This window comes from Corythoichthys intestinalis, chromosome 17 (genome assembly GCF_030265065.1).
Source record: "Corythoichthys intestinalis isolate RoL2023-P3 chromosome 17, ASM3026506v1, whole genome shotgun sequence".
Taxonomy (NCBI): Eukaryota; Metazoa; Chordata; class Actinopteri; order Syngnathiformes; family Syngnathidae; genus Corythoichthys; species Corythoichthys intestinalis.
The window spans coordinates 27,605,519-27,665,262 of NC_080411.1; the positions used below are offsets into that span (position 1 = coordinate 27,605,519).

The window sequence follows — 59,744 nt, forward strand, 5'->3', positions numbered from 1 at the left end:
TTAATATTACGGGAACTGAAACCTAGGTTACACTTAAGTCAGGCGAGTAAACCTCTACATTGTCAGTACCTTACCAAATTTCGTCAAATGTACAAAATTATGGGCTTTTTAACTACAGTATCTGTATATCTGTAGCATAGTGACATGGAAATGTCTTAAGTATAGATTATAAAACAACTCAGTCAGTGTCTACATTGGCCTGATCAGTGCTACTGATTTACTTTTTTAATTGTATATAGTATTAGTAAATACCATTCATTGTATCTAATGTTTTTCATTGCTGTTTTTTTCGCATTATCACAATTAAATCGAAACAATATTATATGATTACTTTTGTAAATGACGTACAAAGTTGTTCACAAATGATTGGAGAGTGCCCAAAAAAACTCGTCTATGGCGCCACGTTGGCTTGGTAGGGCCTGCTCTGGTTTGATGAGTGATTTGATAACTACTTAGCAACATGTTCCCGCTTCACTGAGTTTTACGTTGAATTCACCAATGCAACCAAAACAAAGATTGTTTTATCAGGTCAAATATGAGACCATATGCCTGCGATGAGGCTGCTTTTAGAGTCACGTTTGTAGACATAGATACACATACACACAGTGCACATCGCCCAACACTACAGACCACTCAGCAAGGGGTGTTTACAGAGAGGCCTCACACTGACGCCAGCCGTAGAGCTTAATGCAATGGAAATCAAATGCAGGGTTATTTGATGATGTTTTTTATTGTGCCATTACAATTTTTCTTTCCCCATTAAAATCCCTTTTACTTTGAGAAAGACTGCCTGTCTATGATTAATCAACTTTTATGTGCTTTACAGGGCCATGTTTCCAGGAACTGACACTCATGATCACGTAGCATTAGCTCATTCCATACTAGTTGCATGCGTTTCTCATGTCTTGCTAATGGGGAAAATACAAGTTTTTCTTTAGCTTGTGTTTTGCATTGTGATAAGTAAACATTTTAATTACTCATACATATAACTTGATAACATAAAGAAATTTATTTTAAAAACTGCTGCTCCTGCAAGATCCGTCGTGCATGTATGCAATAGGTCGGCCCTCTCTGGTCCAAAGAGGTCGGCCGTCACTCCATCTTTGACAGCTAATTACAACATAAACAGTGGGACAAAACCCACCAGTTTGCCCCTATGATCTGCTGTGTACATGGGGGAGAAAAATACACGTACAATAATCATTAACGTGTGTGTATGTATATATACAGGAGCAGAAGTATTTGCAACCTTTGTGATTTTGCAAGTTCGCCCACTTAGAGAATAGTAGTCTGAAATTTCAATCAGAGATGCATTTCCAGTCATAGACACATAATCTAAATTAAAAAAAAAAAAAAAAACAGAAATCACATTGTATGGTTTTTTTTAACTCATTTGCTCCCAAAAACATATAAATACGTTCTATTTTAATGGTTTCAGTGTCCCAAAGACGTACGTCTTTTACGTTTTTTTTTTTTTTTTCCATAAAAGACATCTCTGGGTCCTGATTCAACTTAGCTCCAAAGCACAAAGGTGAAAATCCATTTTAAAGCAATAAAACTGGCCAGTGGAGGGCAGTAGCGCATTTGGTAAGACCCGCAACCCGATTTAACGGCAACGAACGGCCAGGCCGCACGGTCGGAGCACCGGCAGAATGATGCCAGGCGGCGGACGACCGAGCAGAACAACCGAGAGGACGCCCGGGATGCTAGACGCTGGACAACCGAGCAGAACGACCGGGACCACCAGTGCAGCAGAGTCCGTGCTGCTCGCCAAGCATACTCCGCTGAGACTCAAAAAAATCCATCTTTATGAGACAGGCAGCGATGAGAGAAAAGTTTACCCGGCTGTCGCGGCGACAACAGCGTCATCGCGGGGACAACAGCGTCATCTCGGCGACAACGGCGTCATCTCTCAGTTAGTTTTGTGCTAAAAAATTGTTAGTTTGCAATCAAAAGCTCTATTTGTCTTGTTCTTTATGATATTTTGTAAAAGGAAAACAATATTCAGATGTTTGGGATGTAACTAAAGCAAAAAATAGCTGTGTTAGACTCAAAGTTTTGTTTGAAATGTATGCTTTCACAAAAAGCTCAATTTCTCTGTTTTTTTCATCAGAAATTGGAAAATTGCTCAAACTAAGCTATTTTCTAATGCTGATTTCTAAAGAATGGAAAAAGTTATGAATTAACTTTTTTTCCTGCTGAAAGAAGAGAGTCTAATCTTTCTTTTGGTGAGTTCCATGTTTATATAGCAATAGAACAGAATTTTCTGTGGGCGTTGCAAAATCAGTCAAAATCCAGTAAAACGGCCGGGAGCGAAGGGCCTTGCTCTGGTGAAAATGGCTCGGAGTGAATGAGTTAAGTAACTTATTTGTAATTTACTGGCGTTCATAAGTATTTGTACCCCTGAGAATCAGCAATAATTATGAAAAAGAATTGTCAGTGTACCTTAAAAAAAAGTCCAACTATACCCCATGAGTAGCCACCCACCCACCACCCATTTAAGCTTATTGTTGTTACCAATGCACTCTACAATCAGTCATAATCCAACTGCTACCATGGGCAAGACCAGAGAGCGTTCGAAAGACACCAGAGAAAAAACTGTTGAGCTCCAAAAAGCTGGAAAAGTTTATCGGACAACTGGAAAGCAGCTTGGTGAGAATAAATCAACAGTTATAGCAATTGTTAGAAAAAGGAAAAGGCTAAAAATGACTGATGACCTACCTTGGATTGGGCTCCATGTAAAATCTCTCCTCGTGGGGCATCACTCATGATGAGAAAAGTGAGGGCTCAGCCTGGAAGTACACAGCAGGAGCTGGTCAATGACCTGAAGAGAGCTGGATGCACAGTTTCAAAGTCAGTAGAACACTATGGTGCAATGGTTTAAAATCATGCATTGCCCAGAAAGTTCCTCTGTTGAAGCCCGTACAAGTGAAGGCCTGTATGAAGTTTGTCAGGGACCATCTGAATGATGCAGAGGGGTCATGGGAGAAAGTCATGTGGTCAAATGAGACCAAAGTAGAACTTTTTGGTGCAAACTTTATTTGTCGTGTGTGGAGGAAAAAGAAGGATGAGAACAATTCCAAGAACCCCATCCCCGCTGTGAAGTATGGGGGTGGAAACCTCATGCTTTGGGGCTGCTTTTCGGCAAAGGGAACAGGACAACTAGACTGTATAAAGCAGAGGACGAATGGTGAAATGTATCATCAGATTTTGAGCCACAACCTCCTTCCCTCAGTGAAAGACTTGAAGATGAGTCGTGGCTGGATCTTCCAACATGAAAATGATCCGAAGCACACAGCCAAGCTGACCATGGAGTGGCTGCGTAAAAATCATATCAAGGTTCTGGAGTGACCTAGCCAGTCTCCAGACCTCATTCCAATAGAAAATATTTGGATGGAGCTGGCACTTCGTGTTTCTCAAAGACAGCCCCAAAACCTGACAGATCTACAGAAGATTTGTGTGGAGGAATGGGTCAAAATCCCTGTTTCCATATGTGAAAACCTAGTGAGGAAAGACTACAGAAAGCGTCTGACCTCTGTAATTGCAAACAAAGGCTTCTGCACTAAATATTAGCAATGATTTTCTAAGAGGTACAAATACTGTACTTATGAACCCCAGTAAATTACAAATAAATTATTGAAAAATTATTGAAAAAAAAATTGTGCCTACCCTTTGATTCTGAAATAAACATCAACAAAAGACGCCGACATAAACACACTGTTCTTATGAACGAAAGGTCCCAAAACTGCAAAGTAGCATGGTTTATTTATTGGATCAAACGCTCTAAATTAGTAGTTTTTAATGTGATCTCATGCAATACTGCCCTCATCAGTCAAAGCTCAAAACTGTGGCTTTATAAGGAAGCCAAGTCAAATGAAGAAAAACACTTCTGCGACTTTGTTGTATCGAAATTTCAAAAAATGACAGAACAAATATCTCACGCAAAAACTACCAGTCCCACAATGCACTAGTGACTTAACCGGAAGTGTTTCTATACAATTGTGCTGCATTGTGGGTAAGCGGAAAAAAAGGCTCCAAAAGGCGTAAGAAATCGACAAACCCACGTTGTAGAGTTTTTTGTCTGACTACATTAAGCGGAAAACTCGATTTCACTCATATAATCTCAGGTAATTCCAACATAAAACCTGAAATTAGACCGGTGCTCTAATTTTATAATGTTTCAATGCGTATTGAATTGAACGTGTGGCCGTAATTCATTCTTTGGTCCAACATGGTTCCTTCATTCCATGATATTAGAGATTTGTTAATAATTACCATTCGCGTTTAATGTAACTACAGTATCGATGTTGGTATGCATTTATGAGTTAATATTTTACCGTGTATGTCTGGGACTTATTTCAAGTTGTTTACTTTTCTTGAGACTTGTTAGTGTTCGCCAGCCGATTGTAGCAATTACAGTTAGCAATAGCTTCGCGCGGCACCTTATGGGGATGCTATTAATAACAAAATAAGGCTCGAAAACAACCGCATATGCACAACATTTTCCACGGATAGTGGCATTTTGATCATCAATGTTGACCATTGTGGGTACATACACGTAATGTTAGTCGTTTGTAATAGCATAGTCTTCACTTAAGTGTAGTGCACCTACACAGGTTCATTAAAACGTGGGAAAATTACATAAATTAAGTGAAAATGATTGTGTTTGTATTCTTACTACTCTTTAAGCGTCAAAATGACCAACAACAGGACCAACACATTTTCGGGTAACAATGAATAATGTAGTACCAAGATTGACCTGTGAGAGGCAGCATGGCGCCTTAGGCTTCTGAACTAAAACTACAAGATGAACATAAAGTAAAAGTAGTGTACAGTAGTACTCGTTACACAAGCTTGTGTAAGCAAAATATTGTTTCTATTCGTTAGTTGAATTTAAGATGTATAATTTTGTTATGAATTATATTGTTGCATATTTTGTAGCGAACTAGCTCAAGATGTCAATCGGCGTGCCCATCAAAGTCCTGCATGAGGCCGAGGGCCACATTGTGACCTGTGAGACCAACACTGGAGAGGTGTATAGGGGCAAACTTATTGAGGCTGAGGACAACATGAACTGCCAGGTGAGATGTTGCTAGACGCGCTGTTTTGATTCGCAACATGTGTACTCTTTTACACTACTTTAATTCAAAAGCGCAAATTTAATGAATAAGTGTCAGATAATTCAAGGGAATCTCGTTAAAAGGTTTAGGTTTGAGTTGACACTCGGCACTATAAAATATGAATTAAAAACGTAGTTTCTCCTGTACTTTGTAATAACATGGCAAGCACTATATTGAGTTGCAAATTTGACCTTGCTGTTTATTCCCCTGCTTAACAGATGTCTAACATCACAGTGACCTATCGTGATGGGCGGGTGGCCCAGCTGGAGCAGGTGTACATCCGCGGCAGCAAGATTCGCTTCTTGATTTTACCCGACATGCTAAAGAATGCGCCAATGCTGAAGAGTATGAAGAATAAGAACCAGGGCTCTGGTGCTGGGAGAGGAAAGGCTGCCATTCTCAAAGCGCAAGGTCAGTAACACCTTTCCAAACCTTGTCTGCACTAACAGTGTTAACCGAAGACTAATGTGATTTCAATAAACAATCAGAGCAAAAGCCCTTCGTCATACTTTCCCAGTGGGATAGTTGATGCAATAATTGACTATTGCTCCCATGGGTTGATATTAGTGATGGGGCTGATACGATCCAGTATAGGTATCGGTCCCGATACAAGCTTAATTCACGCATGGGCTCATGCAGACTTGTGAAAATTTTCGATCCATGAGCTATATCTCAGGCCTTGTCATTCAAGGCACACGAATGTGGTTGTGCTCCCTGCGTTGTCAAAATGTAACTAGAGGAGCACCGATACCGTGCGCCTCAGTTTTTTTTAATGAACGGATAGCCATTGCTAGTTTGTTTGATTTAGGGTCCATATTCATGAGTGAGTGCTGTTTTGCCTGTTTCCAAGTCCATCGCAGCTTTCGGTTTAAAATGGCGGCGTTCAACGTGCATAATCAAAATAAAATTGCTGGTATGGTCAGTGTACTGTCCTCGCTAATACGTTGTGCTTAGTCAAAACAAGACAGTGAAATAAACTCTGATAGGATGATGCAATAGTCCTTTTGTGGGTCGTTGCTTTAAATGAACAATTTTGATATCAACATTGGGTAGAGTGAAATTAAAAATGAAAACAAATGAATCAGCCATATTTTTAATGACGTACAGTACATATTCACTGAAAAGGTACATCAGTTAAATACAAGTAAAACAATAAAAGTGTCAACATTAACAAACTAAATGGCAAAACGGTCCAAAAGCCTTGAGATGTGTACCTAGTTGTACCTGCGTGCATTTTTACGCCGAGAAGTTGTAATGGTCTTCAGGTTTCCCATCTTGTGCAAGTGCTGTGGAGAGTTTCCAATAGTAAACTCTTGGAACACAACAAGAGAACAACCCTACCAATGCAAACGTGTTGTCCATGGACTCCTTAGCTGTCCAACTATTTACTTGACTTGACCACTTAAACTTTGTTCGTTTTGTATTTGAATAAAAATAAATCAACCAAATTCTGTCAAATCTTTTTTAGTTTACCAGATATTCACAATAGACACATTAAATAACTTGTTTAAAAGACTTATGTTGGAGGGGCTTGCAAAATGTATACTAATATATTGTGTGCCCCCCATACTGATGTTTGTGTTGTTGTGGATTTAACATTGTTCTATTTTATGTATCTAAATTACAGATCGACCGATACGGGTTTTTGAGGACCGATACTGATTATTAGCAGTTAGTGAGGCCGTTAACTGTATATTGGAGTTGATATTTATTTGCAGTAAAAGTGGAAAAATTGTATTAATTGACATGCCAAAAGCATGTTTGTTAAATGCCCTTGCCAGTTGGGGCTTGGCGTTGTCCAGTGTAAAGCCTGAGGTATACTCCCGCGTTGCGGTGACGGCGCAGCGACTACGGCGTCATTCGACATTCGATAGATCTGCGGTGAGGGAACTCGTTGCTCTGTAATTCACCACCAAGCCACTAGAGGGATGTGGCATTATGTTTGTATGGTTTTGGGGCATGCTTGTTGGCTTCCGCTAGTCGGTGAAAAAATAAACAATGCAAGATGGAACTCTTTAAAGTAAATATTCTGCTCATCAACACTGAATAAATATTGAACATACAAATGTTGAGGGGCAGGCGACGCAGAAGACTGTTTCGAGGCGGTCTGGCCGACTTTTGATGCCGCACAGTTTTAGACTCGGGTGGAGAGAGCTAGCTGTGGCGGCTAGCTTCAAACTGGCGTCGAGCACTGCGTGCAAGGTCTGCATAGCCCTCCAGCCCGATTTGTTTGCCGTGTCCTACAACCAGCCAGTGTGAAGCCATAGCAGATTTCTGGCGTCTATGGAACTTCCCAAACTGCGTTGGGAGCCTTGATTTTAACGTTATCATAAAAAGCACCGAGGCACTCTCAATCAGTGATGATGTATCGTGTGTGAACTGTCTGTTACTGAAAATTAAAGATCAAAACAATTCTATTGACACCAAATCTGTGCTTTATTCTTCATATACTTGAAGTGTGACACGTAAATAAGTCAGACTCACAGCAAACATATGTACACAATAAATGAAGTGCACCAACCAAAAATACGACAAAGTGATAAAAAGTTGGCAGTTTTTGGCCGACTGGGTCACCGCTTCGTGTGGCCACTCGATTCCGAACACACACGTCTCGGTGGTTCTTCAATTTTTTTTTTTTTTTTCCCAATCGCCGACCTTGCCATTTGGCAATCACAATAATGTCTTGACGAGACTTGCTCTTCGATGATACTCCCGTCGGCTTGGTCAATTTTTGCGTGTAAAAAATAATGTTTGATTCTATTCCACAATGACGGTGATTTCGCGCTAAACCGGAAACAACAGTCTGAGCGGACCAATCACAGTCCGTTTTCGCCACGTCATACACGTCTACGCGACGCGAAGGTTATAAAATTCGAGAGGCGCGCGTCAGGCTACGGCGCAGGGTCGTAACTCGGGTCTTCCTTGACGGCGCAGGTCTGACGCGGAAGTATAACTCGGCCTTAAGAGTAGTTGTTCCCCAACCCAGAGGTTGTGGGTTTTATTCTCAGCCCTGATGACCTTGTATAACTATCCTTGAGCAAGATATGTTGCTCTGTCACCAGTAGGTAGATGAGGATATAGTGTGAAGCGCTTTGAAGGCCTTGGAAAGGCACAATACAAGTGTAACTCCATTTACCATTTACCATTTAACCAATCAGAGGACAGGGTAAATGCAGGTGCAGGAGAGGCGCAGTTGCATCTGAGCTGAAATAACCTAGTTTTAAATTGATTTTTTCCATATCGGTCGGTCGGATTAAAAAAAAATGCTGATACGATATATGTCAAATTTCCAAATATTGACGCCGATAATCCGTCTATCTCTTAAGTTTTTTTTTTTTTAATTACGGTAAGAGAGTAAATCGCTCAAATGGCGAGGCCAGGATAATATTAACGATTATAAATATAATAATAAAAATTTGGTATTGGAATTGTATCGATATCGGTAGATGACTCAGGTTTGGGTATTGGATCAGATGTGTAAAATGTGCGTCCTTAGTTGATGTGCACAGTTTGTCACTCACTCAAACTGTTGTCTTGTCTTTCTCTACAGTGGCTGCAAGAGGCAGAGGGCGTGGTGGAATGGGAAGAGGAAATATGTTCCAAAAGAGACGATAATTGCTGCAGCTTTTGCTTTTTGTATAGTCCTTTTTTTTTTCTTTTCCCCACGTTAATTTAGTCATTTGTTCTTGATTACTTGTTGCAGTGTATATCTCGAATTTCCTTTTTTTAAAATTCAAAAATAAACAAATTTCAATTTGATGTATCCTTTTTTTTTTTTTTTTTTTTTACTAAACTCAAAATACAATTCACTTTCATCCATCTTCAAATGTGTTCAAAATTCTTTTAGTTAACATTTTATTGAATTCATTCAAAACGTAATCTCCTTATCTGAAAACGTTCCTATAGTATGTAGTACGTACTTATAATTGTACTTTGTACATGCCTCAAATAATTTCCCACAGATTTTCTGGTTATAAGAGTTGTCATCTAATTTGCAAATGTTTAATGGTAAAGGGATCTTTGGATCAATAGCATAAGTGTCGGATTGATTTTTTCCTCAGGAAACAAAATTTACATGCTAAAAAGAAACCTCTCTATTGTGCACAGCAAAGCTGACTGTCGTGTCGAGTGTCCGGTTTTTACTTTACAGTTGTGTCTTTAGATAAACAGAATACACTGCAATGTCATAAATTGTACACTCAAATAAATGTTGATTTTCATAATTGTATGTACCAGGCTCTATCTACTGTATTTAAAAAAAAGAAATCCCTCTTCTCTCTATGCCCATCTTTAGTGGAGATGTACAGACCTTTCCCCTCAAAATTAATATATCATGTAAAGTTTTCATTTCGACAAATCAACTTTTCGATGATTTTCAAATTTTTGAAAATTTAATGTTTTTGGATAGGGTCTGTACTTAAGGCAGAGTAGCTAAATTTGGATGGAAACTCGAGAAATATAAACGTAATTGGGATGGAATTGAGAAAGTGACATGACATCACCATCCTCCGCACGTTAGCGATTGCTTTCTGTGGCGATTGCGACGCCTGTTGGTAGACATCGGAACAACGAATAGTGTCTGGATGGATTTCTATCGATTGATGAGAACTAATCACTTAAAAATATAAACTCGTTTTCCCCCTGCTCAACATGCATAACCCCAGCAGTTTTGACAACGATGCATGTCATAGTCTACGAATAAAGCCTTACGGACAGATAGCTGCAAACTGATTTGTTTCAAAGTTCAAACTTTATTTGATTTCAATTGTCAATTCATTTATTTCTTCCAATTTTAAATATTCAAACATGCCTTGATGCATACATTTTAATATATTTATACTTATTTATTATTTTTTATTTATTTATTGATATATTTTAATTTCCAGCAGTGTATGGTCAAAAATCAAAACCACACGTTTTTCTGCCATTCAAAATGAATAAATTTGGACGTGCATTGCCGTCAATGGCATAGCCTTACTTGGGGGCCAGTTGAATGTCAGTGAGCTGTAATATAAAGTGTATGGTCAACTATCACAACGACACATTTTTCTGCCATTCAAAATGAATGGAAAAATTGGACGTGCATAGCCGTCAATGGCATGGATATGCATGGCCGGCAAAAAATGCTACATAAAAAAAAAGCCATATACCAAAAGCCATTTTGCCACATTCAAAAATGCTATATATCAAAAGCCACGTTGCCACATACCCAAAAAAATAGAAAAATGCCACATACCCCCCCCAAAAATGGCACATACCAAATTCCATTTTGCCAAATACTAAAAACGGCACATACCAAAGAAAAATGCAACATACCAAAACTGATTTTGCCACGTCCAAAAAAACGCCACATCCCAAAATCCATTTTGCCACATACCAAAAAAATGGCACATACCAAAGAAAAATGCAACATACCAAAATCCATTTTGCCACATACAAAAAAAATGCCACATCCCAAAATCCATTTTGCTACATACAAAAAAATGTCACATACAAAAATCCATTTTGCCACAGACAAAAAAAAAAAAGGCACATACCAAAGAATAATGCAACATACTATTAATCCATTTTACCACGTACAAAAAAAATGCCACATACAAAAATCCATTTTGCCACAGACAAAAAAAAAAGGCACATACCAAAGAAAAATGCAACATCCCAAAATCCATTTTGCCACATACAAAAAAATGCCACATCCCAAAATCCATTTTGCCACATACAAAAAAATGCCACATCCCAAAATCCATTTTGCCACATACCCCAAAAAAATGCCACATACAAAAATCCATTTTGCCACTTACCAAAAATATGTCACATACCAAAGAAAATGCAATACCAAAATCCATTTTGACACAAAAAAAAATGCCACATACAAAAATCAATTTTGCCACATACCAAAATATGGCACATACCAAAGAAAAATGCAGCATACCAAAATCTATTTTGCCACATACAAAAAAATGCCACATCCCAAAATCCATTTTGCCACATACCAAAAAAATGCCACATACCAAATACCACTTTTCGTTCTCGCCGTCGCTCTTAATTTTGGCACTCCACCGATTCGCCACTAGGGGAGCCAATGTATCATCGAACGAAGGGGAGAATCCCTAGAGCCAAGTCACAAATTTAGGTCATAAGATAAACAAAATTTGTACTAAAGCCAATACAGTCTCTCTCAGTGAATGTCGTTTCTCATCCTCGATTTTACTGACTGTTTTCATTGTTCTCTCTCTCGCCCCTTCAGTCTGTCTCTCTCGTTTTGATTATACTATTTCGTTGTGAGGCACTTGCTCACTCCGTCACAACATTGCTCGGTTTCACTTGGACTAAGCTAGGTTTCACATCTCCACCGAGAAAGAGCACCATACACATTTGAATGTGTATGAATAAATCGTACTACAAGGTAAGCTTTCATTTTCTAAGTAAGCTTTTCAGTTAAGTCGCCACCTGGACGTCGACGCGAGCATCCTCGTCTTCTGTGTTAACAACATCTGGACCTCGACCGGGGGAGGCAGCAGCGGCTAACGTTAGCCGAGTTAGCCCGCTGGGACGTTCGGCGGCGGTTCCGGTGCATTTTACACCCCAAAATTAATTTGGATCTGTTACCAGCGAGGTGTGTTTGTTGTTAAATTCACAGTCGAGTGTCTTTTCCACTTCAGTATTGTGAACTTGTTTTTATTTCAATGCACGTAGCGGTGTGTATCAACAGGAATATGCATTATTTAGATTAAAGTGGTCGTGAGAAAGATGAGGGTATTGAACACATCAGTGCTATGCACGCTCGTGATGACATGCAATGGAAACGGTTTTACTTTTGCCCTGTGAACGCAACACTTTTTTGTCGCCTGTGTTGGTTGTTATTTAGTATGAATTCAAAAGAGAAAGGTTCATATTAATGAGGTTTTATCAAGGCATATGAATCATTTCACAATGTATTGTTGAGTTCAGTGATTGCTCAGTTCAATTCAATTTGAATAATGACACTTGAAGACTTTTTAATGACCAAGACTGGGTATAACAGTCTGATAGGATCAACCACAGTTGTGATTTCACTTGTCCAGACTGCCCTAATGGGGGCATTTATTTTTTGTTGTTGCTGACAAACTTCTGCTCCACACTTACTTCCAATTTTGGTACTTATGCACTAATTAGCTGTTGAAATATTTATCAGAAATACTATAACATACTCATTTTTGCTACAGTATATTTACAAAATACAGAATTGAGATTTTTCAGAAAAATGTTGCAGTTTGTGTTTGTACATTTGCTTCTTAAAATTAGAATCCTCAATGAAATACATTACTTTTACCGCATAGCTTTGCACAAATTGACACAGACAGGAATGGGAAATAATCTACTAGACTACGTGGCCAACACCATCTTTTGCATTGAACCTGAAAAATCTCTTCCCCTAAAAAAACAAAACTAAACAGTGGTTGAGAGCATTTCATGTTTTGTGATTAACTCATTGGCTGCCAATCACGGCAATAGAAATCGGGTGGCTGGCAGTGATCATTCAGACTGCCAGCCCTTCCCAAGTCTCTTTCAGACATGGTTTGAATTCCGGTAATGTGACGGTATTTAAACAGCTCACGCTTATGTGTGAACAGAATCTGACGGTTTACTTTAATCGGACATTACGCAGTAATTTACCACCTTCAGATTTAGTCACAATCCTAGATCAGCTGTAGTAATAAGTGTTGTCGTCTAAATAAAAGTAGTAGTGTTACGCATCAGACGAACTGTTTGATGATGTAGAGTAGGGCTGAATGATATTGGAAAATACTGACGTTCCGATTTTTGGGGGGTTTGCGATATATTGCAATACTAAAAGTAGAAGACTTCACCAGACTTGAATAGCTCTGTTTGGAAAGACTTTGGTTGACTCGCTATGACCACATTGTATTCATTAGAGATGTCCCAATCCCATCACATGATCGGAAATCAGCCAATCGCGCCATTTTTATGAAGCTCGGAATCGGGTGAAAAGGATCGGGTTTTTAATTCAAAAAAACATTTGTTTTTTTGCTTCATGCTCGTACAGCCCCTCACCCTCTCTCCTGAAAAGCAGTGTGATCAAACTTTTTTTCTTGGTCACCAGTGCAGCTGGTATTTTGTACTTAAAGTTAATGATGATTGACAGGTTTGTAGCTCTGATCTAGCCAGAGACGCCTCAGTAGATTCACGATCAAAGGCACGAATGTGTTAATCATTGTTAAGCTTGGTACGCAGTCTGAAGTGGGCTGTAGCAACTCATTCATGGTGTAAGTGAGAGGATGTTCTTGGCAGCTTGAATGTCAAAGCAGAAAAAACTTTTTTTTGTATTGGATCGGGACTCTGTATCGGCAGATTCTCAGAATCAGTTGACTTTGACTCGAGTGCAAAAATATGCAATCGGGACATTCCTATCATTCATATAATGCCGTTTAATCCAGGCTAAGGGAATGTATGGAGACTGGTGTATATAAAAGGGATCCAGGAAGCCATGTCTCTGCACAATTGCTGCCTTTCTGAAGACATTACAATTACCTTAAAAAACAAAAAACAGGGTTAGGGTTCACTGCTAGCGAGAGCGTGCTGTCTCACTGTGCATGTTTGAAAGCAGCTAACCAGGAATGATCTGGTACACTTTGTCTGAAAAAACAAATTACTTGTAAATTGAGGCCACGCCACACTTTAATTTAGGTGATTTGTGAGACAAGCCAGTTAAATGGATTTATTTGTAATTAGTCTGTTTAGAAACACAAAATAGCTACAGTAATCTGGACAGCCATGAATTGCTGCGGAGCTAGTGAAGATATGAGCCATGAACAGAACGGATGAAATGCCAACGCGTTGGAGGAAGACAACAAACGAAGGAACCAAAGTCGGGGACTAAAACTTAAATAATATTGAATTACATCTACCGCGACCCTCGTGTGGAAAAAGCGGCATGGAAAATGAATGAATGAATGAATTACATCTATTTTCCCCAGTACGTTAAATACTGTATTTTTTGATTTTCGGGGTGTATGGCTTCTCTTGACTTATATTTCGCTGTGATTATGTCAGTGTTTAAGTGAAGTCGTTCAAGGATGCTCATCCGTCCATTTACAGGAGCTTATCTCTTACAGAGATCACTCACAGGGTTGCCTTGTTGATCTCTTAATGAATCCGTGGATCCTCCTCTCATCCAGATGGCCCCATGTCATACTCGTACATGTGTGTCTTTAGGACAGCGTTTGCTTGTAATGCTGTACTCAAGTGTTTATGACTTCGGCCACCACCCTCACTCAAGCTCTGTGAACCCAGTCTTTCTTCACTGATAGAAAAAGTAAAGCCACATGGAGTAAAGCATCTGGAGCGGGCAGCTGGTGTTTGAAAAGGCTTGAATCAGACTGTTTTTCTGATTTTTTTCCATTCAGCTGCTGTGATCACAGGGGATCAGTTGAGTTAAAGGCTGCAGACAGATTTTCAGTGTCTGACTACTTGAAGACATTTTTCTCTTGAAGTTGTATTTTGTGACATTTTCAAACATTGAGTGTTTTATTGCAAACACGGTACATACTGTTAAGGGTACACTTTTCATCTTTTTGGAAAATGAAAACCAAAAAGCATCTAATGTGTATTATACTGTACATGAGTGCATACATGTGAAATTTGTAATGATGCTGTAATTGATATTCCTATAGACACGGCATCTTACGAGTGCCACAGCTATTTCTTTTGTTCTTACTACTAGTTTTTAAATTGGAATTTTTATACAATGTGCGAAATATAAACAATTACTGTATGTCACAAAATATCCCTTGTGCAAAGTCGGATAGCGTCAGTTCCAGCCATGGGTGAAAGTGGCTACAATTTTCTGTTTTCCAAGGCGCGTAGCGATTCTTTTAAAAAAAAAAAAAAGAAGAATATGATATCATGTCCTCTCTTCTAATAGCATTAGTAACTTTAGTCCTTATCATCTTTCACTTGGATGTTGTGATGAATGACAACGCTGTTCAGTTTGAGAGTCCTTTGGAAAGAGCTAGAAAATAACTCATTGACTCATTGGACTTAGAGGAGGACAGAGAAGGTGGATACATCCACTGAGATTTAAGGCCAGTCAAGATTTATATCCCTGCTTCTCATTCTGAACACCTGTGAAACCATATCACAGCATGCTCAGAGCTGCTATGATACCAGTAAAACATGTCTCAGCTGCCAAGTGCCAAGTTCGTCCAAGTTTAACAGGTCTGTGTCGTGTTTGGATTAGTAGAGGATGAAATGGATGCTGTGAATACAATGACATTGGACTGTTTTGTTCATGAATACCAGGCAGGTCTAGAAACATATTTGTGTTTCATCACTTCACTTTTTTGTGTGAAGCCATTTACATGTCGAGTTTCTCCATTAAACACACACCGACAACTCTGTTGGCTCGGTTAAACCCTTAATATGAAGAGGGAAAATATATATCTAATAGAAAATATCTCATGTACAGTATTTGTATCATCAAAATCATTTCTGCACATTTTTCATTGTTGTCATGTTTCCACCTGTCACAATTAAACAAATTGTCAATAATAATTGAAAATCCGTATGAATTCGATGCTGAATATTAGCACATCTATATATAAATACTACAATGGGTATGAAATTAGCATAAGTAAATCTTCATCTTTATACTTCAGGAGTCCAGACTACCATTTTTTTTTTACTAGGAGCACAGCGGCCCCTAACTTAAAATTTTGGGGCGCATGCTGAAGATTCAGGGGCGCACACTGTAAATCGACATGCTAAGTTTCCCTCATATTTTCACTCTTTAACCGATAAATACTTTCATAATAAGTCCATAAAACTACAAACTTATGAACCTGTATTTTATTCTCTATCAGTTTTGACATCAACATGTATACGGCTAACAAATTAGGTTAACATGGGAATTTTTTTTAGGGAGACTCAGCTGTGACATGGATGCAAAGTGTCGCATTCATGACAAAAAAAAAAAATACTGTGTATCACAAACGTGAGTAAACCCCTGGCATTTCTGCAGATATTTACAGTGCCTTGCAAAAGTATTCGCCCCCCTTGAATCTTGCAACCTTTCGCCACATTTCAGGCTTCAAACATAAAGATATGAAATTTAATTTTTTTGTCAAGAATCAACAACAAGTGGGAGACAATCGTGAAGTGGAACAACATTTATTGGATAATTTAAACTTTTTTAACAAATAAAAAACTGAAAAGTGGGGCGTGCAATATTATTCGGCCCCTTTACTTTCAGTGCAGCAAACTCACTCCAGAAGTTCAGTGAGGATCTCTGAATGATCCAATGTTGTCCTAAATGACCGATGATGATAAATAGAATCCACCTGTGTGTAATCAAGTCTCCGTATAAATGCACCTGCCCTGTGATAGTCTCACGGTTCTGTTTAAAGTGCAGAGAGCATTATGAAAACCAAGGAACACACCAGGCAGGTCCGAGATACTGTTGTAGAGAAGTTTAAAGCCGGATTTGGATACAAAAAGATTTCCCAAGCTTTAAACATCTCAAGGAGCACTGTGCAAGCCATCATATTGAAATGGAAGGAGCATCAGACCACTGCAAATCTACCAAGACCCGGCCGTCCTTCCAAACTTTCTTCTCAAACAAGGAGAAAACTGATCATAGATGCAGCCAAGAGGCCCATGATCACTCTGGATGAACTGCAGAGATCTACAGCTGAGGTGGGAGAGTCTGTCCATAGGACAACAATCCGTCGTACACTGCAGAAATCTGGCCTTTATGGAAGAGTGGCAAGAAGAAAGCCATTTCTCAAAGATATCCATAAAAAGTCTCGTTTAAAGTTTGCCACAAGCCACCTGGGAGACACACCAAACATGTGGAAGAAGGTGCTCTGGTCAGATGAAACCAAAATTGAACTTTTTGGCCACAATGCAAAACGATATGTTTGGCGTAAAAGCAACACAGCTCATCACCCTGAGCACACCATCCCCACTGTCAAACATGGTGATGGCAGCATCATGGTTTGGGCCTGCTTTTCTTCAGCAGGGACAGGGAAGATGGTTAAAATTGACGGGAAGATGGATGCAGCCAAATACAGGAACATTCTGGAAGAAAACCTGTTGGTATCTGCACAAGACCTGAGACTGGGACGGAGATTTATCTTCCAACAGGACAATGATCCAAAACATAAAGCCATATCTACAATGGAATGGTTCAAAAATAAACGTATCCAGGTGTTAGAATGGCCAAGTCAAAGTCCAGACCTGAATCCAATTGAGAATCTGTGGAAAGAGCTGAAGACTGCTGTTCACAAACACTCTCCATCCAACCTCACTGAGCTCGAGCTGTTTTGCAAGGAAGAATGGGCAAGAATGTCAGTCTCTCGATGTGCAAAACTGATTGAAACATACCCCAAGCGACTTGCAGCTGTAATTGGAGCAAAAGGTGGCGCTACAAAGTATTAACGCAAGGGGGCCGAATAATATTGCACGCCCCACTTTTCAGTTTTTTATTTGTTAAAAAAGTTTAAATTATCCAATAAATGTTGTTCCACTTCACGACTGTGTCCCACTTGTTGTTGATTCTTGACAAAAAATTTAAATTTGATATCTTTATGTTTGAAGCCTGAAATGTGGCGAAAGGTTGCAAGGTTCAAGGGGGCCAAATACTTTTGCAAGGCACTGTAAGTATATCTTTTCATGGGAAAACTGACAAAATGACACTTTGACACAACGAAACATAGTCTCTGTGAAGCTTATATAATAGAGTTAATTTATTTTTCCCCTCAAAATAACTCAAAATATAGCTATTAATATCTTAACCCCTGACAACAAAAGTGAGTACAGCCCTTTGAAAAAAACGTGCATCTGTAAATGTCCAAATTGAGTACTGCTTGTCATTTTCCCTCCAAAATTTCGTGTGACTCGTTACAGGAGTGCTGTCAGCATTGCTGCAGAGATTGAAGAGGGTAGTGCTTAGACCATACACCGCACTCTACATCAAACTGGTGTGCATGGCTGTCACCCCAGGAGGAAGCCCCTTCTGAAGACGGTACACAATAAAGCCCACAAACAGTTTGCTGAAGACATGTCAGCAAAGCACATGGATTACTGGAACCATGTCCTATGGTCTGATGAGACGGGAGGGCTTTCTTGAAAACAGAATCTTTAGTCATGGGTTAAAGTCAGGGGTCAGGAACCTTTTTGACCAAGACAGCCAAAACACCCAACACATTTTAAAATGTGATTCCACGAGAGCCATACAGTGTGTGCAAGTCTATGTGTGTGTGGCTATATATATACTGTTTTTTCTATGTTCTGTTGCCAGCTTGTCCGAGTCCATTTTGTGAGCAGTTTCTTTCATAAACGCATTTGAATGCATCACACGGGTGCGTGGTCAACCTCTGCTTTTACAAGCAGTCGCAGAGTTGTGATTGAAATAAATCTTGAGAAAACGACAAAGTCTAACATCGATACTTAGGATGTTACAGTCATTACGCAGTTGCGCACTTAACATGGTGTGGCGCCGCGGATATTTCCTGGAAGCACAAACCACAACCGGAGACGACCAGGGGGACGTGTGCATAAATGTGGCCGAGGCAGGCAGAGCCTCTCGGGGCAGCCGTTTTGTGAATCTCGTTCTCCTGGAAGTGGCCCGGAAGTCCTTTTCTTCTGTTGTATTTTCCCTTGGCAAACCAGCTCCTTTACATTACCTCGAACTAGTCGATTTAACCATGAAAGAATTTTATCACAAAAAAAAACAAACAAACAAAAAAAGCAATCTTACTGGTCGCGCAAGTGCGAGCAGATGAAAAAAATATTTGCACTGGCTCTAATTTTAGTCACAAAATGCCCCCATTTGCTGGCAGTCTGGAGCCCTGATAGTGACTTACAAATGAACTGAAATTAGGGATTATGAGCAATTCTTTTGTTCTGTTTTTTTATCTACAGTGGGGTAAATAAGTATGTAGTCAACCACTAATTGTGCAAGTTCTCCCACTTGAAAATATTAGAGAGTCCTGTAATTGTCAACATGGGTAAACCTCAACCATGAGAGACAGAATGTTGAAGAAAAAAAACAGAAAATCACATTGTTTGATTTTTAAATAATTTATTTGCAAATCATGGTAGAAAATAAGTATTTGGTCATTACCAAAAGTTCATCTCAATACTTTGTTATGTACCCTTTGTTGGTAATAACGGAGGCCAAACGTTTTCTGTAACTTCACAAGCTTTTCACACACTGTTGCTGGTATTTGGCCCATTCATCCATGCAGATCTCCTCTAGAGCAGTGATGTTTTGGGGCTGTTGTTGGGCAACACGGACTTTCAACTCCCTCCTTACCCCGTGGCGTCAAAATGATAACAGGAACGGTGAGCAAAAATCCCAGAACACACGGGGGCACCTAGTGAATGACCTACAGAGAGCTGGGACCACAGTAACAAAGGCTACTATCAGTAACACAATGCCCCGCTAGGGACTCAAATCCTGTGCTGCCAGACGTGTCCCCCTGCTGAAGAAAGTACATATCCAGGCCCGTCTGCGGTTTGCTAGAGAGCATTTGGATGATCCAGAAGAGGACTGGGAGAATGTGTTATGGTCAGATGAAACCAAAATAGAACTTTTTGGTAGAAACACAGGTTCTCGTGTTTGGCGGAGAAAGAATACTGAATTGCATCCGAAGAATACCATACCCACTGTGAAGCATGGGGGTGGAAACATCATGCTTTGGGGCTGTTTTTCTGCAAAGGGACCAGGACAACTGATCTGTGTAAAGGAAAGATTGAATAGGGCCATGCATCGAGAGATTTTGAGTGAAAATCTCCTTCCATCAGCAAGGGCATTGAAGATGAGACGTGGCTGGGTCTTTCAGCATGACAATGATCCTAAACACACAGCCAGGGCAACAAAGGAGTGGCTTCGTATGGTCAAAATACCAGCAACAGTGTGTGAAAAGCTTGTTAAGAGTTACAGAAAATGTTTGGCCTCTGTTATTGCCAAAATAGGGGACATAACAAAGTATTGAGATGAACTTTTGGTATTGACCAAATACTTATTTTCCACCATGATTTGGAAATAAATTCTTTAAAAATCAAACAATGTGATTTTCGTTTTTTTTTTCTCCACATTCTGTCTCTCAAGGTTGAGGTTTAGCCATGTTGACAATTACAGGCATCTCTAATATTTTCAAGTGGGAGAACTTGCACAATTAGTGGTTGACTAAATACTTATTTGTCCCACTGTATATACAGTGGGGAGGACAAGTATTTGATACACTGCCAATAGGTTTTCCCATTGTGAGTGTATCAAATACTTGTTCTCCCCACTGTATATAATTTCTGTCAGTAAGTACCTTTTACAAATACAATTTTTAATTAAAATTTATTTTTATTTTTATTTTATGGTCATGGAACTTTGAATTGATAAAAGAAGTGTTTATGACATGTTCAATGAGGAAATGCCAATTTTGACATTTTTCACTCAGTAAAGCATCATTGCCTTTTATCCTTTATCTCAGAATAAATTTGCGCAACCTCCAACTCAGTTTGCGATGCCAAGTCACATTGTGTTTTCAATGGTTAGAAATATATTTTCTCTTTTACTTTTAGGCATCACTCCCTTGAGGTTTCCATCTGATGGAGCAGTTGTTGTCACTGTTTGCAAAGAGGCACCATGTTCCCTTGTCACGTAACTGCCTGGCCTGCCTCTGAGCCCGTTGCTGCTTGCGGCGGTCATGCACCAGCACCGCAACCTTCACAACCGCTCCCCGATTTGCTGTGCAGCTGTTCTGCAGCACCGTTGAGCGCCCACTCTGAAACGCCGTCCCCAGATCCCATGGAGTCCCTTATTGTGGTGACAGAATGTGAACCAAGCAGACCATCTGGAGCGCCCGACGGGGAGGAGGAGGTAGGATGAAACACAACTAAAAGATGACATTGCTCAAATTCCTCTCATTTTGTTACCTGTCGACGTTCGAAGGATGGATATGAAATATTTTCACAACCCTGTTCAAATGCCAGATTTTGTGGTAGGCAGTGTTGTTTTTGGCAGGCCTTTTAATTAGGGCTGCAGCTATCGATTATTTTAGTAGTCAATTAATCGATTAACTAATTAGTTCGAATAATCGAGTAATCGGAAAAGAAACATAAAAATTAAAATACCTGAGCTGAGCCTCCAACGGTATAATAAAAAATAAACTAAATAAGGATCTAAGTACGACAAAGAACAACTTACATAGCAATAGTCCGCTTGCTTAAATGCTATAAAATGCTAACTTTTTTTTTTTTTTTTTTTAATAAAACATCCTAAAGACTTACTGACCAGAAAAGCCAAGTGGCTCTGCTAGACTGGCCAGTCTTTTCAGAGGACGCTCGCCATTCTGAAGCTTATACTAATGTTAACGCGAATGCTAGGCTAAAAGTAGGATTACATTTAGCGTTAATGATCACTTAGCACAGACCTTCAAAGGCTAAGGCAAGATTACATATTCTCTCTTGCCAAGACAAGAAAACAAATTTTACCATGTTTCCAAACAAGCACGATGGAGCGCAGCCTAGCTTAAGACTAAAGATACACGATAATATCGGTCACCGATAATTATCGGTCGATAATGGCATTTATGATGTCACACAGATAATCCAGATAATAAAAAAATTCAACCGATAATGCAATCCGATAATTATATACTTGATTTAGCGCCAAATGTGCGCAACCGAAGAATTCAGCACGCCGCCTCCTTAAGCCCCTCCCCTCTCTGAAGCCCCTGAGGGAGGAGGGGCTGAGGAGGCGGAGTTACACGACAAGAAGCAGTTGTATATTATGGCGGCTGTTACTAAAAAAAACGACGCTCTCGCCATCTGCGAAACATGCACCGCAGAATTTCCATGAGGCAGAAAGAAATCGTCCTCTTTCAAAACCGCTAACCCAGCAGCCATTTAAAACTGCATTACAAAGATTTTTGGAACAAATGCGAGGCTGCTGCTAGCGGGAATGCTAAAGCTATTGTAAACACAAACTAAGTTAAACTACGGGGCTTGTGACGATACAGAGTCGGGTTGTTTGGGAATGCAGCCCAAGGATGGTGGTAAACTCGCATCTAAGGCTAAACACAAGCACGATTGGAGACCGATAATCGGCAAGTAGCCGTCTTCCGACGGAGCCCGCCGCTCTGGCCGGTCCGGCAGGCCGCTGCTCCGTAGGCGGGGCGGGCCGAGCCCGGTTCCCCGTCTTCGGGACCTCCGGCGAACACCCTGGTTTCTCCAGCGTTCCCCACGGCGTGCGAGCAGAGCCAGGCCCCGAATACGCCGCGGCAAACCGGCAGGGGCGGGGTGGATTATCCGGTACGAACATAGCTGTCGCCGCCGAGACAGGACCCGATTTTTTTTTACCGAAATGACCCGAGAGCCAAAGCCCTGGATAAAAAAATAATGCAGTTTATACGACCACCGTTATTCATGAAAAACATGCCAATCACATAATTTTCACCACGGACATTTGGACAAGTGATATCCAGTAAGCAAGCTTATCATGACGGCACAGTGGTTAGATGATAATTTAAACATGCAGAAAACGAAGTCAGCCAGTCAATAATGCATTCAGTATGTAAAATGACGAGCGGTCAGATGACTTTGTAACGCTGCAATTATTTTCGGCTTAACAAAACTCAGGCACAAAACAACACGCACGTGGATGCGAGCTCCAACTCTGTCCAAATAGTACTACCGTGTATCAGTTTAGCTGCTGTAAAGCAAATGTCGTGAGTGCCATAAATGTAAATAAAGCGCTGCAGAATGAGTACATGACATCTTGCTCTTTTTTGAGTTAATCATTTTCACAGTGTGCAACAAAGCATATTACATTAGCAATCACTTTTCAAATTATTTAACTTATTTGTCTGCTCAATTACAGTCACAGTAGATAATCAAAACTTAATGGCACTTATTAACCCTTATCAATTTAAATATGCACATTCCTGTTGTAATGAAATAGCAATAATATTCTGTAGCCACAAATATTATTCAATATTTTTCCTTCTTCCAAGTTTTTATTTTTTATTTTTTTTAAGGATTTAGTATAGTAATGTATTGCTTAAAATAAGGCTGTTAAGATTATTTTCAGGTAGCTATTTTTCTTCCAAGAAATCTGAGAGAAATACACTTGAAGCGCTGGCAGATAATTTCACTTATGTCCAATAGATTTACACTTAAAACTGACTAGTTTTAAGGAGGTGTGTTTTGCAGTGTAGTAATGTTATATATGTTAGGAATGGCTTACTTATAAAGGCATTTTTGTTCAACTTAGGTATTTACGCTAAGTAATTGTTGCCAAAAGTTTACCATTACACAATGTCAGACAATCTGTCATTATTTAGATGTTGGAATTGACTACTTGTTCATATTTTATGTTGAAAAAAAGAGCAATAAATTATATTTTTGCACAGTAATATTTTCTTTTGTGTATACTTTAAAATTTTACATAAATCTTTTAATAGAATTATCGGCTTGACATTATCGGTTATCGGTTGGAAGGAGGAGGAAATTATTGGTTATCGGTATCGGTTGAAAAATGTATTATCGTGCATCACTACTTAAGACACGTCCTAAACTCGGGTTGGTGAGGGAGAGGCTTAGCACATCTCACATGAGTGACAAAACCCAAACACTGCCATGATGCAAGCTGACATACAATATGAAAATTTCAAGCATTGTGAACATGTTACTGAAACGATGTCACATTTTCGTCTCATTTTCGTCTTGTAAGACGAAAACTGGCATTCGTCTTGCTCTGTTCTAGTCTCCCAAGCCATGTTTTTAGCTCGTTACGTTTTTGTCATTTAAAAATTGTTTGTTGACGAAGTATTTTTGATATTGTCATTGTGGTAGGAAAAAGAAGCCTACATGTTCCACTGTAACTGCTATAGTATTATGATTTGTGTTAGTCACTGTTCAAATATTTCCTCCTATCTTAGGTAGAAGAAATGGACAGCTCTGAAACACCGACACCACCCTTCCCCACTCTGTCCTGTGACCTCCTCTCTCACACAGTCGGTCGCTCAGAGGCTCTGCTGCCAGCCGGTGAGGAGCAAAGAGCCCGGCTGAACCTGTCTGACAGGAAACTGTCACTGCAAGAACGCTCGCAAACGCAGACATCCCCCTGCACCTCCCCGGGACTCAATGGTCGCTACATTTATCCGTCGTTACCCTACTCCCCCATCACATCGCCCCACTCCTCTCCACGCTTGTCTCGCAGGCCCACTGTGGAATCCCACAGTGTCTCAATCACAGACCTCCAGGTATCGTATAAAATCACATGGGTTACATTTTAAATGTTTTTCCTCTTTGGTGTGTTTTATTTTATAGGAAAACCATATAATTCCATTTCATCAGCACTACATCATGCCTAACAAAGGTCGTAAATGTGTGACAAAATTAAGTTTGTTGGTTATGCGGTTTGTGATTTGATTGCAATTGCTTTTAAATGTCATTTAGCGAATTAGCATATTTGAAATTGTCGACAGTGTGACATTTTACCTCGCCTTATTATGCAAGTACCTGCTTACTTTGCTATTGTCCAATAATCTGAGGAGAGTGGATGACTATCAACACAGTTTACTCATTGAGGAGGAATCCCCAAGTAGTTTGGACGCATTATTTTACTGTTTTTGCCCATTTCACAAAGACTGACTTTACAGAAGGAAGATTATGCAGAGATTTCACAATTCTCTAACATCGGGTTGCCAAACCATACTTTACGTGGGATGCACGTGGGGGTGGCCAGAGAGAGCTTGCGGTGTGCATTGCTCGTATGGTGTAAATGTCTCGTGCTTACTATTTAACTGAAGGTGGACGTCATGCTCCTGGTCTTACTTGACGTGTTATACTGTATAGGTCCCCCAACTGCCATCTATTTTTCATTTCCCTGATTTCTAAAATATATACGCTTGTGTGTGGAAAAAAGACAGTGTAAAACATGTATAATACAGTGGGGCAAATAAGTATTTAGTCAACCACTAATTGTGCAAGTTCTACCACTTGAAAATATTAGAGAGGCCTGTAATTGACAACATGGGTAAACCTCAACAATGAGAGACAGAATGTGAAAAAACAACAGAAAATCACATTTGTTATGTACTCTTTGTTGGCAATAACGGAGGCCAAACGTTTTCTGTAACTCTTCACAACCTTTTCACACATTGTTGCTGGTATTTTGGCCCATTCCTCAATGCAGATCTCCTCTATAGCAGTGATGTTTTGGGGCTGTCGTTGGGCAACACGGACTTTCAACTCCCTCCACAGATTTTCTATGGGGTTGAGATCTGGAGACTGGCTAGGTCACTCCAGGACCTTGAAATGCTTCTTACGAAGCCACTCCTTTGTTGCCCTGGCTGTGTGTTTAGGATCATTGTCATGCTGAAAGACCCAGCCACATCTCATCTTCAATGCCCTTGCTGATGGAAGGAGATTTTCACTCAAAATCTCTCGATGCATGGCCCTATTCAATCTTTCCTTTACACAGATCAGTCGTCCTGGTCCCTTTGCAGAAAAACAGCCCCAAAGCAAGATGTTTCTACCCCAATGCTTCACAGTGGGTATGGTGCAATTCAGTATTCTTTTTCCTCCAAACACGAGAACCTGTGTTTCTACCAAAAAGTTCTATTTTGGTTTCATCTGACCATAACACATTCTCCCAGTCCTCTTCTGGATCATCCAAATGCTCACTAGCAAACCGCAGACGGGCCTGGACGTGTACTTTTTTCAGCAGGTGGACACGTCTGGCAGTGCACGATTTGAGTCCCTGGCGGTGCATTGTGTTACTGATAGTAGCCTTTGTTACTGTGGTCCCAGCTCTCTGTAGGTCATTCACTAGGTGCCCCCGTGTGTTTCTGGGATTTTTGCTCTCCCGTTCTTGTTATCATTTTGACGCCACGGGGTGAGGAGGGAGTTGAAAGTCCGTTTTGCCCAAAACATTTGGCCTCCGTTATTGCCAACAAAGGAGGTGAACTTTTGGTATTGACCAAATACTTATTTTTCACCATGATTTGCAAATAAATTCTTTAAAAATCAAACAATGTGATTTTCTGTTTTTTTTTTTTTTTTTCACATTTTGTCTCTCATGGTTGAGGTTTACCCATGTTGACAATTATAGGCCTCTCTAATATTTTCAAGTGGGAGAACTTGCACAATTAGTGGTTGACTAAATACTTATTTGCCCCACTGTAGGTGGCATACATGATGTGTGTTACTTTTGCTCATGTTTTACTATATGTAGAGCAGTTTGGGCTATACATGAAAAGTGGTTTTAGTTTATTGATTGGCTTATTGATTGATTCAAAATTCAAATATGCCTATATATTACCAAAGACACCAGAGCTCACACTTATACCGATTTGGATTGGTAGATAATTTTAGTTTTTCAGTCTTCAGCCTTGGTTTCCTCAATTTTGGTCCTGACCAAGAAGTTTCATTTCAGTGCATTCTTTTTTCTTATCTCCATTTGCCTCAAAAGCATCAATGTCCCACTGATAAAGTGTGATCTTTGTGAATGCAAAGGTACGTTTTTACAGTCCTAGCAGATATATACAGTGGTACCTCAATTTACGAAATTAATTGGTTCTGGAAGTAGTTTCGTAACCTGAAAATTCCGTAAGTAGAGACGCGTTTTCCATATAAATGTAAATGTAAATTTATACATAAATCTTTTATAATGCATTAAATGCATCAGGACATGTCGCAAATACATGTAAATATTGGATTATTCCACAATAAACAAAAAATCAGAGTGGTGCATAATGTATAAAAACAAGAACAGAGTAAAGTATATAAGTTAATACACTCATGTAAAGCTGTCGGAATACGAGGGCGAATGAAGAGGACGCTGAGATATACACATACACACACAGCAGAGGTCCCTCTTAGCCAATTGGATGCCAAGAACGCTAGGCAATAGCCAATAGCAGAGCAGCTAAAGGGATGTTACGTTCAGTAAACTCTGGAAGCTGCGAATACCAGCAATACTGTATTTTTTGCCTTATGTATCCTGAAATGTCTTTCGTAACAAGAGGCAATATTTTTCCGTTGAGGCATGCCTTAACCTGAAAATTCTGTATGTAGAGACGTTCGTAAGTAGAGGTATCACTGTATACGTATGTACAGTAGATGTTAGAAGACATATGAATAGCAATTAATCGAGGTAGGAATTGACATACTGTATAAGCACCCTCCCGCAACTAGTAGCTGTGATGTGAATCCTACTGACTTCTAACTCTCAACGAGAAACACTACCATTTTCACTATATGGATAATATAGAGTTTGTTCCGTGTCTTATACTTGGCGCACGCATCATATTTAATCTGCTACTGCAGTACCAACACTACATTTAAAAATAGCAACTTGCCTAGTCATTCTATCCCTCTTTGGCGAACTGTTCTCTGTAGTCTAGCTTCATATGCTTCTCAGCAGTGCCTTTGTTCTCCTTTGTCTTTGGCACCCGCTGTTTGGGAAGTAAAAAAAATGTCCGTCGGACAGAATGTTCTTCAACGCTGCACCATAATTCTTGTCTGTGGAGTCGTAGACACACTGCATAATAAGTAAAGAATGATTCAGTCAATACACAGGTTGCTGTAATAGGAGTTTTGTAGATCCATGATGTACTAAATGCTTGCTTGTTCAAAATCTTGAAATATTTTTTTTCTCTACAAAACTGTTCAAAGCATTTAATACATGCAAGGCCAGCTTTCATAGAATGTCCTTGTCGCTCATATTTGAAACATTTCTAAAAGCTTTTTCTCCTTAAGCGTCTGAGTGCTGCATTTATTTGAAAATATAACATGTTCTGCTCTTCTCTCTTTATGGCTGCTCCTCAAGGACTGCGTTCAACTCAACCAGTACAAGTTGAAAGATGAGATTGGAAAGGTACCATCAGATTGCTTCCATTCACCAACTCCTCTGTCACTTTCTTCCTTCCGCCTACCGCTTGTCTGTCAACTAGCATTCATCGAGTGGAACAGGCAGTGCGCTTTCTGACATCTCCCTTCCGGATGTCCTCATTTCCCGAGCTTTGTACGAGCCAGCCGGCCCACTAGAGAGTTCTAAGATGGATGAGGGGCCGGTATAAATAGGACTCTCCAAAGAGTTGTGCCAGACTCTGTGGATCTTACTTGTCAATGTAGATTTGCAGTTCTATTTAGTATAAATGGCTCTTGGTTTGAAAAAAAATGTAGAGGTGAACATTTCAGTATTATTCCTAGATAGCATTGGAAAGAAAAAGAATAATTAATTTAATATTGACTAATAGTTATATTTTATCACAAAATGCTGTATGCTATGAAATAAATTGTTTTCTAACTGTTCGTCTTTACTCAACAAACCTTAGCTGAGACCAAAAATGTCAAAGTAAAAGGGTGTTTCCCGATATACAAAGACAAGGACGAGTGAAAATGAGTGGATGGACACGCCTATCGTTATCCCAGTGTACTTTTTGGTTTCAAATTTCGGTTTCCTTGCGGAGTTCACATGTTCTCCTTGTGCTTAAGTGAGTTTTCTGTGGGACTCTGATTACCTCCCAAATGACAAAAAACATCCAGCAAGTTAAGCCAAGAAACTGAATTTTTCTACTACAGTGGTACCTATACTTACAAACGTCTCTACATACAGAATTTTCAGGTTGAGACACGCCTTAACAGAAATACATTACCTCTTGTTATCAAAGAAATTTCAGGATAAGAAAGGCAAAAACACAGTATGGCTGGTACTCCAAGCTCCCAGAGTTTACTGAACGTAACATACTTCTCGCTGCTCTGACATTGGCTATTGCCTAGCATCTTCCCTTGCATCCAATTGGCTAAGAGGGACCTCTACTTTATGTGTGTATCCCAGCGTCCTTTTCATTTGTCCCTCATGTTCCAACAGCTTTACATGAGTGTATTAACTTTTATTCTTTACTCTATTTTTGTTTTTTCGATTATGCACAACTCTGATTTTATGTGTATTGCGCAATAATGTTATTATAATGTGTATTTGGTTCATTTTGTGGTGCAATTTAATGCATTATAAAAGATTTATGTCTGAATTTTGGGGCGCTTGGAACGGATTAGGGCATTTACATGAAAAACGTCTCTACTTAAAGAATTTTCAAGTTTGTTTTTTTTGGCAGCCCTTTTCATTATCGTCTTTGTCTTTTGGACGAAAATACTTATTTGTCTTATTCATATTTTAGTTATTTCGAAATGTGTTCGTCGTCGTCTAGTTTTAGTCGACAATTGTCAAAATGTTTTTGTCTATAAACGTCAAAAGTTTTCGTCCATGAATACATAAATCAATAAAAGGTTTACAAACATTTTTGAATGATTATTGACAGACAAGCACATAATTGTAGTCTACAATGACATCAACATCTTCATGATGATAATACACAGTCAGCAGAAAAACAGCACATTAATTGCTAAATGCTAATGTTAATGCAAACACTGTGATAACGCTACAAATCAGTTTAGTGTGTAATGATCACTCAGCATTGACCTCTAAAGGCTAAAGCAACATGGCATAGCCAAAATAAGAAATCAAAACTTACGTAGCATCACCTGACACGTGTTTCACAAAAGGACCCTGGAATGGGCCTGTGTGTGGGGCGTGAGGGGGTTGGGGGGAGGTGCAGCACGTCACATGAGTGACATGATCTAATACTGCTAAGATGCGTGCTAACTACACATGCGTTTTTAAAAAAAAAACACATTGTGAACTTATGACGGAAACTATGGCAAATTTTCATCTTGTTCTCGTCTAATCAGACGACAACTGGCATCCATTTGGTTATGTTTTAGTCTCCCAGGACACGTTTTTAGCACGTCATCGTGACGTCATCGTCATGAAAAAATTGTTTGTCATCGTTGACGAAAGCAACACTTTTACGGAACTACTTCCAGATCCACAACCAATTAATTTTGTAAGTAGAGGTACCACTTTATTTGCATTGCAATTAACTTTAGATCAGTCCAAGTTTAACGAAGTATCTCCCCCGGAATCAGCTGTAATAGGTTCCATCATATCTGTGACTCTAAAGAGTTAAAGCTCTTTGGAAATGGAATAGATAGATATTCTTAATGCTTGACTTTTAGCCCCATTCCTAATGTGCATTATGTCTGTAACTAGATAAGTAGTGACATTGGAACTGTCTCTCCAATCTGCTCTTCTCAATTGAAACCAATCTGGTTTTGTGTCCTAGGCCTCAGGCATGTATTCAAGTCTAGTTTTTACTCCGTGTGAGTGAGAGCTTGAAGTAATAATCTCAATTTCCTTAATTAGCCTGAAATAAAAATGAAGGACACAGGGAGAGGTAATGCTTACAGCACTAGTGTTCCATTCCTATCCCTCCTCCGCATGTTTGTATATTTGATCTTGTGTGTTATTCTTCATAAGTTGGCACCCATAAAGCATTGACAGCTGCTCCGTCTCACATCAATGGCTCCTGTTACATTTTCTGTTTTGCTCCCCTCGCCTGAATTACCACAGGGCTCCTACGGTGTTGTCAAGCTGGCTTACAACGAAGACGACAACACCTACTATGTGAGTCATTGATATGCTTGACACAACACTCATAAATATACACAACATTGATGTACACTCTCACTTCTCTCATTTTGTCTGCATCCCTTGCCGATTGTCACATAATCTTCTCACATGAACCACACACATGAAATTCTCACATGAGCAATAATACATCAGTGCAACATTTTACGCTTGCGCCGTGTGCTGCTACAATTCTTATTAAGCAGCATGATACAAACAGAATGTCGGATTATTTTAATGACTCTTCCAAAGGGCAAAGCTTGCATGACATATTTGCTGATTAAATCACTATCATGGTAACTGAAGACAGTATTATTTATATATATATAAAAAAAGTCCCACAAACAATGCAGCATATGTTAGGGTAAAAAGCACCAAAGTATGGTACAACCTCATATTTGTTTTGGGCGCTAGTTGAACGCCATTACGGATGTATTTATAGATTTTTCCATAGTTCCAAGTTCCATAGTTCCAAGTTCCGCAATCTAAAAACCTGTATTACCTACACACACAATGTTTTATGTACAGTTTGAACATTATTGACAGTGTAACATGTTATAGACAAAATTGGATGGAGTAATTTTTCGGAAATTCATACTTTCCGTCACCAATGTCAATGAATGATAACACTCGCCAAGATTTTTTGGGTCATTTTCCATCGCATGAATTTTTCGTTTTTAACTTATTCTATACAACTTTTGGTCGCTGATTTCATATCGACCATCAGTTTTTTTTCTGTATGCTTTAGTTTAAATCTTTTAATAGGGGTATTTTATACAGAATCTTCATATATTTTCACCCAACACCAATATAGCCTTTCAGTCCTTTGGATAGTTATATGCATTTTTTTTCCTGAAACATTGTCAACAGTGGCTTTTCATAGTTAGGTCATTTTCACAAATTGGAGCACTTTGGCAGCAGTGCAGTACAGCACATTTTATGTTGTACCTATTTTTGGTCTCCTGTGTCTGCAGTTGTCTAAAATTTGGCATAACAGGCATTATTTGTAGATATTGTTACTTCTGGACTATTTTAAGTGTCAGCTATACACCCACTCCATTAAAAATATTGCTTAGAAATATAGATATATTTTTTATTGCAAATAAACATTTTTAAATTGATTTGCAAAAAATAAAAAAAATAAAAAAATGTAACACTCATAAAAAAGCTGTAGGTCAGATTTGGATTCAGCACCGCAAAATTACATAAGAACAAGTATTTGCATCAGTATACCAATTTTTTTTTGTTGACTAATGTATACTTTTTCATTTCACATCCATGTAGGCCATGAAGGTTCTGTCCAAGAAAAGGCTGATGAGGCAAGCAGGTTTCCCACGTAAGTCAGCATATGAATTCTATTAGCTGTTTTTTAACACCTTTTTAGTTTTTTACTACTACTACTATCACTACTACCGGTAATAATGATAATAATGTATTTTCTCGCTCGTCAGGACGACCACCCCCTCGGGGGGCCAAAGCATTCCCCGAGGGGACCCCGCAGCCCAAAGGGCCCCTGGAGCGGGTTTACCAAGAGATTGCCATCTTGAAAAAGCTGGACCATTCTAATGTGGTCAAACTTGTAGAGGTGATTAACAGTTTTGATTATTGTTAGCTTTTGTAGCCTATTTAAATTGAAAGCTATAATAAGGTAATTGGTTCACCCATTATTACCATTATTATTACCATTGCCCATTAGGCCATATTGCAAAAGCTAAAGGTGCCTTGGCCTTCAGCGGGGACTCCAAAAATCTAAAAAAAAAAAAAAACATTAATACATTGATATTGAAATAAGTTAATGCTTAATATTTTACTTTTAGTGGTATGTTATTAGTGTTTGTAATTCTGGTGTTTTGCCCTACATGTTGTAGTTCAGCATGTTAAATGTTAAGACTTAAACATCGTTTTAAAGTACACAATGCTAACACTTTATTCGATAATCATGATTGTTTTCCTCCCCAGGCCCCAAATTCAATCCAGAAAAAAACATGTAAATTCAATCCATTTTTGTCATGCTATTTGAAAAACAAGTACATATCCTTTTGCAGGCACCTACCTGACTAACCTTTTCATTCCAAGTCACGTTCAATGAACGTTTTATATATTTATCAAGTCAAATAAAATTAATTTAGTTTTAAGCAAGGGTGAAAGTGGTTAGAATTTCTTACCGGAACTCCCCGACATGAAGGTCGCCATGGAGCCAGAAATTTTATTTATTTATTTGTTTGTTTGTTTTGGGGTGGTGGTGGTGGAGGGGGGGGGGGCAAAACTACTGAAATGCAAAGAAAACTGTTTTGGTTACACACATACAAAAATTGATTTTCATTCAAAATTGTATTGTAATTGTATTTCAATGATTTGCAAAATAAAACTAAAACAGCTACATTATAACCCCAACCTCTATCTCCTAATTTTTATTTTCCCTCATTTCCTCACATACTGAAGATAATGTAAACATTTACTTTTTGTTGTGTTTTTTAAACATAAAGATATAAGTAACATATGCATTCAGAAAAATAAATACAAATGACTTATATTATGCAGAGTGTAATGGAATATATATTTTGAAGATCGTGCAAATGTTGACTTTTTTAAATCATAAGGAAACGAATAAGTAGCCAACATAAATGAATAAATGTAAGTCCAAAGTGCACATTGACAGCTAAGATGGTCTGAACCTCCCCAACAGAGCAAATAAAACTAAATATGATTGATAAGCCTCCTTAACACTTTCCTTGCTCTTAAAGATTTGATCCATTTTCTTTTGCATTGCCCCCCCCCCTCTTTTTTTTTTTTTGGCTGTTTCAGAAAACATGCACATTTGAACCAATCAGAGCTAACTATCTCTGGTGATCACATTCCAGTATGTCAGCCAATTAAACGGATAAATGAGTCCAGGTGTTTTGCTTTGCTGCGTGCATTCGCACATTGACGTGACTCATCATCGTCAGACTCAGATAACTACAGCAACTGGGGAAACCTCCATGCCGTCTGTAGAATAAAATAAATATCGGTGGAAACGGATTACGCTACACAAGCACTTTATTATGCTTGTTGTTAACACTTGTGTATGTAAATCTGATGTTGGTAGACTGTTTTCTTCTTGGATCTGAAATGCATGTGTGGCAGCTTCGTATATATTTTTTTAACATAGCGTTTTGTCAGTTGCCATCAATATTTTCGGAATCAAACCACCTTATACCGGAACTGGGTTCCTGCCCTGAATCTAATACCGGAACTGCGTTCCTGACCGTTCTGGCCCACTTTCACCCATGGTTTTAAGTGGTTAAAGTTGTTTGTAAAACTACTTTGAGGTTTGTGTTCAAATGCAAAACCTCTGAATGACCAATTAGACATATATGCAGTGGTACCTCGACATACGATCGCTTCGACACACAATCTTTTTTGACATCCAATGTAAAATTTAGCTCGCTAGACGACATGACAGCACTGCAGACGGACGCACGGCAAATTTTCTTGTGAGAGGAATCAACACAGGTTTCAAAAAGGTTGGTACAGTTGGTCAAACAAGGAAAAAGGTGACACCATTGAAATGAAGATGCAAATTATAGAAAAATATGAGCGTGGGGAGCGCATCCATGAGCTGGCTCAAAACATCTCCACGGCCCTCCTCCGACCACCGTTCGCCAGTCTTTAGGCTATATGTTAAGATGACAATTGTTATTCTGGTAACATCGCCAAAGAAATCGCCAGCTTCGTCAGGTTTTTATCATTTATTTCAGAACTTATCCAACACAAAATGCCTCCTGACCGCCAAATTTGACGGTGTTCTCAAGAAAACATTGAAAGCGAAAGTAAACTTGTCAGCCACTCCACTTCCTCTCTTTGTCCTCTCTCTGTCACGTTAGCCACGCGGTGCGTTCAGGTACAGAAAAAAAACATTCGCCACATTAGAACCCGATTCGTTACACTATTACAGGAATGATTATTATATCATTATTTCGAATTTTATTTGTAATTTATTTGTTTTGCTAGGTGTAATCGCCATTTGTAATAGTACCAGCAGTATTTATTAAGGATTTAGTGTAGGTTTTGGGGTTGTGGAACGAATTAATGGGATTATAATGTATTCTAATGGGAAAAACCTAGCCTAGTACACCAGACTCACCGCTGTTCCAGCTATAGAGTCTGGTGACCAATGAGCGGGTCAAATTTCCAGGGCGGCGCAAGCCACAGCAAACAGACAGCGGAGTGGACCAATCAGCGACGGGCAGACGTGACGTTGGTAAAGCGACAACTCGCGCGACGCGAGCAGAGAACGGAGAAGTTTATTTAACATGGCTAGAGCGAGACAGCCTGTTGTCAATGACTTGTGTCTATGTGTTTTTGTTAATTTAAAACGGATTTTACCGTGGATTGGAACATATTCTCGGCTCTCCTGTTCGTGATCTGTGCTGTTGTGGAGACGACTTCCGACGTGGAAGAGTGACGTTGCTCGTTAAGAACATGTCACACAAATAAACGAATCTGATTGGACGGTTGATTTTGTTCTTGCTCAAGAGGCCGTTAATGGGCTGGGTCCCAGACTATTCTCACAGTGTTTGAAAAATACAGGGAGAACAGTCTGGCCATGCCAGGGAAGGAAAATCTACTCGACATACGACCATTTCGACTTACAAACAAGGTCCTGGAACGAATTAACTTCATATGTAGAGGTACCACTGTACTACAATTCAGAAACTAATTCAGCAAATGGTAATGAAAAACTATAGATGAATACAATTCAAACAACTCTAGGGTGTTGAAGAAACACACCAGTGCTTATTTTCCTGAGTGCAGTGACAAGGTTGCTTGAAATGGGTCTTTTCACTTCCATCTCTGTTTGACTTGGCGCCAGGTTTTGGATGACCCCAGTGAGGACCATCTGTACATGGGTATGTTGTGGCCAGACAATTTTACCTTCTGCACTATACATGCACATTTGTAGACAAATATTAAAAAAGAAAAAAAGTCATATTAACCATGTGAATATGACAAAGCCACTACAGTTAATCATTTTTCTGATTATAGTGTTTGAGCTGGTCAAGCAAGGGTAAGCGTAATCCTGTTTTTTGTTGTTGTTGTTTTTTTTGACAGAAATGAGTTCAATCTCATTAGTTATGATTGCTAATAGCATGCGTATCCGTATATGTGTGTTTGTGTTCAGTGCTGTGATGGAGGTGCCAACAGATAAACCTTTCAGCGAGGACCAGGCTCGCTTTTATTTCCAGGATCTGCTCAGGGGAATCGAGTATTGTGAGTCCTGCACACATCCACTTATCATTCACTTAGTCTCTGACTGCATTTTGATGCCAACGGTAACTAATACAAACTCTGATAATGCAATCTTCCAATTCTACAGTGCATTACCAGAGGATCATCCACAGAGACGTCAAGCCCTCTAACCTGTTAGTGGGAGAGGATGGACACATCAAGATCGCTGACTTCGGTGTCAGCAACCAGTTCGAGGGGACCGACGCCCTCCTGACAAGCACTGTAGGAACACCCGCATTCCTCGCCCCCGAAACGCTATCTGATACTAGGAAGAACTTCTCAGGCAAGGTGAAGTAAAAGTCAGCTGTCTAACAGGCACACTCCGGAGATGCTAAGCAGTAACACAAAGCTCAGTAATCGTGCTTGGAATCAAATCTCGTATGCTAACACACACTTTGGCTATTCATGCAGGCTTTGGATGTTTGGGCAATGGGTGTGACACTTCATTGTTTTGTCTTTGGAGTGGTGAGTCATTTTAATATATTATTTTTTCTTTGAAAGGGTATGTTGGACCCATAACATCTGCCTGTTTGTTTTTCAGTGTCCATTTATGGATGAGCGCATCCTCAGCCTCCATCAAAAAATCAAGACGCAACCAGTGGAATTACCCGAAAAGTAAGTTAGTCTTCTTTACGCATTCACATTTATGATCAAGAAACTCAAATACGAGTTTTATTGTTTCAACAGTGCTGACATATCAGATGACCTCAAAGATTTGTTGTTGAAAATGCTAGACAAGAATCCAGAAACAAGAATATCAATTCCACAAATTAAGGTAACTACTTGAAATAAGATACTGTATTTTACTCCTGAACACGCTTCAATTAGCTAATCTTTTGCATAAAGCCAACCTCTGTGTTGCTGTCTTGGACCCAGTGGAATGTTTTGGACTGCTGATTTTGTGTTCAGGTGCACCCATGGGTGACGAGACATGGTGCAGAGCCCCTCCCACCAGAAGATGACAATTGTTGTATGCTGATAGAAGTGACGGAGGAGGAAGTGGAGAATTCGGTGAAACACATTCCGAGCCTGGCAACAGTGGTACGCACCAAATATTATGTCTCATTTATGCATTTCAGTGAGCACTTCATCATGGCTTATTCATTAAATTGAAAGATGAACACAGGACATCATGATTGTTCAAATGTACATATTTTGTTTGGTAGAGATTTTGATGTTATTGTTTTTTAGGAGGTTTGGGACATTTGGAAGACTCTTCCCTAAATTATTAAGACGTGAGATGAATGAAATGATAACTATGATGCGGTACATGTACATGTATATTTGCATTTGTATTTTACATTGATACTGTGACATGAAGTTAAAACAAAAATTGCACCAAAACCGTTTTTTAGCACCTGATTCCGATAACAACCAATGCGATAAATTGCCCTCAAAGGCCAGCATGTTGTTTTTTTAATGTTTGTTCAATTTGGTATCAGGCCTGAGCCACACACTCAACAAAAAAAGAGTCTTAAATCTCGGGTGAGGAAAAAATTTGAGATGTGTCAATGGACAAAACAGCCTGGTCCTTATTACCGTTTAACACGTGTGTTTATCCACCGTTTAAAATATAAGCCCATACGGTGAAAATATGACTGCTAAATGCAAACATTCAACTACACTTACCAGATTACAATTTGAGAATGAAAAACTCAAAAGACCATATAGGACTTTACTCTAACAAGAAATATTCAATGACTTTTAACTTTTTACCCCCTACATCTCTCTATGTCTTTTTCTTCTTTTTCATTTCCCTATTCGGCAGCGATTGTAATTGGTGGCCATTTTGGGAAAGATGATAAGCGCTTCTTTTTTTTGGGGGGGGGGGACTAAATCCTGAAGAGTACATATTTTACAGCATTGATGCGTTATTTCTCAGCACTCCCCGATACCGATGACGTAATTTCAGTGCCGTATCGTAGGGTGACCATATTTTCATTTCCAAAAAAAGGGGACACTCGAAAGATCTATTTGAAATATTTCATCAGCTTTTGAAATATTTCATCAGACATGCTGATGAAATATTTCGGAACATGACGGTCTACTTTTACGATGGAGTATTAGGGCCAAATAAAAAAAATAATAAAAGGACTACGAGATTAAAGTCATACTATTGTCACAAGAAAAAAAAAGTCATATTATTACTTTTAGTACATGTACCTTAGCTGGGAGCTACAAGGAAGCATCAGTATAAATCCTTCTATGGTTAATAATTGGATGTAGATGAGGCAAAATAATTAGGATTTCCTTATTTGTAAAACCGATTCTAAAAAAACAAGATGCCTTCAATATTGTTGATTTTAGCAAAGGCGGCAACACTCTTACGTAAAGTATTTAGCTGCTTATGCAGCTACATTACCCCTGTATAATAATATGACTTTTTTTTCTAATAGCAATAGTACGACTTGCATCTCCTATTCCATTTTTTCCCCTTTTTCTTTAATTGGCCTGAATACGTAGTATATTACCACAACAATAATAATCCTTCTGTTAATTGCCCTCGTCCGTTGACAACTTAAATCATTTCTAAATACTTTAAAATACACATTTGAAATTACAACCAGTGACATTAGAAAATACTATGCCATGACGCAACAATTTGGATCAAACACACGCCATACAGAACTTATACGTTATGTCAAATATCAAGGTCGAGCTAAAAACATATATTCATTTAGACGTATTGTTAAATGGTAAAAATTATGAATTAAAATATATTTTTAAATATTAAAAAAAAAAAAAACTCATTTGCAGTGCTTGGCGGCTTTTATTTTGATGTGGCGGTGAGCAACAATCTTTTATATGTGGGGGGAACCATGGGTAGTATTCTGTGCAAAGCGTCAGTCAATTTCAACACACGTTAATTGGTCCCGTGAAAAATAATGAAAACCAGACAATTTCCTGAATTTATAAAACCCCGCCGAACGAAGGATGAAAAAAGGGGACTTGTGCAGGCAAAAGAGGACATTTGGCCACCCTACCATATCGGAACCAATCGGTGCAACAATAGTTGAAATTGAATTTTTTTACAGTGTTTTGTTCAATTACTAAATTCAAGCAAAGTGCTAAATTTTGTTTTGGTCAGATTCTGGTGAGAACCATGTTGAGAAAGCGCTCCTTCGGGAACCCCTTCGACTGGGCACGTAAAGAGGGATGCAGCAGCTTGTGCACGTCAGGACAGATGTAAGAATGCATGTGTACACACACAAATGATTTCTTTATTGTACTGAAATAATTTTGCATGCATTGAGAAAATTTAATCATATTCGAAAAATGTTTTGATTGACTAAAGGCCTCCAGTAACACTAGTTAAACTAGGGCGATGATGCTCACCTTCGCATGTTGGCTGCCAACAAACAAGCAACTTGTGTACTTAATTGTCCTGGCAATAAAAATGGCATGAGTGACTGCAAGTTTCCTAAAATAACAACAACTAATAAATAATAACTTAAATAACGCTTAAATGTATTTAATGTATTGTACTAAATATTTAAATATAATGAATAGTAAGCAGTAGCATATATAAGTAATGTATCTTAATATAAACAACTTATGTGAAAATTATTATTATTTTTTTTTATTTATTGAACAGAATCATAACATCATGCACTGTATATGATGCAAAAAAGTAAGGAGTGGAGGTGGCGGTGGTGGACACAGGGTAGTTAAAAAACCAATTATCAGTGTGGCAGAGCCATTGGTCCGTAAAAAGTTAAAGATACCTGACGTGATCATCATCATGATCAGCGTCATCGTGAAAACATTTAATTAGCTCATCTAAAAAATATATTGTCAGCAGTTTCAGAATAGCATGTAGATATTAATGTTGGCCAAATGCTATCATTTAGTTTGCTCAAATTTGCGACACTAAATTTTCAACATTTTTTTTAACTTTAACTGCTTGTAAATGAGATGTGTAGAGTCCAGCTAGCACACATTTTTCAGCATTTATACTAGGCATACTTGCCAGCTCCAACCGTTGTAAGCCGTTATTGTCCCACACTGCAGGGGGCAATAAAAAGTGTCTAGGAATAGGCAGGAAAAGAAGAAGAGATGACCCTCCACTATAGCCATTAGCTAGTAGTAACTTGCCAGCCACACGTCCATGGAGTTTAAAAATGTCAGCAATATGCGGTGTGTTAACAATTATTTAATTAAAGAGCAGATGAAGAGTTTGTCAGGTCTCAGTGTGATTTGCCGAATTTAAACTTCGGACGAGTTCGTCGAAACGACTATGTCATTTCTAACACGTAACTGCGAGAAGAATTTGGGTTTTTTTTTTTTAGAACCCCGTCAATACTGTGTGACATCATTTACAAAAGGCAACAGAATAGGAGTGGGAACCTCTTGGTACCTACGGTTACGGATTGCGATACAAATCTCATGATAACGATGATCTGACGATATGGCGATACAACGATTATCGATACATTGGTCAGGAAATCATTCTAGGATATTCTACAAACAACTAATAAACAGAAAAACAAGCTTCTGCTGAGAATTTGAATGAGTTTATCACTAGTAGACGTCCAATCCATTTGAACTGGAAGGGTGGCAGCGAATGAACATTCGTACATTCGCAGCCATCCCTCCCACTTTAAACGGATTGAACGTCTATGGCCGTCAGTGGCAGCCAATGCCAGGCAATGAGGTAATTTGGGGCCATTTAGGGTCATTTACCTGTTGATTTTCAGTAACTGTCTGTTGATTTTGGGGTATTTTATGGGTCACTTCCTGTTCATTTTGTGTTGCAGAACAGGAAGTGACCTGGGAAACACCCAAATTAATTGGCAGTGACTCAAACTCAACAGGAAATGAGCTGGAAATGCCCTAAAATGAACAGCAAGTGACCTATAAATGCCCTGAAAATCTGACAGAATGACTGTGAATCCTCTGTTTTCGAATGAGCGAACGTTCCCAGTCTAAATGGATGGGGGTGTCGAGCACATAACCAAACATATTATGGTGGAAGATTTTAGTAGCATCTTGTTGGTTCATTGGACATTGACACCTTTTTAAAATGATATCTCGATAACCGTATCAATAACCTTTTGGGATACAAAGTATCACGATATATCACAATTTCGATATTTTGTCACACCCCTACAACAGAATATATGACAGAATTTATCCATAGCAGCACCGATAGTGATATTTCCAGCAAAAGTAGCCGTTCAGAATCGCTTTGTCATGACTTTATTGATGACGAGGGCTCCCAGGAAAGATTATCTTCAATTAATCCTTACTGCTTAAACCCGAGGCGTCAGATGACGATGATTTACTCGGCACAACAAACGTGGTGGTGATGACGCCCATTAGCGGCTCGACACTTCACGAAAGGAAGAGTGGCAAGCCTATGTATAGCATTGTGATTTCTCCTTAAACCTTTCTTTCCCCGGTCATTCTGTGATATATCAGTATATCAGTAATTGCAAAAAACAGATGAGTAGTTATGTAGATTTGGTAATAAAAGTATCATTCACATGAATAGATGACCTTTCAGGTGTCCTATCTACTTATGACAGGCCAGCAACAACAACAAGAAAAAACAAGTCTCACTTCAACAAACAGGCAGTACGATTTCCCCTCCGATACCAACAGAAATGCATCAAATTTTAGAATTACTAAAGCCAGTAAGGGTCTACTTACTAGTCTTTGAAAAACCAAGGTTGTATTCTCCTAGGATACAGAATTTCAAAGCTGTCGTTGCTGAAATGTTGAAAACAAAGAAGCAATCGAGGAGCTGGGAAGAAGCTCTTCTGCTTGACTCTCACAAAAAATGTCCTTGCAGAGGAAGGTTTTTTGAACCACTGATAGTCTTGAACCTTCGTGTGAGCAATTCATCACTACACATGGAGATGGCATGATGAATCTCGTGAGTTAAACCCAGAAAATCTTTGCAATATATGGAGAGGATAACGTAGTGCTATACTTCTGTATTGAAGTGCTGGCAAAGTCTTCTGTAAATTACGTCATCAGGTAGAGGCCGGCAGCGAGGCACGTCCCTTGCTTGCCACCTTGCTAAGGTGTTCCTATGGCAGTAACTCAGAAGTATGCGTTCAATTCAATATTTTTTTGTAATGTGAGGTTTGACACGACACAGCCAATGATGCATTGAATAAAATTTCCATCCATCCATCCATCCATTATCTTCCGCTTAGTCCGGGGTCGGGTCGCGGGGGCAGCAGCTTTAGCATGGAAGCCCAGACTTCCCTCTCCCCAGCCACTTCAGCCAGCTCCTCCGGCGGGATTCCAAGGTGTTCCCAGGCCAGCCGAGCGACCGAGTAAAATGCTCAAGAATTGAACTATTCATCTGCCGGTAACACTTTATAATAACTATCCGTTTTACTAGTTAATAGATCATTAGTAAACTGTTGATAAATGATTTATTGTTGATTTGTGAAGTATTTGTTAACAGTTTGTTAAGCATTTACAGGGTGTTCCAATATGGTTGACCCAATTCTAAATGCCCATGCAAGTTGATGGATCTTAATAAAACTATATACACTTTATGTTGAAGGTCATACGTTTTATTGGTTAAATATACAAAGAAAAGTACAAATATTTGTTGGTTCTATGGCAGATTTTCATAAATGTGCGCTGCCTGCAAAATGCCTTATCAAAATGCCTTTTCTTTTGAAGTGAGCGGCATTTCTTAACCTGAAAAGATAGAAATGCCAAACGTTACACACAAAAACTTGAAATGTTTCTACACAAACTGTGTTTCAGGTTAAGAGCATCCTGTAAATGCTTAACAAACTGTTAACAAATACTTCACAAATCAACAATAAATCATTTATCAACAGTTTACTAATGATCTATTAACTAGTAAAACGGATAGTTATTATAAAGTGTTACCCATCTGCCTTTAACCGCGTGTAAATGAGATGTAAAGAGTCCAACTAGCACACATTTTTCAGCATTTATACGAGGCATGACTTGCCAGCTCCAACTGCTGTTAGCCGTTATTTTCCCATACTGTAGGGGGCAATAAAAAGCGTCTAGGAATAGGCAGAAAAAGAAGAAGAGGTGATCCTCCACTGTAGCCATTAGCTAGTGGTAGCTCGCCCGCCAAACGTTCGTGGAGTTTAAAAATGCATTCAGCCCATGCACGTCTGGCACACACTAACACACCTGTGCTCATGAGTGAACACTGAACCAACAATAATGAACAAAAAAGGGCAGGAAATATTAAAGACAGTTTATCTGCCTGCCCGCTGCTGTCTGCCCTGCACTGCGCTCCATTTCCAGGTTCGTTGCCTAGTTATCTCGCTCGCTTTGCTCAATGCACTGCCCCGCGCGTTTTCAAAACAAAGGTGTTTTCAACACCAAACGCTCAGGACACCCCACCTCATCCTCAAAAGAGGAAACGTCTCCAAAAAATATACTGGAGTGGGAAGAGGGTAACCCGTGGCTCGATAGAGTCACTGATGATGAATACAAAGCGAACTGCAAGGCAGGTAGGAAAGTTTTTGCAGTGTCTCAGGGAGATGTAAAACAGCATGCTGCAGGGGACCTCCACAAAGGGAATGTAACATCTCAAAATAGCCTTCGTCACAATTCTTTGTACCTGAAACATCCCCTGAGCTTGATTTGGTATGTTATTATGCTCTTGTATATGGATAACATATAGGCTATATTTATATTACCTTCATACATCTTGCATTGATAGGAGCATAGCTAGGCTATTTCAATTGCTACCATGGTTGATTATTTTCAGGAATGTTGATTTGTTTTTGGTTTTTTGGGAAACATGCATTTATTATCAATCAATATGGAATGAATTTATGTACGCATAAAGAACATCTTATTTTGTTATGCTAACTAATGCTCCTCATTTGGAATTATTCCTAATAGATTAACAGCAAATAAACACTGAATAAATAGTCCTACTGCGATTATATATTATCTATTGATTGATTAATAGTGATACCAAAATTAAAGCAATAATTTGACATCATCCCACTCCTACCCTCTAAGTTACTGCAGCTGAGGTGACACAGGTATAGCAGTCAGTAAAACGTGGCCAGAGCTGCAATATGGTAAATGGTGTTATACTTGTATAGCGCTTTTCCACATGCTGACTGTTGACACATGCTCAATCAGAAGATTTTTATGTGATTTCAAAATGGTGAAGAAAATGACTTATGGGAGAACAAAGCAAGAGGCACTGTTGAAACAAAGGCAGTGGGTGATGTGCTCAAGATCTTAACGTCACCCATCCGATTCTCCATACAGACCGATGCCTCGAATAAATTGAGCAGGAAGATGTTTCCCCTTGCTGTCCAGTACTTCAGTCCAGAGTCTGGGGTCACCAATAAAATGCTAGACTTCATAGAGAATGCAGACGAGTCAGCTGCTGGAATTGTAGCTCTCCTGGAACATTCCCTTCAGAAATTTGGCTTGTCAATGGGTCACGTGACCGGATTCAGTGCTGACAACACAAATGTTAATTACGATATTCACAACTTCGTTTTCACTAACCTGCGATAAAATTTTTTTTTAAAAAACAGTCTGCTGCAAGGATACTGCCATGCCCGCATAGGGCACAATGCAGTTTTCTCATCTAAAAATAGATACAATTCTATGCATTTTAGGAGTTTTGGGGATGCCCCCATGTTTTTTTGCCCGTAAGGCTTTGGGCGCGAGGGGGGGGTGTCCCGTATTTCTATTTCTGAAAGGTGGCAACCCTACGTGGAGGCTCTGTGTGACTTTGCTCAAAAGCTGGCCTTGAGTGCTTGTCTCTTTGAATCGTGGTTGTTTTTTCTCTGTGCATACTTGTACAGTCCAGACACCAGCCTGTGGTCTTGCCTCACTTCTGCTGCTTGTGTATGTTCTCTTACAGGAAACAGCAGCCTGAAGACAGCATGAGGAGCATTGAGCAGCCTTATGTTGGAGAAAACGAAGCTCTTTCCTAATGCAGTAGGTTTTTCGAAGTTCTTCCCAGCGTCCCTTTAGCTGTCAATTTTCTACTTTAGCCTGGACACGGTGAGGAGGAAACCATGAGACGTTTAAGTCGAGACTCTTGGAACGGTCTTTCTTCTCTCTGCATGCGTCGTTTCGCGTTGGCATGCTCTGCCTCAGGCTGTTGTGTTTCCCCTCCAACCCCATGATTCATTCTTTCAGATAGGGTGGGAGAGTGGCAGGAGTTTAGTGGTGATGAGTGCACAAACTTTTCAGGAAGTCAGGGAAAAATTCTCAGTCTTCATCACCACTTTTAGTCAAATCAAATTTATAAAAAAAATATATATATCTGCCTCACTCTTGCATACGGTATGAGTGGCAGTGTCTAATGTAACATATTTTATTGATGAAATCGGGTGTAAAGGGAGTGATGAATTGTTTACTACTGCATGTGTTCCTTGAACATTTATGAGGAATTTCACCTACTTCTGACCTACGATTTACTAAAAATAGAAAGCTTTAAGATCACTTGGTGTAGTGCTTTGTGAAGAGACTCTTCATTTTCATCACTTCAAGCAAAATACTAGAGGAACTGTTTTGCAAGGTATATTGTGAATCTTTTCATATGACTTTAGGATGTCCTGAAAGTCACCATACATGTTTTTTTCCCTTGTATTTATCATTGAGACCCTAGACTAACAGTCTTGAAGCTAAATTGCCATCTGGCAAAACGTTTTTCACTCATGGATTGCAGTTCAGCTCCACTTTGGAAATTTTTTTCTAACAGCAACATTTGCCCAATGTGTACAATTTACACTATTATTGACCAGTTTGTTGAAATGAAAACACCAAACTCCTAGAGCAGGCGTACTGACTTTAGGTAGGGATTGGTTCACAGCATTCAAGTAAAGATGATGATGCTTAATAACCTGAAATCGGTAAGGGTTACTTTACTTCTTGATAGTGCACTGAATGCTCATTGTAACCCATTGGCTGCCATTGACAGTGCTAGACGTCTGATCCATTTTGACTGGGGGAGGCTTTCAGCGAATGATTAATGGCATTGAAACATGAGCATTCACAGTCAGTCCTCAGAGTTTAAATGAATTGCACGTCTATCATTGTCAATGGCATGAATTAGCTAAATACTATCAAATATGTAAATATTTTTAATTACTATTTTAATTTTCTGTGAATATTTCATTAATTTATCAGAAGAATGGATGATGAATGAAGGAATAAATCGACTGATTTTTGAACAATGTATGTAATATATACCGTAATTTTCAGACTACAATGTGCAACTGACTATAAGCCGCCACCCATCAAATTTGACACAAAAACGGCATTTGTTCATCAATAAGCCGCACCGGATTATAAGCCTCAGCTGCCTTCACTGTATATTTATGGGATATTTACACCAAAAAATATTAACCAGTAACACTTTATTTGACAGCGATGTCATAAGACTGTCATAACCATTAATGAATGCTTATAACAGATGTCATTTAGGCTAGGTTCATACTGCAAGTCTTAAGCACGAATCCGATTTTTTCGTGGTTTTCCCGACTTGAGTGAGGCATTAACTTGACTGTCTGAATAGGACAAGTTGCATAGAAGTGGACAATTTAAAATCCGATCTGGGTCACTTTTGTATGTGGTTTAAATCTGATCTGGGGCACGTTTTTCCAGAATGTGGTGGCGGTCTGAACTGTAAGGTCTCCCAAATCAGAATTCATGCAGTAATTACGTCAGCAAAGAGCGAGAGCGGCATGCAAGACGGCAGCGATGTAGCTGTTCATTAGCATTAGCACCTAGCTTTTACTACGTAGGAGGCGGGCTTGATCACAGTCATAAAAAAATAAAATGAAGGAATAGATAAGCCTGTTAATACTCGGTTTCTTACTGTGCGCCAAATGATCAATATTTCAGTATTGCGTACATGGCCGAGTCGGGGCAAACTTACACACACATAAGGCTTATGTTTGTGCGTCATGCACGCACAGTGCGTGATTATTTGTTTTGACGCTTCCTCGCATGAGGGTCAGTTTGCCCAGCTCGTGTCAAACTGCGAATTAGTGCGCATGCATAATACTTGAACGGGCTAAATTGACAAAGGCAGTCAATGGGCACGCCAAAAAAACAGATATGACAAAAAATTCTTGAATTGTGCATTAAGACCTGCAATATGAACCTAGCCTTGGTGTCATCCAACAAATTCTCACTTTTAAATGGATGTAACAGATCCAGGCTGGACATAAAAGGAGTTAGTGACTAAACTTACAATTAATGACATCTGTCATAAGCATTCATTAATGCCTATAACAGTGTCACGTTATAATTATGACGACAGTCTAATGACAGTCTTATGACACCGCTGGCAAATAAAGTGTTACCTATTAACCCAAATAAATAAACAAAAAGCCGCTCATGACTATAAGCCGCAGGATTCAAAATGAGGGAAAATAAGTAGTGGTTTATAGTCAGAGAGTTACGGTATATACATATATTGACCTATTTTGACTTTGCATTAAGGCCTGCACAAGGAGTTACCCGTAAGTACTTTCACTAGTGGCTTTAAGAGCATATAGTGTAAATTTTACAAGGCATTGGAGCAGCATTATGGACATGAAAACTGGCACTGAAACTGCAGTCGTGGGAGCTTGCCAGGTAGCCATTTCGTGAAGCTGCTCTCATGTCAGTTGGCGAGCTACGGGCAAAGAATTGATATGCTTACAAAAAAGTCAAAGAAAATCTTAAGATGTTAAATACTTATGGCTTCATGTTTGTCTGAATGATACCTGCAACAACAAAAAAGGAAAAAAAGGGAATACAACCACTTTTTGTGAGGGATAGGGACAAAACAAAACCGTGTGAGAGAGAGAGAGACACTTTGCTGATAAAGAGATATTGCTGAACTTCAAATGTGAGTTGGTCAACTGATTTGAGGGAAACCTCATATCTAATATCTACTGGTTATTCCCATATTGTTGGTATTGTTTTAACTTCAACTTCAATCATTTGGACTAACAACACTCGCTTCTTGAACCTCAAGTGAAACTCGTGAATGTTCCTTATTGTGTTTTTGTATGTTTAAAAAAAAAAAAAAAAAAAGCACTGATGCTCCCTTATGCTTGCACGTTTAAAAAAAAAAAGAAGAAGACACCCCAAAAAATCTGACTGTGCATAATGTTTTTTTTTACTATTATTGTTATTATTATTTTATTTTTATGTAAAGCAACTTAAATAACCTTTAAATACGTTTTGAAATACAGTAGTGGATCTAAAGGCTTTTTTGTACAAATCTATGCATGACATATCTAAAAGAGAAAAAAAAGATGTGCCATGGTGGGGTGGAATTTCTAACTAATGTTTATTAGCTGTGATTTTTGTATTTGTGATTTATTTCTCATGTTTTGTTACCCTCTTTTTTGTCTTCACTGCATTTTAGAAGGCAGATGAAATTACCAAATTTGTCTAATTATCATGTTCCCGTTCACAATAATTCCTTCATCACTAGTGTGTTCTGAATGTATATAACCGAAAAACTTTTATATTAATCTGCAAGTTAGTTTTTTTCTTTTCTTAAATATGGGCACTATGCATCGGTCTTTTTTTCTACTTTTAGAGAAATTAGGTTTTTTTGTCATCCACTCAGTCCCGCTTTATGAAGGAGTATTAGGGCCATATTGATAAAATATGAGATATGAGAAAAGAACATTTCTGAGTAAGAAAGTGTGATTTTGTTAGTATGAAATGGCTATTTAAAGAAATAATATAATGGAATAAAGTTGCAAACTGTTAACAAAAAACAATCATAACAAAAAACAATCATAAACAAAATAACAATTATAGCAACAAAAAGGTAAGCACTGTACCATTAGAGTGTAGTGTTTTATCATGAGAAAAGTATTTCGTTTGTAAAATAAGTTATAATTTAATCAAAATGAAGTGCAGTGCTAATTGTCTGAAGAAATTTCTTCTTACAAAAAAAAGACAATTTGAAATAATAGAAATTTAATGTTGTCATTTTACAAGAATTAGGTGGTAATATCACAGTCGTATATGCGTATTGGGGTTAAGAAGATGAGTGTTTTGTTCATGTAACAAAGTTGCAATATTTCAAATAAAAGTCAGACACTTTCCAGAATAAAGCCAACAGGACCAAAGTACTTTAATGAAGTGAGAAAACCTAATATCACTCTCTGTATGGATATTGTATGTATATACAATATAATAATTTTACATATTGTTACTGTACAAATACTTTTATGTGTAAACGCATGATAAAAGTAAGGTAAGTTGCAATTTTGTTAAATCATTTTATGTGACCCAGCACAGCAAAATGAGTCCCAGGGACCTTTTTGTTAAAACAGGGATTTTGGTTTCTTTCTTTCTAATGAAACATTTTGCTATAAAGTTTCATGTCCAAGAAATTGCAACTTGAAGTTGGGTGGTCCGTACATCATGGATTTAAAAAATTAAGAGAAAATCGGAAAATTTTGACAACCCCTTCACTTGTCCCTTCGCAAACCAGCATCGTCCAAATTTGGTACAAAAATCCAGAACATACTGAAGAACAATTTACTATACATTTCAGCCATGAATTCATGAGTTTAAAGTATTTCTTTTCACTTTTGAGGTTCATAATGAAACTTTCTAATTAAACCTTATAAACAACATAAGATTCTCGATTGATTGATTGATTGATTGGTGTATGTCCAAACCTGAAGCATTATTGTCATTCTCATTGATTTTACTATCACGAGCATCATTTTAAAGTTAACCAGATCAATCGTCGGTCTCTGAATTCTCTCCGATGCTGCCTTCATGTCTCATTATCCTCAGCCTACTGCCATGCATTTGCAGTGCCACCCATATTGCAGCTGATCATTAGACTGTCAGCATCTTCTGTTTTTTTCCCAAACAGCCATTCAATTTTACGCAATCATGTTTTTTTTTACCCTGAGAACCGGCGCAAAAGCCACAGAGTGTGTTCCGACAATTGACTCACTATCTCACAATACACTGAGTGTGAAGATTTACACCAATCAGAGGCCAGTATATTTTGAAGTTGACCAAAATAGACTAATCAAAGGCCGGTATCTTCAGAACAACAAGGTAATGTGAGAATCCATGCACGTTCCCTGCTTAATTTTAGCTTCATGTATTATAATGTGTACGAAATTAGCTAAAAAGACACCGTAAATTAGGGATTCACCCCATATTTCTGAACAATTTTCAAGGTTTATTTATTATATGGTAATGAAACTATGATTCAATAAAAGAACATTAAATGAGGAAATTCCATTTTCAACATCTTATATTTCAAAATCTGTGTGCGATTTCTGGCTCATTTTACTATGCCAGGTCACAAATATAATTCAAAAGAATGGAGTTGCAATTTTACAAGAATACCATGGCTTTATATGTACAGTGGTACCTCTACTTACGACATTAATTGGTTCTGGAAGTAGTCTCGTAACCCGAAAATTTCGTAAATAAAGATGACATGTAAATACCCTTATCTGTTCCAAGCACTACTGACACACCTCTTCCGTACAGTTTTTCTCATCTGCTTTAGTATGTTTCTCAGATCAGAATTGAAATTCTCAGAACAGTTTGTGCATTTCTCAAAACACGTCACTCAAGTAGCAAATCAACATGGATTACCTGCAAAAGCCAGTTTTTTCTGCAAAATTCTTAGTCTTTCACTCAAAATTAAATACCTGTGTCAATGAACATGTCAGTGCTGTCAGAATCACAAGTCCTTGTTTCATTGTGTGCATACAAGACAGTCGAATTATTTTGTCATGCTCTCAATATAACAGTTGTTCTGGTGGAAGGCTCTGATTGTGAAGATAGTTTACATACTGTACGTTTTGATGAAAATTGCAAGTTACACCTTTGTGTGTGGGAGATTGATTGCAAAGGACTGGACAAGATTCAGTTTGCACTTTTACTGTTTTTACAATGTCTTGAACGACCATGTAAATGTGATACAGAGAGCAAAAGACAGCACTGAGTATCCCAAAGAAAAAAAAAACATAAAAAGCAAAATTACAAATGTGAACGTAAGACAATCGGCGCAACTAAAGTTCGAGTGTTGGTTGGAATTTTTTCACCGTTCTTTATACACATTTTTACGTTTTCCTCTGTTGGGCCACAAATTTTCATCCACATAACACCGGATGTCCTCTCTTGCTATATAGGGTGGAAAAAAATCTTCTTGAATGCCTTATCCAGCATCTGCAGGCATCTGCTGTGATGTCACTGCATGCTGCATTCATGGCATCCAGGAGAGTCATCTGTGAGGTTGGCGATCACACACTTGCAATCTCCATGCTGAGAAAAAAAAAATCTTTAGGATTGAGGAATGGGAAGTATGGTGGGAGGAACTCCATTACCATTCTGTTGTGGGTTGCAAACCATTCCCTGGTTATGTTTGAGTGGTGGAAACTCACATGGCCCAAACTATTATCATGTTTAGGAATGAGGCCCCTGTAGAGTGTGTCTAAAAAATTGACAAGACATTCTGTGGTGTGAGGCCTCATGATGGGAATATGGGTGAGCATACCATTCTCTGCGATGGCAGTACCCATAGTTATGTTCCCTCTCCTTTGGCCTGGCACATATATTGTAGATCTGTGGCCAAAGACTCACCTGGTAGCAATTTATCAATTCAGACAGATTTAGAAAATAAGTAATGGAAATGCTTAGAAATAAGCACACGCATGTTGACTTATTCTTACAACATGTTTATCCATTTTGCATGTAAGGACTTATGGAATGAACTAATAATGTTGTGGGTAGTCAGACTATTCAACATAGACCCATTATAATCTTTTTTGACCATCATGACAGATGCAGTTGATAATGTAGGAAAGAGCAGAGAATTGTACAAAATCATTTGCATGGATTTACAAAACTTGCTCAAAGAAATGCGAAGTGAGAAACTGCTTTTTTGATGTGTACTTGATGTTGTGAGGATTGAACAAGTAGTTTTGAGAATTTCAGGTCTGAGCAGAGAAACGTACTAAAGCAATTGAGAAAAACTGTAAAATTTATAATTGGTTTAAAGCTGGACTAAAAAAACAGCCAAACATATTTGAATCATTTCATGTACCTAACCTAATCGTTAATACCTGTAAAGAAGTAGAGAAGTAGATAATAGAAAAAAAATGTAAAGAAAAAAAGACAAAAATATATCTTACCTTTCGAGTGAAGCAATGTTCTTTCCCACGAGATTGATGGTTCCTACCGCCTATCTCACTCTTCGTGACAAACAAATGCGAGGAGGCCAGTGCCCTCATGTGCTAGTAATGGAATGAACCGTTTGTGGGCCTAAAAAAACTCTTCATGAGACAAAAACACGAGGAGCCTTGTGCTCATTTGGCTCAGACGTTGACCCCCTATACTAGTAACTTTGGTTTCCAAACCTGTCCTCAAGGGGTACTGTGGGTCCTGGTTTTTGTTCCTACCAATCGAGCACAAACAGTTTAGGTAATGAAGTTTGTGCTAAAACAAGCAGCACCTGACTGCAATCAACTGATTACACTTGTGAGACACCAGATTGGTGAAAAGATGTCGTCTTGTTTTGTAGGAATGAAATCCAGCACCCACTGCGGCCCTATGTGGAATAGTTTGGACACCACTGCCCTATAGCAACAATAACACAGTCGTGCCTGTGAATGTCATCATACTGCAATATCCAAATTGAAACCTGGCCAATAGGAGAGCAACATACTGAAGGGGAAGGGAAAGATTATGACCAATAGGGCAGCGGGATCTTATGGCGTGACATTTAAAAGCAGGAAGTGCATACATATCTTTTACACTACAGTGATCCCTTGCTATTTAGTGCTTCAAACTTTGTGCCGTCAGTCCATCGCGGATTTTTTTTTTTTTTTTTTCAATTAATGAATAAATACAGATTTGCTGTCTCGATCTGATCACGTAGTCTCTCACTTTCGCTTCTGCTGCTTTTCGTGGTCAGGCAGTGCACTGGAGTTGCTTTTTAAAATTAACGATAATTGACGGACGGTAAGGTTTGATCTTGCCAGAGATGTTTTGGAAGCCGAAACTTTATAAGCGCCCGATGCGTCAATCATCATTTAACTTGTTAAACAGTTGTTAAACAGCAACTCTGTGTGTAAGTGAGCAGCTTGAGTGGACTCACTCAATGAAGCATTTAATAAAGACAAACATTTTTTACTTTATTCTTGTTTAAAAATAATTCGGTGGTACAGTAACATTTTTACAACTTATATTTATCACATTTGAATTTCTTAAAAAAACATTATATATATATATATGTGTGTGTGTGTATGTGTGTGTATATATATATATATATATATATATATATATATACACACATACTTACTAATGTGTATGTATATATATTTATATAATTTATTTTTTAAATTATACTTTGGGAAAAAGATTAAAAAACATTTTATATATATCTCTTTCCAACGCTAAATCTGAATAAATACATTGAACACAAAAGAAAATTCTTGGTGGGGGCGCTACTTTGCGTTTTTTACATATTGTGGCAGGTTGTGGTCCCCATTAACCACAAAAAAATGTGGGATCACTGTGTTGTATAGTATTTTTGCCTCTCGTAACCTGAAATTTCTTTCTTAACAAGAGGCAATATTTTCCCGTTTAAATGTGTCGTAATCTGAAAATAACGTGTGTAGAAACGTTCATAAGTAGAGGCACCACTGTATTTTTAAATATGCAAACTCCATTAAAGCCTCCAAAACATGGAGATGATGACATTATGTTCCTTACCATTTTCTAGTGGCCCTAATACTCCAATTGCTAAGATTGCAACTGGTCACAGCACAAAAAAACCTAAACTGTTGCTGCTGCAAAATTATTTGTGCAATATTACAAATAGACTATACATTGTTGATGGTTATGTCATATTATTGACTGTAAAGTCAAGGTGAAAATTTGAATGTTTGGTGCTCATGAGAAGCAAACAGTATTTTAGATGTATTTTATATCTATACCTTTCAAAGAAAAAACCTGGATATAAGGTTCTGACTTAAATTGCACTTTGTGTACTGTCAAACAATTAAGTAACTTCATAAAGAAAAACAAATATATGGTCTTTTTTTCTTCCTAATGCATGCAAGCATTGAACTGTATTGTCATAGCATGCGATGCCCTTGGCAACAATAATGGGACTTTGAAATGAAAATGTTCTATACATACTGTATCTTCTTAAAACATTTGAATAAAAATCTGACTCCCTTTATTTTGGATGAGTTCTACCAGACTTTGAGGTGATGCTGTTTATCCAGACTTTTTGTTGGTATGTAGAGGCTGTATTTTCATGCCTAGTGGAGCGCAAGACTGACCTGCTGTTGCATTTCGGTTCTAGTGTGTTGGCAGACACGCACAGACAGACGCAGTACTGTGAGTGTGAACCATGCCGACTACATATGCTGCTAATAACTGCGGACACTGTCATTCCCTTTAAAGGCGGTGTACTCGCATCTTGCATGAATGTTCCTTGCGCAAAATTTTTTTAAAGTGTTAATGTAGTTGGGACTACGATACAGCTGGAACTGTACTGCATTTTCTGTCTATCAGAAATATAACTCGACAGGCCTCAAATTGTAGCCAGCCATTTGTAGAGGATGACAGAACCCTTGTGAGCCAGAAGAATGGGCTGCTTAAAACCTGGATTCAACCTTTTCATTTTTGTCCTAGCCCAGAGAAAGCCAAGCAGCTGTAAGTTTGGAAAAGAAAAAAATCTTAGGAAAACAAAGGCCTCTGAAATCACATTCTGCTTTTGAATTGTAGTCAATTTACCAAATTGCTGCCATTTTTATTTATTGGAAAGAGTTTGCAAACTATTAGAAGAATTTAAGTTAATTGAACTTTTTATCAGGTAAGAAGGTCCAAAGTTTAGTCAATATTTTTCCTTGTCTGCTGATGATTAAATTATTGGCTTCGTGGCACACTAACATACTTGTGGGAACAACAATAATAGTGTTTTCATTAGAGTTATCCAATATTATCGGCCGGTAAAAGCATTTTAAAATGATATCGAATAATATCGATATCGGTTTTTCATTATTGGTTTTGAGCCAATATGCATGTTGCCTTTAAAGTGTATGTAGAAGCCTTCTGCTTTTGTATAAGGGTTGGTCACTGTGTAGCATAGCAGTTATGTCTTTTGACTATTAGATGTCGACAAACAAAGATGCATTGGATTTTTTATGTGAGCATTATCATTATTAAAGCATCCACTGCTGCATCACAATACTATTAGCCATAATATGTTCAATAGCGGCGGCATGGTGGCTGAGTGGTTAGCACATCCGCCTCACAGTTCTGAGATCAAGGGTTCAATCCCGGGCTTTGGCCTTCCTGTGTGGAGTTTGCATGTTCTCCCCGTGCCTGCGTTTCCTCCGGGAACTCCGGTTTCCTCCCACATCCCAAAAACATGCATGGTAGGCTGATTGAACACTCTAAATTGTCCGTAGGTATGAGTGTGTGCGTGAATGGTTGTATGTCTCCTTGTGCCCTGCGATTGGCTGGCAACCAGTTCAGGGTGTCCCCTGCCTACTGCCCGTAGTCAGCTGGGATAGGCTCCAGCACCCTCGTTAGGAAAAAGCGGCATGGAAAATGAATGAATGAATGTTCAATAGCGCCACCAGGGGGAGCCCAACTCAAAATGTTGACTGGACTGTTACGGACATTAAATCACTGGTAACTTGAAATATAACACAATAAACCAAAGTACATCAGTTGGCGTGTTCTGAAGTCTTTCTGACATTTTTCGACTGGCCTGTTTACTACAATAACATAATAAAAACCTGAAATTATGGCTTCTAGTTTTGGGGTCCATCCTGAGATTTTAAGTGGCCCCTTTTGCCCACCCCTATGACATATTTCTTGAGGCGCCACTGAAAATGTTCCACGACCGCATATATTGTTATCAATTTGATATTGGCATCAGATTTTTGGAGTTGGAGGATATCAGTTACCGGTTAAGTCATTATTGGACAACTCGTTTTCTTCATGGAATCATTAAAACAAGAGATGCATCTATTGTTATATTTATTCAAAGTGACTGTGACAGCATAAAATAAATGGCATTATAATGTGAGTTAGAATCATATTTTGAGGTGATTCGACTATTTACAACAAGTTGGCAAGCTCAGATGAAATTAGTCTTTTAATCTGCCGTTAGCCCCGCCTGTCATTATAACGCTCTAGCGTCCCCAGCTGGATGATGACATCGGCAGGGTAACGATTTTATCTGATTTAGGATTCAGCCCATTGAGGGGGAAGATTCAGAACGAGGAAAATGCCACGGAAGGCAGCAAAGTGTCATGATTGTTTACATTTCTCTACTCCAATATTTTTACAGGATATTCTTTTTGTCTAAGTATCTTTCGCCAATTGCTAAATAAATGGTATAGTCGTGACAAATACCAGTCTTGTGATAAATAGAATATGAAATATTAAAAATACATTTATTCAGTATGACAGGGCAAAATTACTGCATAATGGTCAAAACTGCCGATATTTTATGCTACAGGAGTTAGTCCGGCTTTTGTCATTTCCTTGCCCCGTCTTCGGAGATGGATGAAAGAGCGTAAACAAAACAGGAGGCATGACAGCTAGCCGACATGCTAACCCGAACCGAGCAGCTTTTCCAAGTCTTATTCTTGCCTTTTGAAAATGAAAAATCATACAAAACTACCCGACTCATGTCACACACGGTTGCGGAGTTGATTGTCTTCACCGATCGGCCAGCCCCCGGCAGCGAGCAAGTTACGACTCGTTGTTCTGCTGTGGCTCCGCTGGTTAGGCAGAGAAGAATAAAAACCTGAAATTATGGCTTTTAGTTTTGGTGTGCCACCCCGAGATTTTAAGTGGCCCCATTTGCCAACCCTTATGAAATATTTCTTGAGGCGCCACTGAATATGTTAAGTCCACGACTACATGTATTGGTTTCAGTTTGATATCACAATCGGATTTTTGGAGTTGGACGATATAGGTTAAAAAATCATTATTGGACAACTCTAGTTTTCATCATTGAATAATTTAAACAAGAGATGCATCTATTGTTGTATTTATTTAAGTACATTCCAATTTTATTCGCAGAACAATATTTTGGTCTTCTGCAAAACCCTTGTCAATAATGGACTAAAATGACTGCAAAATATTTTTGTGCTTTATGAGCGTCATTACACCGGCAAGTGTTCCGTGAGAGAGAGGTCATCTCGTGGGGGGAAATAGATAACGGAATGATATCTTTAATGTGTTATTCCTCAAAAGCCACTGAGGACACATTAAGAAAATGTTCACAATTTTCTCTACACACAGAATTTTCAGGTCAAGACAAGCCTCAACGGGAAAATATTGCCTGTTACGACAGAAATTTCAGGATACGAAAGGACAAAAATACAATATGGCTGGTACTCGCAGCTCCCAAAGTTGATTAGTTGTTACTGAACGTAACATAGAGCTGCTCTGCCATTGGCTGTTGCCTAGCATTCCTGGCATCCAATTGGCTAAGAGGGAACTCTACTATATGTGTGCTTCTCAGCGTCCTCTTCATTCGCCTCTTGCGTTTGGACACTTTACATGTGTGTACTTTTATTCTTTATTCTTGGTCTTTAACATGATGCACAACTCTGATTTTATGTTTACAGTGATCCCTTGCTACTTTGCGCTTCAAACTTAACGCCCTCAGTCCATCGCTGATTTTTTTTTTTTTTTTTTCAATAAAAAAAAAAAAAAAAGATGACCTGGGCAAGCCGATTGCGTAGTCTCCCTCTCCCTTCTCTTTGTTGGTGGCAGTGCACTGGAGTTGCTTATTAAAGTTAACGATGATTGACAGACGTTTAATGTTTGATCTGGCTAGAGAAGCGAACTTCAAAGCGCTGCGCGCTGCACGCGTCAAGTCATTGTTTAACTTGTTAAACAATTGCTGTGGCAACTCCTTGTGTGTAAGTGAGCAGCTTGGGCGGATTTGAGTGGACTCACTCGATGAAGCATTTAATAAAGTCAAGCATTTTCTACTTCATTCGTGTTTAAAAATTATTTGGTGAGACAGTAACATTTTTAAAACTTATATTTATCAAATTTGAATTTTGTAAAAAATATTTATTAATACACACATATATATATCTATATCTATATATATATCTGTATAGATAGATAGATAGAGAGATAGTAAGGGTGTAACGGTACATGTATTTGTATTGAACCGTTTCGGTACGTGGTCCTCGGTTCGGTACGGGGACATACCGAACGAGTTTCTGACAGAATGTAAAGTGCTGTCAAATTTGGCGCGTTAACAGGCGGTAATTAATTTTTTTAATTAATCACGTTAAAATATTTGACACGTTTAACGCAAGCGCAGAATGGCCGCTCATGCTTCCCATAATCCCACTGTTACGTCCCACGGATGGCTGTTAAGGGCGTAACATAAAACGAGCCACGCACACAAGATGCAAGTAGACACAAATTTATTCACACAAGTCGAACTTGCAATGAACAAAATATACAAAATGCGGAAGAAGCTGGCTTCAACGTAAGCCCAGGCCAAAACAGCAAACAAAATGAAACTACACTTGAACCCCACCCGCTAAGTAAACCCTGATCGTAAAAAAGAAAAAACAATACAGCCACTACCCTGGCTTCTACACTAAACAAAACGGGTTGAACGAAAACGGCAGTTTACCTCTACTGCTGCGGTGCTTTTATTTACAGTGGTGAAAAAAAAACTGTCCAATAACGAATGAACACAAAATACCTAACCGAAAAAGCGGGAGTGAAACAAAATAGTGATCAAATGCACAGGTGAATGAATGGCGAGCAAACAGCTGGCGACGAGGTACGCGGCGCGTATGCTAACAAATGCGAAGTTGCGAACTCTGAGTGTTGACTGTAAAATGACGAGCGGTCAGATGACTTTTGTTAACGCTGCCTTTACTTGGTTAACAAGACTCAGGCACAATACACATGCGGGTATGCAAGCTCAAACAACGGCCTAATAGTATTACCCAGAGCCGCATGACCGTGTATCGGATTAGCTGCCGTAAAGCAAGTGTCGTTATTGCCGCAAATGCAAACAAAGCGCTGCATGATGGATACATGTCAGACAGCGGCTAGTTCGGGAGCGTGGCCCGTCAGTGGCGGTGACGTCGTCTGCCCGTCCGGCGTCAATCAGAGTACGCCACGTTCGGCAGGGGAGGCAGCCAGCTGGCGGGCGCGGCGATCAGATGACTGACAGTCTCAAAAAAAGATAACAATTACAGGTAAACGGCCAGGGCCGTCGCACCACTCAGAAGTGCAGTGAGCAGCGTGGGTAACGGTTAAATGTTAACATGGAAGATGGTTGGCCCTCTGGGTGGGGAATTCAATTTAAAAAAGAATATAGATCAGGGGTGGGCAAACTATTCCACAAAGGGCCGCAGTATGTGCGGGTTTTTGTTCATACCCATCATGACGACAGCCTTTCACCAATCTGGTTTCTTACAAGTGCAATCAGTTGATTGCAGTCAGGTGCTTCTTGTTTCCACTGAAACCTTGTTGGTTAAACTGTCTGTGCTGAATCAGTTGGAACAAAGACCAGGACCCACTGCGGCCCTCGAGGACCGGTTTGCCCACCCCTGATATAGATGGAACAACTCTTCACTTCAGTGTTGCAACTGTTCAATTTTGCACATCAGATATTCATTTTTAAGAAAAAGTCTTAGCCAAAGTTATTTTTATTTTGTTTTTCAAAATATCTACATTTCAGAATATTGTATTTTTTATTTTTTGAGCAGAATTCTAGCTTTGTGTAAGCTAATGTTCTTATTGTTGAAAGCACAAAAGTGTATAATAAACAACTAGCACATTTATATTTTGCATTTTGTTTTCTCACT

At 38.9% G+C, this 59,744-nt stretch overlaps 2 protein-coding genes across 2 annotated transcripts; both read left to right on the forward strand.

Annotated features, from left to right (window-relative positions):
- The first annotated feature begins 3,979 nt into the window (after nucleotides 1-3,979).
- On the forward strand, nucleotides 3,980-9,348 carry snrpd3l (small nuclear ribonucleoprotein D3 polypeptide, like). The gene is made up of 4 exons (XM_057819265.1): nucleotides 3,980-4,127; nucleotides 4,942-5,081; nucleotides 5,339-5,531; nucleotides 8,671-9,348. Exons 2-4 carry the CDS (start codon nucleotides 4,956-4,958, stop codon nucleotides 8,733-8,735), a joined length of 384 nt encoding a protein of 127 aa, XP_057675248.1. The 5' UTR covers nucleotides 3,980-4,127; nucleotides 4,942-4,955; the 3' UTR covers nucleotides 8,736-9,348.
- A 1,829-nt stretch (nucleotides 9,349-11,177) lies between these two features.
- On the forward strand, nucleotides 11,178-55,394 carry LOC130905504 (calcium/calmodulin-dependent protein kinase kinase 2). Its single transcript, XM_057818993.1, has 17 exons — nucleotides 11,178-11,526; nucleotides 20,703-21,000; nucleotides 24,062-24,385; nucleotides 27,958-28,005; nucleotides 30,601-30,654; nucleotides 31,942-31,993; nucleotides 32,109-32,242; nucleotides 35,513-35,549; nucleotides 35,686-35,707; nucleotides 35,822-35,910; nucleotides 36,017-36,216; nucleotides 36,340-36,393; nucleotides 36,470-36,543; nucleotides 36,616-36,703; nucleotides 36,838-36,969; nucleotides 39,017-39,114; nucleotides 44,777-55,394. Exons 2-17 carry the CDS (start codon nucleotides 20,767-20,769, stop codon nucleotides 44,847-44,849), a joined length of 1,713 nt encoding a protein of 570 aa, XP_057674976.1. The 5' UTR covers nucleotides 11,178-11,526; nucleotides 20,703-20,766; the 3' UTR covers nucleotides 44,850-55,394.
- The last annotated feature ends 4,350 nt before the right edge of the window (nucleotides 55,395-59,744 follow it).

Coding starts and splice junctions, on each gene's coding strand:
- LOC130905504 (XM_057818993.1), top strand. CDS start 20,767: ATGTTCCCTTGTCACGTAACTGCCTGGCCTGCCTCTGAGCCCGTTGCT. Junction 21,001..24,061: donor CGCCCGACGGGGAGGAGGAG/GTAGGATGAAAC, acceptor CTCCTATCTTAG/GTAGAAGAAATGGACAGCTC. Junction 36,217..36,339: donor GGAAGAACTTCTCAGGCAAG/GTGAAGTAAAAG, acceptor CTATTCATGCAG/GCTTTGGATGTTTGGGCAAT.
- snrpd3l (XM_057819265.1), top strand. CDS start 4,956: ATGTCAATCGGCGTGCCCATCAAAGTCCTGCATGAGGCCGAGGGCCAC. Junction 5,082..5,338: donor AGGACAACATGAACTGCCAG/GTGAGATGTTGC, acceptor CCTGCTTAACAG/ATGTCTAACATCACAGTGAC. Junction 5,532..8,670: donor TGCCATTCTCAAAGCGCAAG/GTCAGTAACACC, acceptor CTTTCTCTACAG/TGGCTGCAAGAGGCAGAGGG.